We start from the raw sequence: 67,553 nt of genomic DNA, 5'->3' as shown, positions 1-67,553 counted from the left end.
TTTTTGGTCTACCTCGAACTCTTCTAGACCCTTCAATGTGTAACAGATCACTTCTTCTAACTGGCACAGTTGGTGGTCTTTTATGCACATGCCCAAACCATCTTAGTCTACTCTCTCTCATTTTATCACTTATTGGAGATACTCATAGGTTCCTATGGATAACTTCATTCCAAATCCTATCATTTCTAGTTTTTCCACTCATCCATTTTAGCATTCACATTTCTGCCACATTCATTTTCTGGACATGTTTCTTGACTGCCCATCCTGCTCTAAATGAAGAAATTTGGCTTGCTGTTCAAAATCACTAGGAAATTGAAACAAACCCATGTATTGGGTTTTTGCCACAGGAAGGGGGTTAAGTTCGAGTAGGTTCTTCAGAACCTTGAAAAACTAACCTTCCTTCTCCATACAAAGAAAATTGGTGATTAAAAAAAAAAACACCTGCAACAAGTTTCATCCTAAGATGGCTATCCAATTCATATATCTATCAGCACAGGAAACACAAACATCATAACCTATAGATCATCAGGCTATAGAGATGTATTCTAAATGCAGACACATGGAGAGCCAAGAAAGCAAGCTCCACCTGCAAGTTGAGTTAAAAAAAGGTAGGAAAATTTCTTTGATTCACTGTTCTTCCAGTTTCTGAATCAAGCAGAGCCACAAAAGGAAGAGTTCAGTCCCTTGTATTGTAACAGAATGCTCTTCCAAATCATCCAATGCATCCTTCAGTGGATAAATCCATCAAATAGTTGCATTATGTAGTGGGTATGACAAGGAAAACTTTGACTAACATTCAGCAAAATGGTGCAAGAAGCATATAGTTTTAACGTGTAGAATAGAGCAGAAAAAAGCTAAAAAATGTAGGGGAGTTTGTGGGGTTTGTTTTTGTAAGGTTGCTTTCGAGGTGGCTTTTTCTTTCTCCTTTGGTGATTTCTTATCACCTCTGTTTGTATCTTTTCTTTCTTCTAATGAATTTTCTTTTTTAGCTATCTATACCCCAAACTCTGTAGCAGCTCTACATTGTTATCTATACACCAAGGAATACAAAGAAAAAAAACTGCAACAAGACAGAAGTGAACTCTCCAGGCTCCAGCAGAAATGAATGAATAAACACTCCATAAAAGTAAAAAGGGCAACAACACAAACTGATATAAAAAATGTCGCCAGGGCAAGTAAAACAAGGGATGACATAAGAAGAGGCACCAGCTATGTGTTTGTGTATTGAGTAGAAATCATTATTGATGACATCAGAAGAAAAAATAACTTCAGTGTTCAAATTGTATCAACAATAGTGGATAATACCAAGTGACCAGAAATCAAAGCATATACCTGTTTGTGTTGTTGGGGCTTAAACCCCAAGTCTATCACATTAAGACCAAAGATCCAAAACACTCCTCCCCTTGCAGAAGCACCAGCCAAATCATTTTCTGATATTGGGATACATGCAAACAAGCAGTTCATGCTAGAGGTTAATGTCCGTCCTTCTCTTATGTGATTATGCCTAAGAACCAATGAGCCTGATGCTCTAGTGGACAGCCAGTCAATTATAACTTGCAGTCCTCTTTGTCAATTAAATCACTAATCAAGATTCTTTCACCAATTGGATCAGATTAGCTTGTGATAATGGCACCTGATTTGCCCCTAAACACTCCTTCAATACCAGAAGGTCCAACATTACTAATGGAACAGCCATCATTTAATTTTATTCTCCTTATGGCTGGAATCTTCCATGCCCAAAGCAGACATCTTCAATAAGGAATGTAACCAGCCACAACTTACCAGCCTCTAAGGATGGAATCCATTGAGACACCCCAGAATCACTCACTAGTAAAAGACTCAATAAGGCACTCTTACAATCACCAGGTCAATAATTAGGATAGCATCTTGCATTTTGTTTCCAAATATCTTCGCATTTCTTCTATCATACACTCCATAAGACAGTCTCCATAATGCAATCTTTTATTAGTAAAAAAACAACAGCCTCCATTGCCACATCTAATTCTTCCCCCTTCCCCCTTTAAAATTGGAGGAAGCAAATGAAGGTTAAATAGGTTTAAGATATTTGCTTGAGGTGCCACTGCACACAAAATGGGGCAAAGTAGCCAAGTATCTCAAAAAACTATTCTTAAAGATGCAACTGGGCTCCCTTACATTTGAGTAAGATATTATCTCTGTTTTGTCTTCCAAATTCTCTTTTCAATTTTGATATGCTTACAGTAGGATGGGGCAAGATTTCTGTCCCTCCACTCCAAGGTTTCATTTTAATTTAATTGGGTTGTTTGGGGTAGGCCAGTGCTTAGTGTAATCGTAAAATCACAGGCTGCTAATGCAGGTTCAAGTCTGTGAGCAACCACATTAAGCTAAAAAAATGCCAAATGTTAGGTCCATATCCGGTCCACCCCTCGAAAGACTCCAGATAGTTGAAACCACCATTTGGAAACAACCTTTATTTTTTGGGTTGTTTGGTGCCTTAATGTATATATAATGTTAAAGGGAATGATTCAGTTCGCCCCCTTCTCCCTCTTTTTGTGAATTCTTATTTTTGCTACTATTAATAAAATTTTGAAGTTTCCCCACGCCCCCCCTCCTCATCCCTCCACCTCAGTAGCTTTAGAGGTCAAAAAATACTATCTAACTTTTTTTGAAAGGTCAAAAGATACTATATAAAATAAGGTTTATTCCTGATGACCTCTGCATAATTGTAAATTTTTTATATGGATAATTCAAGAAGTTTCCATGTCTGAATGAATGCTTGTTGAGCAACTAGAATCCTGATGAATCTAGGTCTTAAATTTATAAACTGTACAAGTTTGCATTCCATGCAAATCCACCTAGTTTCCGAAGCTTATTTCTTTCTTTCCTTTCCTTTTTTCTTTCTTTTTTTCTTTTTTCTTTTTTTTTTTTGTTGCTGCTAGGTGCCCAGTTTCTGAAACTTGATATCCATCTAATCACCTCAATTTCCTATATAGGCATCTACAATATTCAATCCAAGTATTCAAAGAGTATGAATTGGATAAGCATTCTGCAACAACTGTTTTATGCAGTATATTAATTATTCCTCTTTGTCATGCATATACAGATTCAGTTGAAAATACATCCTGCATTAAGTATCTTTCCCAAGCAAAGTTTCACAATGATCAAAATCATGAGATAAATGTGACAAGAAGGGAAAAATTGGCACTATTTCAGGGGCATCAGAGAAGTGACCATCTGAAGTAACTTGCGGCAATTTGTTGCCATGAGGAGTTATCTCTTCAGAGCAAGACCTCTTCAATGGACTTCAACTTTCTACTTCAATACCCAACTTCAGCTCAAACTTGATGTAACCTTCACTTTATTTAAGGACTAAGGATATTGCAATTCTATTTCTCCCTGTGTCAATGGTTGTCATTCTTAGACATCATTGAGCATTCTAAAGCTCAGAGAATATTTCACTTAGGGACAAATAAATGTCAATGCTTCACCTGTCATAAAAAGCTTTTTCATCAAGGATCTCCCCTAATTGTGCTTCAATCATCCACAAAAAGGAGAGTCATTCTCTTAGAATAAACTCTTCAAAATGATTCTCACCCAAAAATGAGAATCTCCAAGATTTATAGCACATAAAATGACCCATGGTCAGTACTATGTAGAAACTTCTGAGTTTCAATTTAAGACTTTTCTAATAATGCCACTCTGGAACTAAGGAACTGAGAACTTATGATTTTTTTGTAGGCAAAATCACAAGCAGAAGAGGTCATTCGGGTTAAGGATATTGAGGCTTCCGAAGGATTGAAATGGGTGAGGTTCCAAATATTCCAAGGCCATTGAATATAATCCAAGTTAATCGCTGAAGTGAGTGTCCTCATCTGTAGTTCTTTCTTTCTCGCTAAAATCAGGATCCACGCCAATTTCTCCATGCATTGCCAACTCGTCTTCAACCATAAAACTCCCAGATCTTTCCTCAGCATATCCGCTTTTGATTCTTGTCCTTTCATCCTGGTCTCTATCTCTCCTAAGGTTACCCAATTCTCTATCCACATGAGCCTTCCTAGGGCTTAACAAAATCAACTCGGCCAACTTTCTCCTTGCCAAGTACAAGTCATTAGATTCTATCAACTCTCCTTTCCTATAAGCCTCCCTAAGGAAAACAGTGTGAAGCTTCCCATGATTCCCTCTGGTGGAGATATAAAATATCCCCTGATGCTGAAGAAGAAACTCTTTCAACTTCTTAGGCAAGTTCATTGCCAACCGAAAATGCGCAATCCTCTCCAAAGTAATCTTTTTCTCCACCGTCAACGATAACAATTCATGTATTGTTGCAACAGCCCTCTTCTCCATACGCTTCTGCGCCTCAAGCGACCGGAGATCATAACCCGACACGTCTTCATACGGTGACCAGTAAGGAAGCCGTTGCCACTTCCAAACAGCAATCTTATAGTATTTACCAATCTTAAACCCAGGCGGGAAGTTGACGATGAATGAAAACCGACTATTTTCTGCATCAATTCCTTTCTCCCTATACTCCTTCTCCCTCAGCTTCTCAATTGCACAAACAGCCAAACTGGGGTCTCTCTCAACAATCTCAATGTACTTTGAACGCGTGTCTGTGGCATCGAATAGCCGGAAATATTGTGGGTACTTGAGAACTACGGAGAATTCAAAGTCTTCCGGGAGACCAAGGTCGAGGTGGGCAATCCGTATATGTTCGAGGCGGAGGCGACCCGTGTTGGACAACATAAGCAGCTTCCGAAGACGGGTGACTGCATCGGGGATTTGAGCCGCCAGAGCTTGCTTTTCTTGCTCAATTTGGAGGATGGCCTTCCGGGTGAGACGACAATAAAGAATTCGCTGAATTGGGTGCTCGTAGATTTCAAATATGTGGGGGAATTTGAGGACAAAGGCACCGGCTTCGTATTGTTTGAAGCCAAGACGGCGGGAGAGGGTGTCGAGGCGGGCAGTGCAGATGGCCTGGTTTGGTTGAGTGAGGATGAGATCTTGGAATTTTAGGACCTTGAGGATCTTCTTGTGAACTTCCATGTAGTTATCGTAGCCATGGTCACGTACTCTTTGGATCCTTTTAGGGATTGAAGTGGATTGTGACATACTCCTGATGAGAGTGAAGCTGTAGTAGAACACATGTTTGCAGAGAAGACTTGTCGTAGGGAAGACTCTGGCGTTGAGGGGTCTAAGAGATTGCATTCCTTCCAAGCGAATGGCCGTATGAGGGAGAGAGAGAGCAGGGGTTTATTAGGGTTTATGCGGAGGATAGACCACAATAACCATTGCAGAAGGGAAAATGGGAGGATCCCTGCCATTTACGAGCTCAGTTCTACTGCCAACAACACGCGTCCAACATGTTACAACAAGTCACTAAAGCCGCATATCAGGAATATCCCTACATGAATGAATGAAAATAAAGGAGATATTCCCACTTTCCACCGGTACGAATTCAAGGCTGTGTTTGGAATCATGGGAGATTTTTCGATAAACGCCGCTCATGGCGTTTTTTCAATAAACGCCGCTTCATGGCGCCACCTCAGCGTTTGGCGTGATAAACGTTTATTAGAATTTAAATGCATGTTTGGTGCGATCGTTTATCTTAAAAACACTAATAAACCGAAATGGGTCCCCCAATGGCTTCGCATTTCACGAAATGCGCATATGATGTGGCGCTATTGGTGCGATGCAATCGTTTATCGAGAAAACACCAAGGAAATGAATCCCCCAACGGCTTTGCGTTTCACGAAATGCGCATATGATGTAGTGCTAACGTGGATGGTGATGTGACGATTGAGGGAGAGAGATCGGTTGCTTCGTAGATCATTGAAATTCGACAAAAACACCTTGTCCCAAACCCTAACAACTGTGCGAGAGCCGAGAGGGACTTTCGCAAGGATAGCCACAGAGAGGGACTTGCGTAGGGAGATTGCTTCTCACGCTGACTAGAGGGTGAGATGCCGGTAAGTTTGCCGTCGACAGCGTCAAATCCCTCGCCTCGACACCGGTGTTGTCTAGCAGACCTAATCCCTACCCCCCATCCCACAAGGTATTTCATACACCGGGGAATCGATTCCTAATCCGGCAAGGTGGTGTTGTTGCTTACGCCAAGAAGTGCTTCATTACGGTTTATTTTCCGATCCGAACGATATGTCATACCTACCCCTTCGTCTGAAGGTTGATCTTTTGGTCATATTTCTTTGCTGTGTTTCACGATTCCCTCCTGTCGTGGGAGTTTCGACTTTCGGTGTTTCAATTTATTTTTGATAGAGTAGCAGTGTTTCTTTTATTTTGAGAGAAATGTTCTTGATAACTTTGCCGATTATTTTAAGACAGTGGCTAGAAGTTGATATTTTTTAATTCCTTGTTATCATATGATCCATTTTACTTGTAAAGTTGAAGGCTCTAAACATTAGGCTTTTCAGCACTATCAATCTACAAACTCGGAGGCCCTAAAGTCTAAACATTAGTATTTTCAGCACTAATGTATGAAGTTGAAGGCTCTTAACATATACTTAGGAACACAGTAATCAAACTAATGTGCCATTCAGCCATTAATTAATAAGTGGCTCATCTGCAGTAAGTTATTCAGTTCAGCTGCGCCCCTTTAACATACGCAAAGGTGGATGCACCACTCCAGTATCACATAACACTTCCAAATCCCAACCTAGACGTTTCTTTGTTATTTCTTTGGAATCACCATTTTCATATTTGTTACATGTATTGGTTTTTTCTTTCAATCTAATTGTTTTGTATAGCAGTCCGCATCTCACCATATATACTAGTGTTCAGGCTAGGGAAGAGACCTTTTATTTAATTTGCAGCTTTAACACTGCAGCAATTATAATGGTTGGAGGGTGTTTCTAGTGCTACCAACATCCAGACTTTTGTGTGTTCTTTCTACCATGGGTGAATAACCCCAAGTTTGGTCACTTGGTGAAGAACCCCAAGGCTCTTTTATTATAAATTGGACCCCAAGGTCCTCCTGTTAGACAGTCTTGTATGCCCTCAGTTTCAATCGTATTTGCTGTATTTTTGTTATTTAGTGGAAATAAATTAAAGTGCATGTTTGATTCATATTGCTTGGTATAATTCTGTGTAAAACCCTAAAGCTGTATATTTATAGAAACTTGTGTTAACTTTAAATGTTCACAGCCATTGGATAAGTCTGGGGGGATTTATCCTGCCAAGGCTGATACTGATGTGTCACTAAGTATTGGGATGGCTTGTTTCGGCCATCAGGGTAAGACCCAAGGCACATGCAGTATGAGATTGCTTGAACCCTTGAACTAGGTCAGATTTTCAGTATTGTTCTAGACATTGGAGACAGATGGGCAAAACTGGAAAGTTACACCTGACCCCTAGACTCGATTATGACACATCACTAGGTGTCGGATCGGACTGTCTTTGATGTGTCAATCAGTGAGATCCTTAGTGGGAGTAAAAACCTGGACATGTTGGGGCAGTCTGAGAATTCATCTGAGTGAGTGGTCATAGTGACAGGATCAGCCCCTTTATCGGACAATGGTAATGATCGAAAATGCACTCTCTCTGATGGAAACCAAACTGCTGGCAGTTGATTTCAATCGTTGAAATTTTGTTTTGCAATATCTATATATATATGTACGGTTTCAAAAGATTTGTAAAATGTTTTAATTCCCGGGATTCATGTGAGTAGAGAGTGTGGCATTGTTCCTTGCAATCGAGAGAGATGTCTTCTCTTGTCGGGCAGTGCTGGATCATTAAGGGCTGAGATGTTAAGTGTAAGACCATTTAGGATAATACTTGATGGGCTAATCTTGCACATGACCACAGTCCCTGGGTTTTTATAAGATGGCTTGGCCCAGGGACCACTTAATGTAAGTGTTGGGCCCATAGGGTCCATGTGATGGGCTCAAGGGGATCACTGAGTTTTTTAGTGAATTCGGTTGGTTCTAACCCATGTGGCTGGTGTATAGATCAATGCTTGGGTCCCACGTCATACAAAGAAGCCCAATTGGGCAGCAGATTGGAAACTAGTTAAACACTGAACACTTAATGGGCCAAAAGCCCATTTCGAACTGGGCTGATATGATCACCAGTTCATAGGGCGAATCTGAGATTAATGTTAGTAAAAGGATTGGGTCTTTGACCTTATCCACTTCAAAAGACCAAATTCAAATTAGATTTGAATCTGGTAACCTCCTGATAAGATCAGGAGTTAACTAACTTAATCTGCATATAGGATTAAGATTAAGCCCTATCCAAATGCTGATTTGGATTGGGATAACTCCCAAAATATTGGGAGATTTCTTAATCAAGAAGAAAGAGGAGAAAACCCTAGCAGAAATATCAGATTTCGAACTAAGGGGTTTGAGGAAGCAAGAAACACATCCTGCAATCTGAGATTAGATCTCTCACAGACTCCAGAGAGAAGAGACAGTTCTGCCCTCTTCGTCCCTAGACTTCTCCTCCTCCAGCCGCCGCCACTCCTTGTTGGAAGATTGGATCTTTGCAGCAACAGGAATTCAAGAAATCAGTTCTTGACAATAGTCTTGCAAGAAAGACAAAATGGTTCGGTGTTCAAGGTTTCCAGAGGGTTCTTGTGAAGAATCCAGTGTGTAGGACGCACCCTGCTGGTTCCGTTCCATCCACAACTGTGTCATCTTTAGCAGGAGCGGATCTTGGTTACTTCTTTGGGCGTGAACACTAAATTTGGGAGATATTATTTCTCCGGATCAGGTATAATCCTTCCTGTTTCCTTTTGGTTCAGATCTGGTTTGTTTATGGTTCAAGTATGATTCTTGAATAATGTATTCTAAATTTAGGGAATATGATTCCCAGTTAGAAGAAGGTAGGAATTTTTTTTTGAAATTCGCCATTCTTTCCGCACCCTTCTTGGCATCCATTAGATGGATCCTACCATTCTTTCACCTCCTCCCCAGCTGCAGTTCAGACACCCACTGTTTCAAGGCCCTCTTCTCCAACAGCAATTATTGGGCCATCTCAATCGCTTTCTAGGCCCACAGCACCTCATGATGAAGACACCCTGCCTCACAAGGTGTTACCGCTCTCAGATGTTCTCCAACGGGATACCATTGTCTCTTTGGATGCTGATTCACCTCCTTGGCCTGTACCTCGGCACTTGTCGTCATCTTCCTGAAGCTCACCTCTCAGAAGTAGCTCCTATTGAACCCACTTCCTACACGGTTGCCAAGAAATATCCTGAATGGCTATCGGCTATGCAGGTCGAATATGATGCCTTGATGAAAAATGACACTTGATCATTAGTGCCAGCTCCCTCTCATGTGAACATTGTGGATTGTAAATGGATTTTCAAGGTGAAAAAGAACACTGATGGTTCCTTAGCCCGTTACAAAGCCCGCTTGGTAGCCAGAGGCTTCACCCAGCAATATGGGTTTGATTATATTGACACTTTCAGCCCAGTTATCAAGCCTGTGACCATACAGGCTGTTTTGTCCATTGTTGTCTCTCACAATTGGCCCATTCGATAGCTAGATGTTCACAACACCTTCCTTCATGGCGTCTTGACTGAAGACATTTACATGGCCCAACCACCTGCCTTTGTTGACAGCTGCCACCCCAATTATGTTTGTAAATTGTGCAAGGCGCTATATGGGCTCAAACAAACCCCTAGAGCCTGGTTCTTTCGATTGTGCTCTCACCTATTTAAGTTGGGCTTTCAGAGATCTTCTTGTGATCCTTCTCTGTTCTTGTTTCACTCTCATGGACTTACCCTTTATGTCATTGTATATGTCGATGACATCATTGTCACTGGTAATCAGCTCTCGGCAATCCAAAAACTTATTGTTGATCTCTCACATAGCTTTGCCATTAAAGATCTGTGATTTTCATTACTTCTTGGGTATTCAAGTTCAGCGCACCCCTTCCGGCTTATTCCTCTCACAACGGCAATACATCTTGGAGTTCCTTCAGAAGGTGTAACTTACTGAAGCCAAACCCATGTCTACACCTCTGACTCTCAATTGCAAACTTTCTAAGAGTGATGGTGATCCTCTTCCCGATCCATCTACCTACAGGAGCATAGTTGTGCCATCTGAAAGGGACTCTTGACTTTGGTCTATGTTTAAAGCCTTCTCCCTCATCTCATTTGCATGCATATACAGACGCAGATTGGGCTAGGTGCTCGGATGATCACAGGTCAACTAGCGGCTTTGCTTTCTTTCTTGGATCCAATCTAATCTCATGAGTGCCAAGAAGTAACACACTGTTGCTCGCTCTAGCATAGAAGCATAACTTTGTGCTCTTGCCATTGTAGTTACAGAAGTAATTTGGACTCAACATCTCTTGAAAGAGCTCCACATTTCCTTGGGACCCCTCCCCCCCGTTTATCTGGTGTGATAATGTTGGAGCACTTTGCCTTAGTGCTAACCCACTTTTCAAAGCTCGCACCAAACACGTAGAAGTTGACTTCCACTTTGTTCGAGACCTGGTACTCAAGCGAGCACTTTCACCAGAGACCCAAGTTGTTGATATCTTCACCAAGAGCTTACCTCATTCCCGGTTCAACTTGAGGGGGCGTGTAGAAGAGATAATGCTTATCCTCCCACCAACCCAGTATTGTGATAAACTCAACCACTTCACTTGTATTCTAGATCATCTAGAACTCTTGTAGCTTATCAGTAGCTTATCACTTATCCTCTGTAACTCTATAACAAACCTATCTCTTATCTGTATTGTAATCCATATCTTCTAATATCTATAAATACATGACTTGGGTATCACATCGGCTGTGTGATTGTGAACCCTTTCTTTCATATCTTGTGCTATTGTTTCACCATCATCGTCGTGCTTGAGATATCCACTTCTAGAACCATTGGCATTAATAACTTACTGGTGAAAATGATAGTCTCTTGGAGCAAAGAGTTCTGTTCTTAGATATTGTACTCCATTTTCCATCATGATGTAATCACTGCACATCTCATTGGTACTTCATGGTGTTACCAAATATTTTCTCCTTAGTGTGGAAGGAGTAGTTTGTTAAAAGGGGTACTGCATTATATTACATAGTCCCAATTTTTTGTGCTTCTTGACATTCTTCACAAATCACAATTTCAGTTCAGATAATAGACTTAAATCAATGATACAAGCTTTAACTAATTATTTTCTCCCTTTCCCGAATGGTGTTGTTGATATTCTTTCCCCTTATCATACAGTGCCTAATAAACATATTCCTAATAGTTGTCCAACTGATTAGGCCTTTTAGTGTAAGTTGAATGGAGAAGTGTTCGGGTTATGGTTGAGTTGGTTTCAGATGCCACGTGGTCACCCTATTTCCTCAGCCACGTCAGTGTCACATCCTCTCCGCGGCCTTGTTTAACTCTTCGGCCACGTTAGTACCGTATCATCTCCATGGCCCCACTTTATCCTTTCAACCACGTCATAAGGATAAATGCGACCAATACAAAAGAGTGAATGAGGACAACTCCGTTGGGGATTAAGTCTTATCCTGAAGACCTCGGCGGCCTTCCACCTCATCTCCGCCCAATTGGCAAGGATTATCTGACAGCAGCCTCGATTCTTGCACCACCTAGGATCGAACAACATCAAGAATTTTGAGTTTAACTGTACTGTAAATCTGTAATATTCAATGGAGCCATGGAAGAGGGAAGTTTTGTGTAGTAAAAATCAAGTTTCCCAATTGAGGAAGATGATGAGTTACATTGAATTAGGTGTTGTGCATCGTTAAGGTGTTAAGCGGTGATCAAGACGAGTAAAAGAGAAAAGTTTTATGTAGTAAAAGCCATCTTTTCACATTAGTCAAGATGAGGAGCTGCTAACAATGAATTTGGTAGTATGCATCTCTAAGGTGTTAAGAATCGGTCCATATATAGAAGATACTGATTTGACAAAACCTTGCCGTTACCAAAGATCATAAGCGTTGATGCAATCAGCATCACTACAACTAATGAAAAAAAAAAAAAAAAGACAGATAAGATTTTGCCTGAGTTCCATTGCCATGTCAATCTGCTTTTCTCTGGTATCCTATGGTTAACTGTTTTTATGTAGAGATACAGATGAAGACATCTCCATATCTTATGCGAGTCAAATGTACGCCAATATGTGGAAGCTACCCAATTTTGATTTTTAGTCAATCTCTATCCTATTTGGAAGCTTGGTACTTGTTGAATTGATATGCCCTTGAACTTGAGATGTACAAAAGGGTAATTTGGACCATTGGCCCATACAGATCTCTTATACCTGTCATTTTGGCCGTTGGATGTGATTTTCTTCCAAAACCAACCGTTGGTTTCAAAATATGCTAACAAGGGTAGTTTGGACCATTGGATGGATTCAATGACACTCAATTATCAAGGAAATGTGCCACACCGAATCACCATATGGCACTTCTTGAAACGCCCTTCCAAACAGCACAAGATAGGAAACGTTTCACATCGCTGAGTTGGCAAGTGTCTTTAAATGCTATTTTTTGAAACACCCACAAATTAGCCCAACCAAACAGTGAAACTAGAAAACATTTAAAGTGGTATTTATTAGATAAACGTTTATCTTATAAACGCTCCCTAAGAAATTCTAATGGAACCAAACATATACCAAATCTGCCCCCCATAGAATGTGTCCTAAAAACGTCTCAGGACACATCCCAACCATGTATTGGGAACATCTCCCAATGAAAAGTATGAGAGATATTCTCAATGCACGCTGGGATGTTCATGCGTGGCGTTTTTGGGGTGCATTTTGTAGGGGCATATGTGAATTCCACCAGTACATCGCTATGGTGACTAGTTGGAGCAGTGTTTGAGGGTGATCATGGGCTGGTTGGGTCGGGCCCGGGTCAGCCTTTGCACTTATAATAAGGGCTATAGCTTAGGCCCGAGTCCAACCTGGCCCGACCTAGGGTTCCGGGCCTGAAACATAAGCCCTAGCCCAAGTCTATACAGGCTTGGACCGGGTCAGGCCTGATTCAAGGCCAAAGTCACTCATATATAAAACATTATGTATCTATATATTAAATGACATAACATGCATATAAACTTATTTTGAACATTATATAATATAAAGTATTATATATAATATAAATTATACATGTCATGTTGTAATATTTATATATAAAATATATAATATAATGTAAAATAACATGTATACATATGTATACATTATACACAAAATGTGTAAGTTTAAATATATGTGGGTCGGGCCGGGCTCGAGCCAGGCTTGAACTATTAAGCCCAAGCCCGACCCTAAAATTTACGGGCCTGATGCCTAAACACAAAACTCAAGCCCAAGACCAGAATTTCTAAGTCGTACTTGTGCAAGCTGGGCTGAAATGATCATCCCTAGTAGTGTTACGAGTATTTGTTGGTAACAGATCATTGCCCTCGCTACATCCATAAAGACCAGATTTGCTCCTCACACATGACGCCTCACATCAACCTCACAGGCGCATCCCACCATGCATTGGGAACATCTCCTGTACTTATGTGTTATTATTTATGGGAGATGTTCTTAATGCACATGGGATGTGCCTGTGATGTTGTTGTGAGGCACTATTTATGAGTAGCGGATCCCAATTCAAATCCACAACGGCCAACTAATGACTTCAAATTAAACAACATAAAAAAATTGTTTAAAAGGGTAATTTGGGCATTTCAAATAATTGAAAAAGTCACACATGACCATTTTTCCCATTTTACAAGGGCTCCATTTAGGAAGAATACAAATAGAGTGCAAATACAGATATGTAGAGTAAATTTTGGTCCATGTAAATGCAGAGTTAGTTTAGTTTTGCATTGATAAACTTAATTTCTTGTGGAATGATTTTTAGTTGTAATAGGCCTCGTTCATTTACAACTTTGTAACTCACCTGGGTAAATTCACTTACCCATGTTCTTGTGATTCCCAAGATTAAATGACATTTTTATTTATAAAAAAATTAATATTAAAATAGGCAACATTGTCCTGTTATGTTTTATAAAATTTCCTCGTAGGTGAGAAAGTTACTTACCCACCCTAGGAGATCGATAAGTTTTACCCAAGGAAATGGAGTTGATTTTATTGTGGGACCCATTACTTAATGCAAAAAGAGCATTGTAAAATTGGTCAATAAGAAAAAAAAAAAGATACTCATTTACCAACTTTCCTCCTCTTATTTACTGGTAAATGAATGGGGCCTAAATGCAAACATGAATCTTGAGATTAAAAATATACCTTTTTTTAACATTGATCTAACTTTGAGTGCAAAATTTACTTTTTTTTTATGTAAACTTTACTCTCTTTTGAGTGCAAATATGCCTTGAAGGTTCAGCTCGGAAAGAGTACAAATGCAAATATGTACAGCGTAAATACATACAAAATATAAGGTTTTGCACTCTACATATTTGCATTTGTACTCCTTCCAAACTCAGCCAAAATGTGTAAAAACTGTCATTTACATAAATGCATTTTTACCAAACACATCAAAACTTAAATAGTATATATGCACACTAAAATGGCATTTGCACTATCCCCAAACAAAACCTAACGGAAGGTGTGGGTCCTATGTATTTTATGTGGGCTATGGAACCAATGATAACATTTCATGTTAATAATAAAATAATGGGCCCCACTGTGAAAGGTGTGGGTCTAATGTATTTTATTACTGGTATGAAACATTATTATTGGGTTTCATAGCCCACTGAACAATTATTGCGTTTAGCTAATCCTTGATCCATTTGAACCTTCTGTACCTCTTGATGAATCAATTTTTTTGGCCAAGTACCTCGTCATTTGGTCTGCTTCCAAGTGGCTGAAGACTCATAGGCCGAAGTGGAGAACTTTTATTGGATGAGGACCTGGATGCCGAGCTGACCAGACCGAGCTTAGAGTAGATTAGGTGTCGAGCTGGGCAGGTTAGGTGCCGAACTGACTGGGCCGAGCTGAGTAGGTTAGGTGCCGAATTGACTGGGCCGAGCTAGGCAGGTTAGGTGTTGAACTGAACAGAGGGCCGAGTTGAATTGATTGCTGAGCTTCATACTTCTTTAGAGACTTGCAAGGAATCAATGTTAGAGGACCCGGGGTGGCTAACCCGGTGAGGTCGCTCCGATGCTTAAGTAAGTACTCTCATAGTAGACTGCAAGCTAAAAATCACAAAGTATGAGAGGTAGAATATGCTTACTTGCCCCCCTCATGTCATTGGGGTTGGTGCCTTTATATAGGCATTGTTTGGCGTGGGCTTCAGGCACCGCATCCGAGATTTTCGAGAGGTCATCTAAGTGGTCCGAGATTCTCAAAGGCAACCGCCATGCATGTTGACCACCCTCTGGATTGTTCGGTACGTGGGCCAACTTCCAAGGATCGTGGGAGTGTTGGGATATGCATGCCAAATTTGTCGGCGAGCACGTCTTGCAGGCCGCCAGGTCGGCACCTATGCTAGGTTGCCAGCTGGGACACCATCATCTTGGCTAAGGCAAGTTGTTGCCTAAGGGGTTCCAGATGTCACCTACTTGTTCCGAGATGCCATGTGTCACAATGTCATTGGAGGGCCAAATCCACCCTCATCATTTTTCCCCCACTCTCGAGCTGAAAGTAACTTGGCGAAGGGAGTAGATTGCTCCTTTTGGCCTTGAATGACTAATTCGATGAGCTTGTAAGTGTCGATCCAATTTGCTTCTCAGGTCAGAAGAGTCTAAGCGTTTGCAGCCTTGTGTAGAACCTCGCCATCTTTATTTTTGGGGCCCGAGAGCGAATTCATCTCCTCGAGGAGAGGTGGAGCAGGTACCCCGAGGACATCTACCTTATTAGGGATGTGACCATCAAGAGGTTATAAGGTCCGGCTAAGTACCTTAAGAGTGAAGCTCATTATGTCGTCCTTAAGAGGGGGTTTTGTGTGACTACTTTATCAGGTCGCTCCACCTAGGTAGATTTCGACGCAGCATTCTTCGAGCTGGCCCTAGCCATTGAGTTTGATGCGGAGCCTGCAACCGAGGTGGAGATTGACTATGAAGAAATCAAGTTTGCATCCATCATGGTGTTGAGAGCGAACTAGTCTTTCCTTTGTTTTCTCATGTTGAATGCGAACCGGGTCTCACGTGGTGCCGAGGTCTTCTATTAGTTCGACACTTTAGCCTTTAGGCTCTGGGAGTGACTCGTAGTCCACTCTGCTTACCCTTCATTTTGCCCATGCCGAAGAGGCGACTGGGTTTTATGTGGTGCCGAGGTCTTTTATCAGTTCGACACCTTGGAGTTACGGCTGCGTTGCAACAACCTCATTAGTGACGCCGGCCACACACGCCTACAAAAAGCTACTGGGAGCTCGACCTACGGGGCAACACTACTAACTTTAGGTCACCAGCTTGCACGGGAACCCTTGAAGGCTCGACCGACAAGGGCATCCATGCAGTCCGTTGGCTGCCAAATCCTGTGGAAGCCACAAAGAGCTCATCTTGTAGAGGGTACCTTGCGAAGAGGACTTATGAGGCTTTATCCGAGTTGAAATAAAGTCGGCAGAGCTACTTAGTCGGTTGGCCATCAACTTCCTGCTTAGTCTTTAAGTTCATAAAAAATGGAAATTATAAAGTGAGAGCTTTAGTTTATAAAAAGTGGCCATCAACTTCCCACAGATGGCACCAATTGATGAATCAATTTTTTTTTGGCTAAGTACCTTGTCATTCGGTCTGCTTCCAAGTGGTCGACGACTCAAAGGCCGAATTGGTGAACTTTTGTTGGATGAGGACCTGGATGCCGAGCTGACCAGGCCGAGCTGGGGGCAGATTAGGTGTCGAGCTGACTGAGCCAAGCTGGGCAGGTTAGGTGCCGAACTGACTGGGTCGAGATGGGCAGGTTAGGTGCCGAACTGACTGGGCCAATCTGGGCAGGTTAGGTGCCGAACCGATTGGGCCGAGCTGGGCAGGTTAGGTGCCGAACTGACTGGGCTGAGTTGGGTAGGTTAGGTGTCGAACTAACCAGAGGGCCGAACTGGATTGATTGTTGAGCTTCGTAGTTCTTCAGATACTTGTAGGAATCAATGCCAGAGGACCTGGGGTGGCTAACCCAGTGATGTCGCTCCAATGCTTAAGTCAATACTCTCATAGTAGACTGCGAGCAAAAAATCGCAAAGTATGAGAGCTAGAATATGCTTACTTGCCCCCCCCCCCCATGTCATTGGGGTTGGTGCCTTTATACAGGCATTGTTTGGCGTGGGCTTCACGCACCACATCCGAGATTTCCGAGAGGTCGTCTAAGTGGTCCGAGATTCCTGGAGGCAACCGCCATGCACGTTGACCACCCTCCGGATCGTTTGGTATGTGGGCTAACTTCCAAGGATCGTGGGAGTATTGGGATATGCATGCCGATTTTGTCGGCGAGCACATCTCACTGGTCGCCAGTTCGGCGCCTGTGCCAGGTCGCCAGATGGGACACCATCATCTTGGCTAAGGCAAGTTGTTGCCTAAGTGATTCCAGATGTCACCTAATTCTTCCGAGATACCATGTGTCACAATGTCATTGGAGGGCCAAATCCGCCCTCATCACCTCTCGTTAACAAAAACTTTTATTTGGTGAATTGAACTTGCATATCATGTCGGAGTTGGGGGTACAAGTCAAGTCGGATTGAGTTCAATCCTCAACCCAACCCAAAAACTTGGGGTTGGGTTAATCTCGTGTTGGGCAACTTTTCTACTTCCTTTATGTACTTGTTTTTATAGACTCGAAAGGTTCAAACTAATTCAATATTAGTATTATGTCTAAAAGAATATATTTATCTTTTTCTTTTTTTCCCCTTTTTGGTAAATATGAAATCAATGTTTTAAAAATCAACTCGGAATTGAAATTATTTTGGCCATTGTTTTTTGGGTTGATGGTCAATCTTTGATTCGAACGAATGACTCATTTTAACAAAATAATAATAATAAATAATAATTAAAATAAAAAAAGCAAAAATCGTTGAATGGGTTGAACAGGTCAACGGTTTGACCATCTAGATCAATAGATCGTTGACCAATTCAATGGTTTTTTGGCCGAGGATTAAATTTAGGGTAAAACAGAACTAATTGCCTAAATGATTCTTGGCCCAAACGGTCCAAATGTCCAGTCAATAGCAATTCGAAAACATTGCATGAAATTTCATTAACTCAAGAGAAAAGGCTACAACAAAGACACATAAACAGCACAAATATACAAAATAAAACGAAAGAAATAAGAAAAAAAATAAGACTAGAAAAACCAAAGTAATACCTATCTATCAGAAAAACATGAGATATAATCAGATTTCAACACAGAAGAAAGCCCAAAGGGGCTGTCTCGAAACTCTGAAAAGCACCTTTCAAACCAAGGGAAGCTGCACGATGTGCTACTGAATTTGCCCTCCTCGGACACCGGGGGAACTTGAAATTCTTTACTGTGTAGAACACTTTTGGATCTTTACACAAAAAGTAAATGCCTTGATGCCAAACATCTGTGACTTCATTCAAAGCAGAAATTTGCTTTCAAATGGAGGGGTCCACTTAGCAGTTAACTCTGAGGCTCTATTTGGTTGCAGTACAATTTTATTTACACTAGTACAAATGTATAGGAGTGTAAATAAAAAATACAAACTTTTGTTTAATTTTGTTTTAGATTTTACCTTATTCTGCTTTATGCCTTATTTTACTTCATTTGTATTGCAATTAAACAAAATAATATTAAATTTGAAACAAAAATAAATTTATATTTACACCCAAAATATTTGCACTATGCCACTACCATAGTTTTGCATCAATGTAGATAAATTTGCACTACAACCAAACACAGCCAAAGAAAAAATATTGCCTTCAAACTTACAAATTTTGACATTGAATAAGCATGCATAGACATATAAATACATACACGCTTACCATGACAAAATAAATAAATATATACATATACATTTATAGATGCATTATTGCATGTATATACATAGTGAACACACACATATATGATATTTATACGTGCAAATATGAAATAAAGTTGCAACCCGGCCGAAGTTGCAAACTAGTCATAGTAGGATTAAGGTACTGAGCAAAATGATATGTAACTGGGCCTAGCCCCTAGACTGGGTCTCTATTAGATATCGTGGCCAAAGAATCTAGTTTAAAGTTTAAACCATTATTTTCTAGAGTCAATGTCTTAACCTATATAATAACGGGACCCATAATATGATCTAGAGGCCTATGAATTGCCAAGCCTCTTAACATTGGGCCAGTTTCTTTTGATATAAGGCTCATTTGAGAGGGTTGTCGCTTTGGTTGAACTGCTTTTGAGAAGGTACCCATTTGTGAGGGCTTCAATGTTGTTTGAGTTGTGTTGATTGAGCCACTTTGGAGAAGTTAATCTCATCGGAAGTCGATTTTTGCGGCTTCTGTAAGTATAATTCCGGTTTTCTGCATTTTTAACAAATACAACTTCATGTCATTCCGAGATTTTCAGTTCATGGAATGCCAGAAACGGCTGCGTGAAAGCCCTCCCAAACGGGCACTAAGGGTCAGTTTGGGAGGACTGAACTTGTTGAATTGCTTTCAATGAATTGTTTATGAGAAGCCAGTAAAAGAAGCTTCAAACATGGCATATAGGCTGTCTAGGTGGGACCTATCTTGCAATGCTAAAAGTCAATGCGTGAAAGCTCTCCCAAAGGGGCACTAAAAGAATCTTAAATGAGAAGCCTATTTTTTTAATTTTTTGGGTAAATTAAAGTTTATGATCATTGTTGAAACCTCCCTGGAAGTTTGGTAATTGCAATCCCCTCTCCTGAACTTTTTGATACAATCGCAATTAGACCCACTCTATTAGAATTCTCTAACAAGAACCACAAGAATGTCCAAAATACCCATTCAATTAATATTGAGGCTGGATTATATGGAAAAAACAATACAAGCTTTATGAATAACAAAAAAAAAAAAGAGAATTTAAAGTTGCAACTTTACCTTTGAGTGATTGATATGAATGAAAATTTTGAAAAATATATTAATTTAAAAGAAAAAGATTGAAAGGATTTGGGGAAGTGATCCAAAAAAACTGTAAGCCAAAGAGGCACTGAAATGTCTGAGGAGATTGGCTTTGGTCAGGGCAAGCCCATACTCATACCGTCTCAACAGATTTTTACAACCTTGCATCGGGCATATCTCCCCATGAAATAAAGCACATGAATAGAGAGATATTCCTAATGCAAGACCGTAAAGGCTGCTTGGACAGGTGTTGGCCTGACGTAAACCGAACTCGAGTCTGAGATGGTATTCTTCAGTCTGTCACTACATGATTTAACAGTGAGTGTAACTTGGGCGGGCTCAGATTAGGGTGTTGTCAAAATTTGGATGGGCCCTATCTGAAGGCCCGGACCCAAAGCAGTGTAAATTGCTAACTTGAGCCAATCCGAATTAGTTATCACCACGCTTTGCGGCTCTAGAAGACATTAGTCCAATCATTATAAGCCACATCAGCCTGATATGGGTCCCATTTGTATGAGTTCCACCCTTTACTGGTTGTCGCTACACCTTGTGACTCCAGAAGATAGTGGTCCAATCATTATATGCCACATCAGCCTAATAGGTTGGTCCGATGTGGCACATTGCAATTGGTCTAAAATTATGATTAGAAGTTAGGACTATTTGGACTCGAAATACAAAAGGTACGGAGAAAAAACACATAAATTAAAACATAAAGGATTAATATATAGTATAATCCAATGTCTTATTTATCCTCCAAGCTCTGTCCAGGTGTTAATGTTATTCAAAAATCCGATTTTAAATTTAAGATTTGGCATAATCAAACCGAATTCAGATATAATTTGATTCAATTTAATAAATATTCGAATTTGACTGATTATTTAATTCTTATATATAATATATCAAATATTTATGTGTCTTATATAATAATTAAATTATATAAATAATTTATATATTTATATATTCTATATAAATAAAATATTTATTTTATATATTTATTAATTACTTAAAATAATTAATTAGTCAAATTCGAATCGAATCAAATATTCGAATGCTTAATCAGATTTGAATTCGAATATTAATTTTTAATATCTATTAGATATCAAATCAAAATTTCTAATCCAATTGAATTCGGATATTGCTTGATAATTTGATCTATTTACACACCTAACTCTGTCTGACGAACATGTTGAATTGTTGACTGTAAGAATGAACTATGATTAATGTAGATAATGCCCCACGTGATGATTATTGAAAGGTTTAGATTAGGCATAGCTTTCATGATCCACACGATAAAACGAAATAGGGTTGTGAAGAGAGAGAGAGAGAGAGCTTTTCTTCCGGTTAGCCAATTTTTGGCTCATTTTCTCTCTTATGTTTTTTTTTTATCAGTAATCGATATAAATTTTATGTTTGCAAAGGTGTTTTTTGTGTCTCTTCACATAATAATGGGACCCCCCAAGTAAGATTTGGGATTTAAATCCCTAGGGATTTTCAGCATTTTTTAGATTATCTTTTGATGTCAAGTAGGGATATTCTTTGAGAAAAGAAGAGCTGATTTTGCAAAATTTGAGCACTGGCCAGAGGTTTTTGCAAATTTTTTAATAATGTCCTTTATTTTTAGACAAACAGGGATAGTAGTATTTGCAAAAATGAGGCAGTCATAAACAAATTGTAAAATGGGAATTTTTGGGCCATACCTTTTCAATTTGTTACATGTATGCCACAATTGTCTACATTGGCTATATAGAGCCTGGGTCTGCTAGAAATAAGACCACAAATATGGGCCAGTATGAGATAGGTTTAGCATAATGAAATAACTGTTCAGCAGGCTGTTGTATCAATAATAATGTTCCACACAAGTGATAAAATACATGTAACTCACAAACATTCAATCCCTCAATATGTATATATTTAGTATGACTTCAGTTTATTAAATAAGTGTTTGTATTTAATTTGTCTTCAAAATCGAGAAAAGGTGGTTGATAAACATTTTTCTAATATTTATTGACAGTTAAACGCCACTAAGCACTACATAAGTAGAGCAGTAAATAAACACTTTGTATTGAAGGAGAAGTTAAAATAAAACTTCTCTCAACAGTTGGCCTGCATGTAAATCAAGACAAACATTTTGTACAAAATAGCATGATAGGACAAATGTCCAGATGACAATGGCACGATACCATTTAGCAAATTAACAGAAACCATACCAAACACCCTGTATATGCCCCATGTTTTTTTTTTAGATGCATAAGTTGGGATCCAATGCATTAGTGTCGGCATGATTGCACTAGGCCCCATATTTTGTCAATGTCAATAGTGTATAACATTATCATGGGTTCTACCGCCTGCTATACAGCTAATGCGTTCAGCTAATCTGGAGGCGTACACTAAATCAGAAATAAAAAACGTGGAATGCTGATACATCTGGCAACAGCATTGCCAACATTTTCGTTGTACTAACTCATGTTACAAATCTTGTTTCTAGCATACTGAAATTTGTCCCATATCTTATTGCGTCATATTCTTCTCCTGTGATCAAATTTTGTCTTGTAACTTGCCAATTGAAAGAAAGTCAAATAGCCTCAAACTCTTTTTCTTTTTTGTTTTTTAATTCGTCACAGAAAAAACCATCTCAAATAATTTCATTGCTACTCATATGATGATTACGTGATGCAATAATTCCCTCACTGTGTACATGTTACCGGATTATCAAATACAATAGAATTTGAAGTTGGGAATGGAATATTAGAAAATTTAGGGCCTGTTTGGCATGTTTTTTTGGGAGATTTTTTAGTAATTTTGACAGTTAAAAAGATGTATTGAGCTTTTGTATGAAGTTCTGAATAGTCTGAAGCATGTTTGGTAGATGCGTGTCTTTCCGTGCATCTTTTCGCATGAGAATAAAACGCGAAAGACGCGAGAAGCTTCATTTGAAACTTTCCTAAATCAGCCCAAAATGGGTTTTTTCACGTCTTTTTGACGTTTTATCTTTTGACGACTAGATATTCTACACACCAAACGGAAATAGACCAAAAATCAGTCTTCCCAGCTTGTAAACAGCGGAAGAACGTGCCAAACGCAACTATAATCTATTACAAGTTGAAAGGACTAAAAAAACTATAAATACACCCAAAAGAACTCCTTTAAAAATAATAAGAGATGACTTAAACACCTATTACTATGCCCTCTTTGTGCAAAAATTACACGATTGTCAAATACAACAGATTGATCTCGTGAGTCTGGACTTGCAGAGAGATCTCTCTGGACTTGTGAGATCTAATTCTTATCGATTTTGAGGGGTCAACTCGGTTTAAGGTTTTCTTATTATAAATAGCTTTGTAGCTTACAATTAAAGACATCTTATATCTTGGGGACCAAGTAAAGAGGGTAAGAGTGTGTGAGGAATAAGGGAGTCAGAGTGGTGGATGTATAGGGGACTAGTTTTAGATGAGAGGTTAGAAGTTGGAACATTGTAATTGTAAATCTCCATTATTCAATCGTGGGTTTTTTCCCTTCTGATGCCCGTGTACATGTATGCATATGTACATGGAGTATGCATGCAAATATATTGTATATACACATGCATCTATGCATACAAATATATGTTTATATATGCACATATACATGTTGTAATTTGGCTAAGCTTGGGTTGAAATAAGGTCAACTTGGTTTTGGGCTACCTAAGCGCTAGGCCCAAGTCCAACCTAAACTGTTAAAAACTCAAACTTTTGAGTCCAGGCCCATCCCCAATAAACCAAAAAAGCTCAAAGTTTTGACCCCAAACCTAGCCCAAAAATTAAGAAAACTGAACTTCTGGACCCAGGCCCAGCCCAAAGACCAAAAACCAAGTCTATCGAATTGGGTCGGTTTAGGCTTAGGTTGGATCTACCTAAATTGCACCCTTATTTTCTGGTGAAGTTATCTTATTTGTAGAGAGCTGTTCAGTCAAGTCAGCTTGATCAAGGCAGAAACCCTCCCAAATGGACCCTGATTTCTTTTCTTGGGTGGCTTCATGAATCATAACCAGCAAATCTGGGCTTTAGTAGGATTATGGCGTGTGAGCGCATGCATGCGTGTGGCTGTGGTTTTTGTTCGAAATGTAAGATATTGCATGGGACCATTCTATATTTGCCCACCTAACTGAAATAAATACAGAATCAGTAACTTTCATGGATGGGCCCTGTTTGGAGGCTCGGTTTCTCTTTACTCATCGCCTGTAGTTCATCTCTTCTTCCTGTAAAAATTTCAAAGCCCATACCTTGAGAGACAATGCTAGCATTAAAACCCAGAGATGGTCATTGAGATCATTAACCCACAATCACTTTCCTTTCATCCATCCAACACCAAGTACTTCACTTAAAGAAAAACTTTTGTTCTAAAGTTGTTTAAGTGCAATACATATTCAAGCGCCACACGTGTGGCGTGCACTTCGTCTTCAGACTGATATTTGTAGGATAGCTAGTTATCCGTCCCTGTCAATTCTGAAACCCAAATATCTTTATACAACTGTGAGTTGATTTGTCAATGAAAGAATGTGAAAATTGGGGAAAAATCCACCATAAAAGCAAAGATTTATCTGGTTTCGCAATAAAAACCATTACCCAATGTTGGCCTCAGCTATCTGAGGTCTTGAGAGGGGTGGATTGGAGATGGTCTTAATATTTTATCATTATAGAAGTAATGGTTCTTTATTTGGTTTTTAAATACCCCATTTAATTAAGGGGGTGTTTGATAACATGATTGATTTTGTTTTTACTAACAAAAGTCACTTTCAAATTAGAAATGACAATATAATTTTTTCCGATGTGTTAATTGTTTTTCATTTTTTAAAACAAACGAGTTGAATGGAAAAAATTATATTGTCATTTCTAAGCCCAAAGCCTAAGACCATATCCAATTTCTCCTTCCCAAGACAACAAGTATTTCAGTTCAGCCACGTAAGCTGTAATAAAACAGCGCTTAAATCATGTTTTAGAAACACCCAGAATTTTTTAAATCACAATAAAGATGTGTGGCTCTAATTCACAGCGGATAGAGAGTGGGTAGAAGTTTGTAGAAAATTTGGGCTCTTTTAGAAATGGGCAATCTTGATGGCATGGCACTGCAGCTTAAGGTTTACATTCTGTCCACAGTCCATACTTTGTAGCAATGCCCAGGCATCATGATGATTAATTAATATTATTAGCAAGTACAGTACAGCACTACAGCATAATAGGTATATATATAAATGAGAGAGAGGATGGGCTGAATAAGCTTTATTTTGGAATTAATATAAGTCCATGTCTGGTGTGATGTTGCTGTCTCATTCTGTCAATTCTTACTCATTTTGGGCAAGAATAAATCACATGATAGAGTTTTGTTACAAAAATTCTTGCCGTTGGTTTCATTTATTTTAAAATGGAAAATGAATTCATGGCATAAAATTTGAGCAAACTTGCAGCATGAACAATAATGGTGCCTCATATTGCTCATTTTCATTCGTTAAAAATGAGTAATACGAGGAGCCATTTTATGACGTTTTATTATATTTATAGCTATTAATATATTATCTTTATTGAATATATACTATTATCAATTTGGTGAAATTGTTAAATATTTTGTACTTCTTCATGTTACTAATTTTATTTTGAATTTAAAAAAAAAAATTAGATTCCATTTCTATTTTGAAGTTCTAACCTCTTTTCTTCATTTGTGCAACTTCCTATTCAATTCAACAAACTAATTTCTTTTTAATTAATTTTAAATAGGTTCTAATTGTTTCACAAAAAAATGGGTTCAAAATTTATTCTTATTCTTTTCATAAAAAAATGTTCTTTTTTTTTCAAAAAAAAAATGTTTGATTCATTGCAACATTTTCTCATTCTGCACTTTCTTACCCATTTTTGTTTATTTTAGAATTTTATTATTAAAAAAAATGAACAATAATAAGAATTGAATCAAACATGACCTAAATTTCTTCTTTTTAAAAGAAATTTTGGTTGGAGAGGACCAATGGTAGAATGTTAGGTACAACCAGCGTTGATTATCGGGTTTGAACAACCGTATGTACAAAATGACAGTCTTCTTAAAGAAAGAAAGAGACTGAAACAACTATTGTAAGGGTGAAGACAGAGAATTTCATCCAAGACATGGCGCTCCACATAACAGGATTTCTGTAGTCATTCAAAATGCTTCATTCCTTGGGGTAAGGACTAATTTATATTGAGTTGAGTAGAAAGAAAAATAACATACAACCAAACATTGCTGATGGGTGGTGGTGATTATTATTGGGCAATCGATCTAGATGAAGAAACAAGAATAGGGATCATTATTTGATTATTCAGTGGTAAAATCTTGGGCTGAGAAGAATGAGAATGCAGGTTTAAGGCTGAAGGTGGCATTAGTCCACCCCTCCCAATGACCTAGGGCATCTGGCACCAACTCACCAAGATTGGGTGAAGTCCCTCTCAAGATGTAGACCCAAGAATATCAATCAAAGTGACAAGCAATAGTGACTACAGGTAAAACAATAACCCAGTTCTCATCAGTTTCCTTCAGTGCTTTCAAATTTCAAACACTGTTTTTGGTAAGGTTCATGTAAGTTGACACCTGGTTAATATATAATTTAGACCTTAGAGCTTCCCTAAGTCCCAACCATGTGAATATATCAAGATGAAAACTCTGATTTGGGCTTTATCAAGCTGTGTGGTCTCTTCTGCACAACTGGAGCTTCCTCTATCCATTAAAAGACAGTGGCATGTGAAGCCAAGTACTGGAGTTCTCTAGACAGATTAAAAAAAATAAAAAGATGGCAACCCTCAGTTTCTTAAGACCCTATAAGGTTTGACAACTGATGACTTGGACCCCACACACATGGTCTGCCATTGCAACAATTAATTTTTTTTAACTTTTCCAAGAGTGGAAGCCTCCTTTCAGACTTCAAAATTCAAAGCGATGGGATGTTAGATGGAACTATTGAAGCCATCACTATCATGCAGACTAAGACCTTCCATTTCCACCAAATATAAAAAGAGAAAAAAAAAAAAAGTGAAACTAAGACCTTCCAAGGGGGAGGGGGGTTCACACTTCACACTGTATGACTTAAGAATCATAACAGAAGTAAGAGAAAATTAGACAAATACTACTCATATGGGATGGCTTTGGGCCAGGCGTCTGTCACTGGCTTTACACTAAAAGATCCTAAGTATATATATCCATGCAATAGAACAGAGCTCTTGGGTTTTGAATTTGATTTTGTTTCATCAGTTGGAATCGGGCTTATGGGTTTGATTTGATGATCCGGATTGAGTGTTGGAAACGTAGGATGTGTACAATGAAAGGGAGCTCCTTCGATCACTTGCTCAGCCGGTCATAGTTGTGTAACATCAGCAAGCCATGAATACAACTAGGAAGTATCAGGCCAAGGGCTGGTCGCAGCTCATGATCAGCTGTAAAAATGGAAGTTGACATGGATGAGTTCAGAGCTGAAAAAACCCCAGAACGATATCGAAAATAGAGATTAGAGCCTAATTGGCTAACAAAAGTGAGAGAGAGAGAGAGATTCTGATAAAAGGTGTAGATTGATTGATTTTTTTTTCAATCTTAGATTTATTCTTTTTCTCTTTCTTTGTCTAGCTGATTGCAGACTTTCAATTTCTACTACTGGAATTCGGGAGCATGGTTTAATTATTCAAATCAAGGTTTGAAATTTCAAATGGCTGATATGTATCGTATCGGGAGACACTCAATACACCCCTACAGAGGTGTTTCGGGGTTTAATCCGATTCAGGGGTAGAAAAGCCTTAGACTGATTTCTCTGAATCAGATTCATAAAAGAAAAAAAAAGGAATTGCAAGAGCCGATATATTCAATACACCCCTACTGGTATATCGGACTATATCGATATTTTAAACCTTTGATTTATAGGAGAATGATCAATCAGCCCATATCAGAATTTTATAATCCCAAAATACAGGAAGAATGCATTCTGACCATGAATTAATGTCAAATTCACGGAAAAGATGTAGTTTATAAGGGGAGAGGACTAATAGTAGAGGGGTTGGAATTCAAAATTCTGCATCAGGTGTATCTGTACTTCTCTATTGATTCAAACAATGTATTTGGTCTGGAGATGGTGAGATTTCATGATTTTCACCTTTGTATTCAACTTCAAGCAAATTCACTGACATGGGCATCCATATGTTTCCACTTATAATCAGGGTATGTGGATCAACACCATTGTGGCTTTGTATTCATTAAATATAGGTACCATAAAGCTGTTCTATGAAATATAATTTTCATATATTTATCCGCCGCGTAATGACTAACGAGGCAAAATCTATTGTTGCATGAATTGCACTTTGAAAAAAAAAAAAAAGGACCCATGATAAAATGATAGATGACATTTTAAAAATTAATCTTAAATATTAAGTACACATTGTCCAAAACGAACCGATAAAAATTAATTTAGACCATGTGACATTTTAATGTTGTTATTGGTACAAACTTTGGTTTAATGTGTCACAAATAATTATTAATGCACTGTAGTTATTGCTATTGTAAAGAAAATTTCTGTAAAAGAATGAAGTGGATTTTTCTCACTTTTCTCTTTATTTGTGTACTTTATTGCAAAGACATTAAAATACAAAATAAATTATTTTGTTTCTTTCACAGATAATATATTAGAATTTATAATTACAAAGTGATGTTCATGTTAATCTTTGGGATATGTATATATAGAATTCCCTACATAGTCTTTGGGATATATATAGGAAGCTAAAATCATATTTTTAGTCAAATATATTTTTTCAATACTATTTTGTGATAAATTTACAACTCATCATCAAGGTTTTTAAAATTGAATCGGATAATGAACTGGTTAGGGGTCCAGTTCCCATGTCGAATGGTATGACCATTCGAACTGAATGGACGACCCATTTTGACAAAAAAAAATAAGAAATTTAAAAAATTAAAAAAACGGCCAAAACTGTTGGACGGTTCGAACAGTTCTATTGCCTATGTCAGCAGTTTGCTGACCAAAATCTACAGTTTTTTGCGAGATAATGGTTCTAGGGTAACACGGAACTGATCACCTGAGTTGTTCCCAGTTTTTTTGGTCCAACCGTTCGATCTGGTCTGATTTTGAAAACCATGCTCATCACTATAGGATCTGGATGTGTTTAGAGATGAATCTTAGGTTTATCATCATCATCCAAGCTTATCCCAATTATTTGGGGTTGGTTATATGTAGGGGTGCAAATGGATCGGATCATGATCTGATCCGATATCCGATCTTTTTTGGTTGAATTCGGACTACCCTTCTTTGGATTTTTGGATCGGATTTGGATCATCCCTATCCGATCCGAGAAGATTTGATTTGATTTATATATTTATAAATATAAATATATATGTTATTTATTTATTTATAAATTTGTTATATTATTTTATATATAAAAAATGTATATATATGATGAAAATAATTAAAAATTACTTGTATTTTTTCTTCTAGCTTTATATAAATTAGTATATTTTAATTTTCTTTAAATAATTTATTAACTTAAAAAAAAAAAACAAATCGGACTGCATCAAATCCGAAAATTTGACTTATTGATCAGATTCGAATTCAAATCAAGTCATATATGATTCAATCGGATTCGAATATAACTTGATTCAAATTTGATTTGATCCATTTGCATCTGTAGTCATATGAACCCTATTTCACCATTTAAGTCACCCTTCTAGCCCTTCAACTAGGGGTGAGCATTTGGTTTATTCAGTTAAAAACTGAATCGAATAAACCAAAACTTTTAAAACCGAAATAAAAAAATAAAAAACGAACTGAAACTGAATTACAATAAAACTGAAATAACCAAACCGATTTTTTTTATTCGATTTTTGGTTATTTCGGTTAAAAATCAAATTTAATTAATATATATGTAATATCATATATTATAACCTTTAATATATATATATGCATATTATAATATATATTATGAAATTTAATTTCATTATAGTACATTATATATAATATATTAACATATAAACATATAGCATATTATATATTTATATTATATAATGAATTTTAGTTAATTCGGTTTTAATCGAATAATACTCACCGCTACCTTCAACAAATCATTTCTTCTTACGAATAGCGAACAAACAAACAAACCATTGTAGTCTTCTTCTATGGTCCTTTAGGCCATATTTGGTTTGAAGGAAAAAGTAGGAAAAGATAAAAAAAAACCTTTACAATTCTTGTATAGGTTTTCTTACCTTTCCCTATATTTTCCTTCAAATCAAGCATAGCCTTAAATGAGATCCCATATATATTTCTAATTTTTCCACTCATCCATTTCACCATAAATATTTATACCACACTGGTTTTCCACTCTATATCTGTGTTTGTTTGCAGTGTAAATTTCATCAATGTAAAACTCCATCGATAGAGTATTACAATTCACACCGAACCATTTAAAATTTTCTGAACCATTGAAAAATGTGAGCATAAAAAGCTTCATCTTCATCCATGGAGTGTTCTATAAGTGGCATTTCGTTATTTACATCGATTTACGATATAAACCTTATTTCCATCCAAACTTGGACAAAACCGAACCGGCAATGGCGTTTTACGCAGCAAACAAACATGTACAGCCTTAACTTTCATCAATTTAGAATAACAAGAGATATAATAACATTGCATGTCACGAATCATCAACGTGACCTTCTTTTCTCTAGAGACAAATTCCAACTTTCTTACATTCCCGAATGTGATTTATTTGCTTTTGTCTCATTATAACCCAGCACCGATCAGATCAGATGAGCCAAGCCACGCCATATAATCAAATTGTTACACGATATAAAATCAATCAAATCTATCGGTTTTCCACCCAGATTTGATATTTGGCTTATCTGAATCCAACTCTGTCCCGTTAAAGTACCTCTATCACGTGTGTTCATCCTGTGGGTCGCTCGTCAATCCAATGCAATCGACAAGTTGGAGATAGAGAGTTAGAGAGAAATCTTACTTAAAGGATAAGAAGAGGAAAAAAATGTTTCTTAAAATTAGAATTGTAATTCTATTGCCTAAATGGTCAGTCCTGAGTCCTGAATCCCCGACTCCTGGCACTTAAAAAATGAGAGGTGGCAAGCTATAACAAGTTGATCAAGATGCGCCACGTCAACCCCACAAGTGTGGGACCTATTGTGGAGATGATGTGGCGTGCTGTGATTGGCCGACTTGTATGAGTAGAGCTGTAGGGGTACCCAAATTCTCCAATCTCCACACTTTATTTTTTTTTTTTTCTTGTTTTTATATATAGGACTTTCCCCCCTCTAGACCCAAGAAAGCAGAAGAATTGACAATGGAGTCTGGTCATTAATTACAATGAATTTTCAGAAAGTTTTGGACCACCTATACCTGTGTATTGTTGAAATCTTAATGGCCTCCCACCCACCATACTCTTTTCTGAGTTTCTCCCCTTACAAAAGCAGAAAAGTTATGACATTTCCTCCCCAGCTACTTCATTAAATGCTTCATGATTTCCACTAATGTTCTTTTCTTGCATCTTTCCCATCTGTCTTTTCCTTGTATTAAGTAATAACACAACTCTTTCTATTTGTCTGCTCTACAAATTAAAGTTCATTTAGAAGCAAAACAAAGGCCGAATATGACTTTGATCTGAACCTAAGACTCCTATAAAAAAACAGTGTACGTTCAAAGAAGGGAATGCGAATATTGTCACACCTGTGGCTCTAAGCTCGATTTATTAACTTTTTTTATTTATTAAACAAAGGGAAGTTGAGATGGAACCACATCCATATGTATGTGAAAGTATTTGCCCAAGATAGAAGCCTATGGAGTGAAGAATCACATAATTAGTTACTTTGAGTCTTTGACATTGTGGACATTAATTGGACCTATTCAAATTCCAAAAATATCCCCGAAGGACCAATGCCTTCCCATTTTCTCAAGACGCTTACTTCTCCTTGACTTCTATTGCCCTGTTGTCCCTTGCTTGCATCAACCAACAAGAGATTTTTGAAAGATGAAACTATTGAAACCCATTTTGTTCAGAGGGGTGCTTTAGGGGTCCCTATTCAATAAGGGCCCCATACACAAGGAGGGGTGCCCTTAAAAGTCAGGTGGGTGTTAAATGAGTTCTAATCTCAACCAACAATAACAACAATTAATAATGTATCGACCAAGTGTGAGCTTGAAGTTTCTCCCTAATTAATTGTATGAAACTCTAAGAAATAACATAAATCATATCAAGGAATATAAACTCATAATGACTAAGAGGCTTTTTGAATTTTGATAAAAATCGAAGTTGTTGAATTGAATTCCATATATAAATTTTTTTCACTAAGCGATAAGGCAATTAATTTTTCAGCTCCCAACTGGTTAAACCATCAAGGAGTTCACAGCCTACTAGAATAACTTTGAAAATGACATAGAAATAAATCATTTAATGTCAAAGTACTAATAACTTATTGTTATTGTAGAACCCGGAAACACATTCAAACTTAAGGCACAAATGAAATAGAGTTTAGATAAAAAGAAGCAAAAGAATAAATCATACAAATTTACATGGTTCCATAAGCCTATTATAAGCGAAAGAGGAGCATAAATCCACTATAGAAAACAACACTTAACATCATAGAGTTGTGTACAGCCTCTCTCCTAGAAACTCTTTCGCTCAACTTCTCTATAGAACCAAAAGGTACATTAAAAAGAAAAAAATATATATAAAAATACAAGATTTTTCATTATATTCCTTCTAAACTGAATCAAAGGTCATATTTGCTTTTCGGTAAGTTATTTATCTGTGTAAATGCAATTATTTGGGTAAGTTTTTCCTAAGAAACACTTATCCGGGTAAGTGCATTTATACATGTTCTTTTATTTCTCAAGTAAATAAGATAATGACCATTTTAGTCATAAAAATTTATTATTAAAAGGGGCATTTTTTATTGCATTCAAGTGTTAACAACATTAATCTGAAAAATGAACATGGGATTCTTAGTCAATGGGAACCAAAATCCTATTGTCTCCCCTCTCGAAATCCAAAAAAGAACGTCCCCTAAAAGTCTATTAGCTTTAGAATGGTAGAGATCTGTCTCTTGGTGCAATGGGAAAATAGATCCGAAGTCGATAAATAGAAAGATACGGATTTAAGTCTGAGATCAGCCACTTTGTGAAATAGAGGCACCATGCCGACATGTTTGCAATTATCACAAACTATACTATAACAGCTACTGTTATAACTGTTATAAATTTAAAGAGTCTGACTTAAAACATAATAGTGCCAAACACACTCCAAACTAATTATTAATGGCTTATAAGGAAATTGAGGACCCACCTTAGAATATTAAGAATACAAATATCCAAGAAGAGTGATCTATTGTTTCTCACGACTCTTTTTTTTTTTTCTTTCTTTTTTTTTTTTTGAATAATTAATCAAGACTCCTTTTCAATTGTAACTTACGTGCATGCGTAAAGAGAACCCAATTACTGTTACTGATTGGTTGGCAAATCAGGGCCATACTATGGATGTTGCATCTTCAGTCCTTCTAGACTAGCATCTTCAATTATTTGTGTTTTATGATGCTTGAGAAAGGGCTACCCCGTGTGGAGAATGCTGGGCTCCCCTCCGAGCACGCCCATGGTTCAATTCGAGTTCACATCTGCACCCCATGAAGGGGTGCCCCACAGCACATATCTATAATTTATTGGGAACACAGACTGGAGATGTACCCAATAAATGGCGGGGATGTGCTGTGAGACATTGTGAGGCGCCCCACAATGGGGTGTAGATCTGAACTCGTTCAATTCACCTGTGTATTAGGAACATCTCCCATGACCTAATGGATGTGTGGATTGGGCTGTTAGGGATGCTGTCTGTGAGAAATGAATCTAAACTCCATTACCTAGACTGTATTTGGCTTGACAGAAAGTATGGAAAGGAAGCGAAATGTAGGAAAACCAATTCAAGGTTTGTAAAGGTTTTCCTACATTTCCCTTCATTTTCCTACTATTTCCTTCAAATCAAACATAGCCTATATATAACTTTAATTTCATCGTGTCAAAATAAGTAGCTGGAGTAAAATTTTGAGTTAAATAAAGAAGTAATTAGCTATATCATAAAATTTTAATCAACATATTTTCTTATTTCAAGCACATCACTCAACTAGTTACCATATAAAGGTAACACTTGCCCTTTTCTCACTCCAGAGAGCTACATAATAGGGGTAGTTAGTCCCCCAAACTCTAGACATGTAGGAATGGTAACAGGGCGGGTTTGGGGCAGGAATTATATTCCCCGTCTCCAACCTTAATTCTGAAAGGAATCTCCGTTCCTATCCTTTATCCCTACCAAGGATAAAAATTGTCTTCCATTCCCAATCTCTGATGGGGATGGGTTCCATGTGAGGACCCGAATGTTCAAATTTTTTTAGATAACAGTATTTTTTAAAAAATAAATTTATTTAAAATAAATAAACGTTTATAATATATATTTTAATATCTATTTAATATATACAATCGGGATCAAGGCAGGGTGGAGAATTCAATCCCCATCCCCCACCCGATGGGGTATAGGGAAATTGGGTCCCGTCAGGAATGGAGAAAATTGCCATTCAGCCTTGCCTTCATAAAAACAAGAATTAAATACAAATAAAATAAATCAAATGAATGCAATAAAAGCTTATCCAGTTGAAGAATCTATTTGCTGTCGTTGATGATTCCATTGGATTATTGTTATCTATTGTTTACCAAACTAGAGAGTAGAGACCTCGATTGTCTTGGATGGTCATTCTTATCATGAGGCTTGGCTATTCATACAAGAGATGACAGGGCTTACTCAAACTCAAACTATTGAGTGTTATTGCTCATCTACTATATCTCATTACAAACCTTCATAGTTATTATCCTTTCCACATTAAACTCTATTGTTTTAGGGGAAAATCTATGATGTAGAAAAGACATGATATGGAAAGAGCTTTGACCAATCAAAATTCACCCATAAATTTTGATAAATAACACCCTAACCTATATAATTTTGGTGAAAAAATTACAAGTACTAACATATAATGAAGCTTTGATCTTTTGGTTAAAATAGAACAAATCCACCAATGCACCGTGTTCCAACAATAAATGTAAAAATTGATTTTTATAAATTATAGATTTATAAATATTAATATAAATTACATTGATTTCCTAAGAATTAAGATACGCAAATAATGCAAGTTCCCTAACATTTCGTATGGCAAGTAAGATAATATAACAAACCCTATATACACAAAGCTTAGGGGCTATTTGTAGTTGAATTTGATGAACACTGAATAACTTGTTTTTTTTTTTTCGCCTTTGGTGGATAAAATAATTAATCAATAAAGTATTTAAGGGTATAATATAGTCTTCTCAACCTCAACTTCACCCATTAAAGGGCTCATAACCTCTTAAAAACTTATTAGGCAAAACAATAAACTTTTAATTCAGTCATTTATCAAACAACTCCTTAGATGATGATGATTCACTCATTTTCATATTTCAAACATTCTCATCTCATGTCTTTCTTTGATTAAAATCAAGTCTTGTCCTTGAAACAATCATATCTTAAAATTGTCTTTCATACTCTGTGATGCTGTTCAATCCGAGGTGGAACACAATTTGAGGAGAACAATTAGATAGTCCTACCCAACAGGGCGGTGCTGAGCTACAAGGACGAGGTCGCGCTTCAAGACCTGTGATCAAAAAAGAAAAAGTCAAAGGCCCGAGGAATTATCCCCAAATATACACTCCAACGCTCAAGTCAGTAGGAGGTGATGGATGGTCGAGCCGAGATATAGGGATGTTGGTCCAAGTAGAATAACAACACGGGAGTCAGAATTTGGGATCCTAGTCGGATTGGGCTTCCGGGGTTGTTGGGATAAGAATCGCCGCCGAAGTATTCGAGATAGAATCTCATTCCCCAGCTTAGTCATCTTTCTTACTCCTATTTATCCATAGTTGTGCTCATCCGTGTGACGTGTTGCTGATGTGGTTGAAATGATAAGATAGGGGGGCACATTAATAGCGTAGCACAGCCAAGCTATGCTAATGTGGCCGAGTGATGGCTAGGCGGCCACGTGTCTCTCAGGATCAGCTCAACCATAACCCGAACACTCTGTATTTCACATACTTAAAATTTTGATTATAATCCCAAATAATAATCGAGCTTGACCCAACATCGATCAAACATTTACTTGAACCCAACCGTACAATAATATTCTCATCTCAAACAATAAAAAATAATAACTTCCATTCCTTAACAACCCGTGAATTAAATAAAAAACCTCAATTTTTTATTTTGTGATAAATAATTTATAACAAAATAAGGAATTAAATAATGTAAAAATTTTAAAAAGAAAAATCTATGATTTGGGGCATGCTCGCTTTCTAGTAAATTGGGGAAGTGGCGGATCTATGTAGAAGTCAGTGTGGGCAATTGCTCCCATTGATATTTGAAAAGTGTTTTTATAAAACTATGAAAATAATGAAGAAACTTAAATACTTTTGCAATTGAGAAATAAAATAGTAGGGGGTCAAATAAAATTTGGCTTCTTAAAAGAATCACTTTTTTAGAGGTGAATAGGTAGGAAATAAAGAAAAAATATACAAGAATGGCACATGTCTATATTCCATAAAATTTGGGATTTATGGTTTTAACTTTTATTTTTTTCTGTCCTTTTGTTTTTTTTTTCCCATTTTGCATCCCTCAACAACTCAATCCCATCTCTCTATTTCGTCTCCTCAAACCTTAAAATGACAATTTTCCTCGTCTCCAATGGACATCCTTCCACAAACCTAAAGGTCTTTGATCTGCCACTTTATATGGGAAAGTAAGTTTGTGGGTCTCACAAAAAGGAAAGTAACTTGCATTTGTGTTTTGGTATTATCGAATCCCTATTAAAAATAACATTTCTCGAGCAACTCATTTACCTGGGTAAATAATACCTTCTTGAGACTTGGGTAAATCACTTTCACATCTGTATGAAAAATTGCTAATACTTGGTGGAACAATCATTGTCCCTTCAATACATGGCTTTCAAACCATCTTTGATCCAGATGGTTGAACCATTCAGCCCAAAAACCATACAGCAATTGACTAGAGCGATTGAACCGTCGACCTGAACAACAAGTCATTTGTTTTAATTATTTTTTATTTTTTAAAATTACAATGGAATGTCTATTTGGATCAGATCGTCAAACCACAAACCCAGAAATCAGTGGTCAAAGCAGTTTCAGTTCCAGGTCGATTTTTTAAAATATTACTTCAATTAATTATGACACTTTTATAAAAAATGATTATTGTATAACTTTACATGAAAAACAGAAAAGCAACAACAACTGTATTTATAAGAACAAAGTGTTTCCTAAAAAACATTTACTTGAATAAACACATCTACCCAAATAAATGACTTGGGAAGAGTACAAATACAAATGTGTATAGTACAATTACATACAAAATGCAATGTTTTGCACTCTACATATTTGAATATGTACTTTTAGGCTCAGTTCCGAAGGAGCACAAATACAAATATGCACAGTATAAATATATACAAATAATACAAAAAACAACAATTTGTACTTTACATATTTGTATTTGTACGACTTCTAAACTAATATAAGTGAATTATTAAAGCACGAAATGGATGAATTGTAAGTAGGGGCGGCAATTTCTCACCTAACCCACTCAACCCACCCAATCCGCCCATTAATTTCACAGGTTGGAAATGAGTTGATCATCCATTTGGTTACTTTAAATGGGATGGGTCGGGTTGAGTTGTGGATAATCATTGGGTTAACCATTAAAGATACAAGTATTAATTTCACAACCATTTTATTTTAATTTTCTTCATTTGAGTGAAATATTTATAATTATTGCATTAAATTTCTATTAATTATTTACTAAAATTAGTTTTACCTTGATTCAACACACTTCACCCAAATCGACATAAACCCAATCAACTCGACTCAGTTCGTTTGGGTTTGGCCAGTCCAATTTGAACCCAACCCAATCCAGATCATGCCAATTTGCGTCGACCCAATTCCGAAATGGTCCCAGACATACTAGTTTGGCACCGACCTAGCACGATCTAACCCGAATTTTGGTCACTTGCGTGAATTCTATTCAGATCACACAACTCGACCCAAATTTGAATCGGACCAATTTGCGTCCCTTGACCCGCTTTGGGCCTGTTGGTTTGGTTCCAGACCTGTAAACAACCTGATATAAGTCGGTCCAAGTCAATTCGTCATTGACTGAACCAACCTTATCTGGTCCAACCAAATTGATCCAAATTCCAAACGGTTCAATCACTCTTTATGTGGTTAACTCAAAGACAATCCAATTAGATTATTTAAGTTGGTATGACTGATTTGAACCTAAATGATCCGATCAAACCCGAACAATCAAATGGCTTCTCCACTTATGTAAAAATAAGATGCATGTAATATAATTTGAACCTTATAAATATAAGATTAATAAGTTTGAGCAGATTAAATTGAATTAAGACGAATTTAGATTGAACCCAACCCTGAATCATTAATTGAATTAAATTAGATTGAAACTTAACACAAAACAAACCCAACCCAACCCAACCCACCCAATTGCCACCGCTAATTGTAAAAAATGAAAAATCTACGTCCATATGCCCTAAATGCACATTAGCACATCTCAACATGCATTGATAACACGAAATGTTCCTAATGCGCTATTGAGGAGTTTGAAAAGTAATATATGACAAGTATGATCTCCCACTTAATCGTACCTTAGAAACCTCTCAAGTATGAGGGTGTCCATTGAAGAGCAGCATGTACGACACGTGTAAGAAATAAAAATAAAAAGGAGCAAACGCCTGACAAATAAAGGAATTGCACCTGAAAGAAAGCAAACTCCGATAGTCGGATCCGCACCATTTTCCATATCTCCCTTTTTTTTTTCTCTCGATGCATGGCTTGGCGGCAAGCCGGATCAATTTCAATGGAAATGACTTCGCCTTTGGACCATTAGCTGCTGTACGCTCACATATCGCCAACCACAATTTAACGACACACATTACTCCACGGGCGCAACCGACGACGATCTCATTTATTGCACATTAGCCCCAACTCCGTCGCCCAGCGGCGCGCTTTCAGCATTATTCATCCCGTCCCCAGCTGCAAGCTAAATTGGCCTTTCCCCCAATTCCCCAGTTCCCCCCTCATACCGTACGGCCTCTTACATCGCCCAAATTACTTTGGAAAGAAACCAGTTATACCCAGCTAACAGCTGGGTCTATCTATGAATACAGACGACGAAAGTCGAAAATTGAACGAAAAGCAACAGAAACAAGAAAAATTAAATAAATAAAATGGAATAAAACAACTACTACTACTAACAAGAGGTCCCCTGTTTCTTCATTTCCTTTTGTTCTGTTCTTTGTTTTGACTATTTTTCATTCAAGTTGAGACACCTCCTCGCGGGTCGACGAGTCAATACCCGAACCACCACCCTTGCGTTGTGTTAAGAACACGGTGAAAATCCCTGCTTCACAGAAACCTGGGATTGCTTCTGTCCTCACCACCCTGCAAGGATTCTCGACGCGCGGTTCGTTCTTGACTCGACCCCCCCTTGCGAGCATTGTCCCAAACACCAAACCCTTTCTCTCTCTTTAATCTTTTGACCCTTCACTGATTTTCCTCTCTCTCTCTCCCTATAATAATAACTACTACTCTACATACAAGGATAATAGCTATTTACGTAAAATCCTTTATTAGCACCCGCACCCTTCACTCTCCTCACTGTCTCTCAGTTTTCGCAGTGAAGGGCGGCCTTGATCTTCTGCACCGTGCAAGATATGAGGTTGTTGACGGTCTCAACCGACTCCACGGTGAGCTTAGCCGTCGGCAGATTATTGACTAGTATCTGAAACGCCACCGTCAGTAGCGACCCACCCACCCTCTGGGAGCCTCCGTTGCCATTAGTGTGGTGATGGTTGCTATTGATGGGACCACGTGATCCGGGACCATCTGGTACAATAGCAAATCCCGAGGGCAGCAGTGCCACGTACGCCGAATCACCTCCGTTCATCACTACATGCATGGCTGGAATGTCAACTGGAGCGTACACCACCAGGGACCCAGCAGCGTCGATGCAGGTCTCCTGCAGTATCAACATGCTGCTCTGATTCGCGTTCATAGCCTGCATCGCCAATGAAAGTAGTTAAAATTTTTGCGAAAAAGAAGGAAAAAGTTGTAAAGATTGCAGGTGAGAAACTTTTCAGGGGAACCATCTATACGGAGAAATCGGAGAAATCAGTTGGTTTGTTACAGTGAAGAAAAACAAAGTCAAAACCCAGCAGATAAGTGAGGACGAGAAAGATAGGGGCAGCTTTCATCCAATTGACGTCAGAAATGAATCAGAAAGGTGACAGGCGACCCCTTTATTTTTGATTTTTTCATTCAGAAGATGGCAAAATCAAACCGGGTCCATCGCACTGTGTTCTGAGAGATAAATCCCGCATCCCAACCTTCTTGAAATTCACACAACCATCCAAAACAAGACAAAAGAACTACGGTACGGGACGTAGGGACTAGGGAAACACAACGCGATACGATCAAATTTACAAGTTGAAAGTTGGAACAAGAGGGATGGATGGACTCACGCTAGCACGAAGAAGGGAGACGCAGTTGCCATGATCCTGGCCTTTGGCAATGTGGGCCATCTCCTGCATGGGGCCTCCATTCGATAGTATGTCCCATTCACTCCTCAGCCTCTCGTCCCTCAAGAAATCGAAGAGTCGCTGAGGCGATACCGGCAGCCAAACCGACGTCGCAGCACTCAACACCACACCAGGAGGCTCCCCTGGATCGTCCACGCTCTTCCTGGTCATCACCCTCACGTCCTCATCCACGTTCCCCGCACACAGCTTGTTCCACTTGTGAACCGCAGACGCACATACCCCAGCACAGAAGTTATCAGTCATTCGTTGTGCCAACTTCAACATGCTTCTCCGACCGCTTGGGGTTATCGCTGTAGGGTTGTTATCTAATACAATCAGCTCGGATTTAAAGCAGCAGGAGGCAGGCCGGTAGATATTCGATGAAATTACAATTAGGTAGAGAAAAACAACATACCAGTGTGATCTCTTGCCGGGAGAGTAGACGACATGAGGATGGCTAAGCATTCGCACTGTCGCTGTAGGGTGGCTACCCACCTCTGAGCGCCAAAGCCCATACCAGCTTTCAGCAAGGGGCGGTAAAGCTGATGAATAGAACTCTCGTCGTACTCACCATGTTCCACCCAAGTCACCTGTGTTTTTACCCCTTCCAAGTTAATCATCAACACGCTACAATAAAACCAAATGCGTACACTAAATAGAACTTTCATGAATTGTTTAAAAAATTTCTATCGTTTTTACCACACGTCTCAGTGAACAAATCAAATTCCAGATCAAGAAAGATAGCGAGAGTTTACCTTTTTATTCATGTAGATAGGCTAGAGGTAGAGAAAAAAGAGTCATCAATTGTTGAACATCATTAAACAAATTATCAAAAATTCAATTGGGTTTGCTAAGACATTGGCCATAAGCGCGACAGAAATAAAATAATATTCCCAAAATAGAGCTTCCGTTGGGAAAGGCGTCAGATGATGTAGATAGTTCAAGGCACGATGTATCGAGATTTGAACAGTATATTATGATAAATAAATAAAAAATAATAAAGAAGAAATTTGCACGATGGCCAGGGTCTATAAGCTTGACCAGAAGGTCTTCACGGAGTGACAAAACAATTACGAGATATATGAGCTCGAAGCTGGAACCAGGTAATGCTCAGTTTCATTATCCATGGTCTCATCTCTTGGCTTGGTTTTGACAACGTTTTATTTTAAACAATAAAAAAAATACAATGAGAATAGGATAGGATAGGAAGAGAGAGAGAGAGAGAGAGAGAGAGAGAGAGAGAGAGAGAGAGAGAACCAAAGATGGGAATAGAAACATCAAAAACATATTAAATTTGACAAGTTGAAGACTACAAGGTTTTACCCAGAGATAAAGGCTACGAAATTAATGTGTTCGAGGTGCAGAAACAAATAGTAATAGAGGCTTCGATTAATATAAAAATGTGGGTAACCTCGATTTTGGTCATGTACAATGCAAGTAACAAAATTAATTTGGGAGAAAAGACACTGTTGCACTATGGAACCTTGGTGTTGAAGTTTGGAAAACTTTCTTTTTTGTAAAGTTCACTGGTGCAGCATCTTAGGGCGTTAAAAAATTTCTGAGTAAACAGGTCCAGATTCTTCGGAAAATAATAAAATTTCTGAACGCCAGAGAGAAAGCAGTGAAGTGGGCAAATCACCAGACCCAACCAAATTATTTGAAGCGGGGGGAGCTTAATGAAATGAGCTGGGGAGTTCCAAGGGCTCAAGATTTTTAGACCAGATCCAGATGCACTTCACTTGAAAACAGCTTATCTGACTGAACTGTATTACTTATTGCCTTGTCCTTTCAGTGAACAAGTGAATCAGATTGTAGACAGTAAGTCGTTCAGTTCAGCCACTTGAGCATTTATCAAACGGCCTCAAAACCCAGAATGGCAGTTAGATAGAGGAATTCATTGTAGGCAAAAATCAAGGAGGCATACCCAGTTGGAGAGGAGAGGCGAATAAATTAAAGCCGGAGCGAAATCAAAATATGGTGGGGGGACCAAGAGTTGTTCAGTTTAGGGCTTATCACCTTGGAGTAACCATTGGGCATATCCTGCACAACACAGCCGGATGGAAGCCTCCTGCAGCTCACAAAAACGGGTTCATTTGAGGTTTCTCGGAGGATGTGGTCGATTGACACATCCACTACAGCCCACACCCCTTCTGCATGCTGCTTGCAGAACCTTAGGAATTTGACCTCCCGGATTGGAACAAGCGGAGATAGAACTTGGAGCTCCGCATGCATCTGCAAAGCAAGAAGTGATTTACTCCAAACAGCCCTTAAAAGATGTTAGATTGTGAACTGAAACAAAGTTTTCATTTTTCCATTCCTGCCTCCTACATTACTTACCAGCTGAAGTGCACAGTTTCTGGTTCCGCCCATCCCGCTTGATATAACTTCGGTGGTGGAGGTTCTCGCAATCATGCATGGAAACATTTCTGCCCATCGGCTCTGTAAATGGAAACAAACAAACAGTCCACAAGAAAATTTCAGCACCAGCCTACCCATTAAACCAACTACCAAGAAAAATTATGGCATAGAAACCTTAGAAAAAAATAGGTGGCAACCGAAAATAACAAGAGAAGATCAAGGTGATCCTTGTAAATTATGCTCGAAAAGGCAAAACTCTCGATCATCTTTCTCATCGGAAGTAATCTCCCAGATATGATGAATGATGAATTTCAGCAAAAATATCGGAAATACTCGAGGAAAAGCTTGGACGGTTACCGCATCCATTAGCGTCTCAACAAGAGCCAAGCTGTTGATGATAACCATACCAGTCTCCCGTGTGGCTTCGGTGACAAACCCAGAAGGTTTCAGTCCAATACATGGAGGAAAGGTCTGCATGTACTCCTCGTGGTTGAGTGTTTCTTTCCCTCCGTCAAGACCAGGGAGCCAAAGGGGCTTGTCGGTCTGAGCCATCTTAACCAGCTCATCCATGGCAGCCAATGCAAGGTCCAAAAACATTGATCTCTCTAGTGATCTCTCGAGACCCGTCACACCAGCAGCTGCCCTGGCCGGCGGCACAACCGACAACGCACTGGAAACACCCCCACCAAAATCACTCACAAGAGGCAATGTCGCGGCTACAGTGTTCAGGCCACCAAAGCCGTTGCTACCGACGGCAAGCTCCAAACTAGAACTGGGCATAGGTGGAGGGATAGAAGTAGCCAAGGACGACACTGGCCTGCCCAAGAACTTTCCTGCAAGCGCGCAGACCCTGTCAAGCTCATCCTTCAAACGGGCATTCTCAATCCTAAGGTGCTGCTCTTCTAAAGATATGTCGCCAAGCATTGCCGGGCCCCCACAGTTGCTGCAGATCGGGTTCCTCATCGCATCCCTAATCGACATGTTCTCGGCTCGCAGCTTATCGTTCTCTTGTCTAAGTATTGAGTTTTCATGGCGCTCGAGTTGGGTCTGGTTTAAGATAAACAGATAGGGGTTAAAACTTAAAAGTTAACACTACTTGAAGAAGAAGAAGAAGGAGAGAGAGATGCCTTCATCTGGGTCCGTCTGTTCTGAAACCAGAACTTGACCTGCCTGCTCTCCAAGCAAAGTCTCTTGCTGAGTTCATTCCGTTGTTTCTCATCTGGATGAGGGCATTCCTTGAAAAGACTGAAGGAACAAATATCACAGAAAAAGACTAAAAAATCCAGTTTGGTAAAACGCAAGCAGACATGGAAATTGCAAAGAAAAAGGAATATCATACGCCTCGAGCTCTTGGATTTGCTGTGGGGTGTGCCGATGGTATCTCTTCTTCCTTGGCGGATTATTATCCCCGTCCTGATCATCGCCGGATGCGCCTTCCATGTTATCGCTTCCAGATCTGCTCTCATATCCATCTTCCTTGTTCCTCCACACTGCACCAGTATCCAAATTCTCCCCAATTCGACCCACCTCGCCTTGTCCCTCCATTCCAGTTTTCTGCTCGAAAATTCATCAATGGAGAAGGAGATTATTAGTACAATTGAAAACTACAATGAACGATAGATGCAAAATTGAAGCAGAACCCAAAACAAAAATAGAGGTTAAAAATTACTTTAAAATATATAATGCAAGAAAAAAAAAGTATCATACAAGAGCGAGAGAGAGGCCTGGGGAATTGAACATAGACTTGGCCAGAGAAGGAGAGAGTAGGCGTGGCTGACCGATCGCACCAGCAGGCATATTGCTGTAAGGAATATCGGCCACGACTCTTGCACCACCACCAGAACCACTATCAAGAAAACCCCCAAAACTCATAAAAAATAACCCCTTTTTTGCTGTCTTATTGTGTTTTCCTTTTCCCTTTCAAACTCTACTCTTATCAGTTGTTTGGGTCTACTTGGAATTTCTTCCTCCTCTCTTTTCCAACCTTTCAAGCACTAGTCTATGCAGAAACGGCAACCACATTCGCCGATTTACCTCCGTGACTGAAACCCGACTTATCCCGCCTAGAAAGCTTACTTTTTCAACTAACCAACCGAGAAAGCCAAGCCCGAGTAAAAGGAGAAAAAGCAAGAAGTGAAAATTAATGAAGCGGGTAGCTCAGGAAAACACCCCAGAAAACAGGTCGACGGCGACGGCGACGACAAAGACGAAGAAGAAAGGAACAGAAAATTAAAAAAAAAAAAATAGAGAGGAAAGGGAGACAGAAGGTTAAACCAAATGTCTCCAACTCCCTCTCTAGAAAGGTTGCTCAAGAGAGAAAGAAAGAGAAAGAAGGCAAGCAAATGAAAACCTTATTGCTGCTTAGCACTTCGTTCTCTCCCCGTCTCCCACACTCCCCCTTTACCCTATCGGACTGTAGAGCGAACCAAAAAATAAGGGAACCATTAAACTTAAAGGTCGAGCGAACAAGAAAAAACCCTACTTTGCTCTCTCATATTTCCTCTTCTGCATGCTTGACCACCTAAGCTTCCATGACTGACAACTAGAAAAAAGAGTGAGTCAGAGAGATAGAAAGAGAAAATGAAAGCCCTAAAAGGGTGACACAGAAAAACAATACAAAGGTGAAGATAAACGCTTATGTGGACTCTTCGAAGCCTTACAAATACATAAACCAAGGCGAAGAAAAGGGCCGGTTGACTCTCTCTCTCTCTCTGTCCAGCAATGGTGAAAAAGGTACCTTTTACAACTCTTATTTTATTCACTGCAAAGTAAGAAACCCTTTTATTTTATTATTTTTATTATTCACTCCCCGTAGCCGTAAGAAAACAGTGGGATAGAGAGACAGAGAGAGATGATTTCAGATCCGTGGATCTTTCTCCGTTGTTTTCTTTCGTTTTATCTCTCCTCTCTCCTTGACAGACGTAGGGATCTGTACTCAAATCAGAACTATAAAAACATCACTAAATAAAAATAAATTAATACTAAATGGTAAAAAATGGGTCTGCAGCTGACCTATAACACTGTGCAGAAACGATCGTTACGTTAATGGCCGTTTTCTTCTTCAAACTTCAAAGTTCAAAAACCTCCGGTATCTATCTCTCTCTCCCTCTCTCTCTCTCGTTCTTTTACGCAGACAAACTCAGTAACTGATTCAGCCCTCCCTTCGCCGGAAAAGTCACGGGGTCCCGGCATTTACGCCGTCCTTTTACACTCTTCCGCTCTCTCTTGCCAACCTACTCTAGTGGCGCCCGTACTGTTTTGCAATTTATTTGTAGCAACCGGAGGGAGAGAGAGAGAGAGAGGATTTTTTCTATTCCGTTCTCGAGGAGTTGGACTATTTATTATTTATTTAAGCTGAATCACGTACTGCATTACTCACTCTACGTGATTGTGAACTCGACAAGAATGCCGTCGGATTGTAATCAATTTCATTCTAAACATGGCGATATCTGGATCATGCCCACATCTCTTTCATCCCAGTTCAGCATTCCCAACAGTTTCCCTGTACGAACCCACTCCTCAGTGAAACCAAGCGTCTCCTACACGTCAGATTCCTGTATTTTCTTCTCTGTTAATAGCTTCAATTAAAAAATTAATAAATAAAAACTTCATTTACGGCGTCGAGAATGCAAACGAGATTTCTAATCCAGCCGGCGCTAGAGTAATAAAATTACCATTTTGACACTCACGTCCTAACGTAATTACTTGGCTGAGCGACCTACCACTCTCTCACCCTTAGATGGGCGTTTTCGTCTTTTTATATATTTTTATTCTATTTTTAAATAAATTTCCATTCCAGATGAAAAATGAAAAGAATAAAAAATGAGATCTAGAAAGACCCAACCGAAATATAATAAAGTTGCCTGAACGAGAGCACCCTGGGCTGGGCCAGTGGGCCTGAAGCCTGTAGCTGTCCTTCCAAAATACAGATCGTGAAGAAGAAACGGAGAGCATTTAATGCAGGGTCACGAGTATATCAGGTATCGAATCGCCGGAGCCATGCCATCTCACCCATCAACCATCATGGAATTTTGTGTTCAAAATCCGGCTTCTTCACCTCATTCCGTGTTTTCTCTTGCCTCCTGGGGAGTTTTCAGCTATTAATGTCGCTGTTTCCATATAAGCTAAGCTGATACCTTTCATTACTTAGTCCCAAAATTGAAAATGCAGCAGCCCTCAATATCTGGTAGGGTTCGATTGTGTTAGATTCATTCTTGATTAAACCAGTGGGCCACATCCTCCATGGACTCTGCAACTGCAACTCGGCAATGGAGTATGGACCCATCATAATGCTTAGGGGGTGTTCGTGAAAGACCTAAAAATAGGCCGATATCAAAAAATTAAACCAAAAAATCGATTAATCGAACTGGTTAATTTAAAAAAAAATCGATTTTTGATTCGGTTTAGGTTTATTTAAAAAAAGAAAATCAACGATTAATCAAACCAATTAAAAAATCGGTTTTTATGAACCGTGAGCACCCCTGAATCCTGATACTGTTGAACCCATTTCAATATCAATACCGTTTTTTATTCTAATTGTTGATCAAATTAAAAGCAAGGATTAATTGTTGAGATTTATTGCATATATAATTGATATTGATGCCAATTGAGGAAATTCATGCATCCTTCTTTGAAGGCCAAAAAGGACGAGGTTCATAAAGCCCCACATTGTATGATTGTGACTGTCACAGCTTGGATGGTTCATTGAATGTCCAATATTTTAGGTCTAGGGTTAAAAGGCAGCACTATACAATGGTCTGGACTCTGGAGCCCTCATGACATGTTAGATGACTCAACGATTGGGTGAAAAAAAAAGGAAAATTTTGGAATTAGGGTTTTCATTTCAAATTGAGGGAGCTGAGAGATTATTCAACTATTCTTTATTTTTTCTTTTTAAGTGAAATAAACAAGCTTTCAAGCACTAAGAAACAAGTTAACAACTCAGTGTGGCCTAATTCTGTCAAATTTACATATCTTTTGTTCATCTAATATGCAAATATGTAGAACAATTTACTTCTAAATATGAACACAAATGACAAAGAAAAACATTTTTTACTGATACTAATATGTGAATAAATCGTTTTAGGGATATCACAATACTTATGTGGGCTTGTTTCCTTGAGAAAACCACCCCAATATAAGAAAATGGCCATGTTGGCAAATACCACCTATCTGTGTTTGTTTGTAATGCGTATTTGTATTGATGCGAATGCATATTTGCTCAATGAATATGGGTGCAAACTCGTTTGGTTTTGCACCAATAAATTTAAATGTTATGTTTGGTTGTGACAAGTGCAAACACAAATCTCAAGGTTGGAACGCAATTATTTTACAATGACCAATTTTGAAAGCAAAATTTTTTGTTTTTTTTCATTTTGAATGCAAATTTGGTGAAAAAAAAAACAAATAAACTTTCATTTTCAGTGTAAAAATATATTATTATCAAGTACCCACAAAACTGATTCATATTGTAAATTTGCTTCAGTTCCACATTTACTCTCTCACCAAACACAGCCTAAGAGATTGCACTGGGCTGCCCTATTTCCTTTCTTTTGCAGTAAAAAAAATACTATAAAGTATAATATTCATTTAATCAGAGTTTTCCAGATAAAAGCTTTTCCTAAAAAGCCCCTTAATTATTCTTTTATATGGTAGTTTTTATTAAAAAGTTCAACCATAATTAAAACATTATAAGTTCACGATACCTTTCCAAGTGTTGAGTAATCAAAAGCAATTCATATACATTTCAGGGTATGTTTGGTTGGTAGGAATATGACCCTAGAATGAGAATTGAAATGGGATTCCTATTCCATTCCTGGCATAATAACAAGTCTTCCTCCATCCAACACTGGTCACTGCTGACCACCATTTTCAATAAGGTAAGAATGGTTGTCAGCCAGCCTTCATCCGACATTAGGATTGGAATCCAATCCTAATTTTCAACTGAACCAAATAGGTATCAAGAATAAGGTGATTCTGATTCCAGTCCTAGATACAAAACAAATAGACCCTTAATTCCTGTTGGGGACCAAGAGTCTCCTCTCACTAGTCCCATGTAAATAATAGAAAATTGGTTAAGGATAGTTGTAACTCCAAACATCTTTAGCTGCATTATATCAACATATTTTTTCGAAAGACAATGACACATAAACTCCTTGTACCCTCGCCCCTCCCCTAACACATAAGCACAAAATTCTAGCAATAACTCAAATGCTGCTATTGTTTGTAAAAGTTGTTTTATCTAAATATATGAAGCCCATTAGGCCCCTATGTCCGCTATGTATTATAAATTGCTTATAAGATTGTTGCCTATTTCTTTTAATGAAGCCCAGTTCCATGTGTTCCACTATGTTCACTAGTCTTAATCATTGGCTTTATCATTTATGAAATTTGCTTTAAATTGTTCTCTATTAAGCTCTTCGTTATATAACTAAGATGGCCTATTCAATGTTTTTTTTTTTTCAAAATCTTTTGATGAGTTATGACCGGCCATTTCTGGGGTGTTTTGTACCATGGTGATAATAAGAAGTGTTTTAAGCAATGTTTTAAAAACTGACCCAGAAACGGAATTGTTTTGGCACTGTTTTTTGAGTTGATGATTCGATCGTCCAGTTCAAACGGACAGTCTGTTCTAATCAATAAATTAAAAATAATAATAATTAAAAATAAAAAATGGTCAAAATTGTTGAACAGGTCAATAAGTCGACGGTTCGACCGCACAGGTCAATAGGTTGTTGACTTTTTTAGTGATTTTTGGCCCAAAATCGGGTTTGGAATAAAACGGAATCACTTGCCTAAACGATTCCCTGGCTGTAACGGTGATGTGTTTTAATAGGACAGGCTTTAGAGCTTATTAGAGTTTTGGTAATGTTCTATACTGTGGTGGTGTATTGTGTTTCAAAGCATAAAGGTTTGAAATATAAACTTTTTTTTTGTCAAAATATACTAAGGGTATTTTTGGTTCCTAGGAATAAGGGTTTGGAATCAGAAGGAAAATGGCCCAAGCTGTTTGGTTAGGTGGAATATCACTCTGCCATTCGAGGGAATGGTCATTTCGGCCCTCCCAACATATGTGAATGACAATCCTACTCCAACAATCCAAAAACAAAAACAGGACAAGTCACTCCCCCAAGCCCTATTTCTCTTTAACCCAATGCCAAGCCTCCCTGCCTCCATCTCTTGGAAGGGAACAGGTTATTCCAATTCTCATTCTGACCATGAAGTGGACGGGCCCTAAGTCAATATTTATTAAGAGTTTGTTTGATTTACAATTAGAATTTGAATTAGAATAGAAATCTTTTAGAATGGGAATCAGAATGGCATATTCCTATAGTTTGGTTCAGACGGGAATGGAAATATGAATTAGAATCAGAAAGAATGAGAATTTTATTCTCAAAAGAAGAGCAGAAAATGACCATTCCCTTAAATGGGGGATTTTGCCAACCAAATAATTTGAATCAGAATAATCCATTCGGATTCCGATTCCAAACCCCTATTCCCGCAAACCAAATGGGGCGTAAGTGTCTCAAGGTGGGATGTATTCTAAAACATGAAATTTATATGAGTTCCAAAATCCTCGATATTTAGTATTTCATAATTAGATGGCCCATAGCAAACAATATATTCTTCTTGGAAGTTGGAACATCATATGATCTTGCATATCAATCTATAAACATCTACATATCTACATACGTACATGTTGGTTGCAAAAGATCATTCATACTTTTTTCTGTGAGATTGGATTGGGGAGGGAATGGAGAGTGATGGAGCGCGATCCGGCCGGTCTTAGCTGTCCGCTGCCTTGCTTCCGAACGGGGTAGCAGGGAACCTGAAACGGAGGAGATGGAGAAGCTCCGAGGGGAACCCGGTGTAGAGGCTCCGAAGCTCAAGTTAGAATCCTTCAAAAGCAAGGTAATACCAGATAGCGCAAAGTTTGCATACCTCCGTTGTCGGGGGGCAGGGGGCTCTTATAGTCACCTCGTGCACTCGTCCCGGGGTCTTTGTCAGGTCAAGCATGATTACCCTTGTGCTTGTCAATTTGGCCGTCGTCCTTTCTACTGAGACAGAACCGTCACTGCCTAACCGTCATCTAACTGGAGATGGCGGTGTTAGTGGCGGTGGTAGGTGTCGTTTAGGATGCTACCGCCAAACGTCATATCCCAAGTCAGTCAGGCACGGCGCCCTTAGGCACGAACTTCCTTAGTGTCAGGCGTGGTACGAGTTGTTTGGTTTTGGTGCCAAGTGATAAGAAGTGTTGAGCGAGGCAGCCTTGAGCTCGGAAGTTCGGCGAAGTGTATCCCGAGCTGTTACAAGGTGGGTCAGTTCGGCGAAGTGTATCCCGAGCTGTTACAAGGTGGGTCAGTTCGGCGAAGTGTGTCCCAAGCTGTTACAAGGTGGGTCAGTTCAGCGAAGTGTATCCCGAGCTGTTACAAGGTTTGGCAAGTATAACCCGAGCTGTTACAAGGTTTGGCAAGTATAACCCGAGCTGTTACAAGGTGGGTCAGTTCGGCGGAGTGTATCCCGAGCTGTTACAAGGTTAATTTGGCAAGTATAACCCGAGCTGTTACAACTTGGGCCAGTTCGGCGGAGTGTATCCCGAGCTGTTACAAAGTCAGTTCGGCGAAATGTATCCCGAGCCGTTACAAGGTGGGTCAGTTCGGGCCCCCGGTAGGGAGTTCAGTCCGCTCGTGTCCCCTTGTTCCCGCCTAGGCTTGGCCCCTTTTGCCGAGCTGTTGTTTTTGCCACGTGTCACGTAATAGAGAGGTTGGGCCAAATCTTCCTTCATCAATTGCCCCCCACTCCTTGCGCCGGGGGTCTTGCCATGGTGCGGGGAGTTTTCGCAAGGTAGCAGGTGGATTTGTCCCATCCTTCGAACCTTCACTGCACGAGATGCTTTTGCTAGGGTTCTTTCGGTTTCCAAGAAGGCTGGAAACGTGCTTACTCAAGAACGCTAGTGGTTGTGACCGCGCGTTTTAAATTTCAAACAAATTCACGCCGCTGGGACGTGACAGCGGGTCATTTCAAAAGCGCGCCACTGCTGTACGTGCGCGGGCGACTATCAGGGAGACGTGTGGCGCATCAGTTTCGGAAAAGACGCGTGTCGAAGCGACGTCGGTTTCAAAAAGACGTGCGCTGACGTTTCGCTTTTTTCGGAAAGACGTGCACCAATCACGTCTCGACCTTAATGGTTGTGCGGTTGGTAAGAACGTGGGCCGTCGGATTGTCTTCGGTCTGCACGGTCGATTCTTGGTTACTGTAACTATAAATAGTGGGGGACCCCGGTTGGTTTGTCACTTCAGCGGTTTGTCTACTGAGTTCGCGTCCAACCTTTCAACTCGCGTCCAAGTCTTTTCCAGCTCGCGTCAAGGCTGGTTATACAGTCTTCACGGTTCTTTGGCTTGTTCTTCAAACTTTCCGGTGAGTACTTTCTTGAATCTATCTTTTCCCCAATGTCTAGCTTTGATAGCTCAGACGATTCTTCGAGTAGGGCCGACGTAGGTTCCACCAACCGAGCCGTGTCCCCAGACTGCCTCAGTGATTCTGAGGTGGAGCTTGAGGACTATGAACCAGTGGGCCGAGTTGCTTCGGGCAGTTTGGCGTCTACCTCCCGCCGAGGTCGGATGCTAGACAGGTTTGGTCATTCAACCATGACGCCTGAGGGGCTTCAATCCATACTTCTGTCTTACAATCTTCCTAGGGGGTACACATATTTTATTCCTTCAGGTAGCTTTCCTTGGGAACATGGTCCAGACGAGATCGTGATTTTTCGAGAGCAGTTTGCTGCAGGGTTGCGACTTCCTTTCCATCCCCTTCTTGTCGAAGTCATAAACCACTTCGGTGTCACCATTGGCCAGCTTCATCCGAACTCTATTCGGAACCTGGTGGGGACAGTTTCCCTTTTTTTGCGAGCATAACTTCCCCTTAGACTTAGAGAGATTCTCCTCTATCTTGATGCTCAAGAGACAGGCGGGTTCTCTTCCTGGGGGGAGACGAGCGTATTACCTTTCTCCTCGCCAGGGTTTTAAGCTTCTGCACGATCTTCCTAATAAGGTCCCGACTTGGAAGCGGGACTACTTCGGCGTGCGAAGTGCACAAGGATGGCCCTTTCAGACCCGGTGGGGTGAGGCCGCTCCTGACTTGGGTGTAACTCTCGATAAAGAGACAGTTAAGGGTTTTCGGCAATGGGCACGACAAGGCTTAAAGTGCCACCACTACTTAACGGAGGCCAAGCTTATTGCAGCCGGCCTGAGTTCGGGTAGGTTTCTAGCTGTGCGGTTTCTTGCTTGCTTTGTTATTTCATTTTTTTTCTGATGAACTCGTTTCTACAGGTGTGATGGATGCGGGGAGAACTCGTGGGGGGCGTTTGTTTCAAGGTATAAAGAGGACGAAGCGGGTCGCCAAGCGAACTCGTACCGAGCTGCCCCTGGATGAGGAGCCCCAAGCCCCAGACCATACGCCAGAGGATCTGCCCAGGGATCCCGAAGTGACTCCACCAGTGCACGAAACTACCGGGGCGCCTTACGCTGAGACCACTCATACGGGCGCTCCTGCGTATTCAAGTGCTCCTGCTCACTCTGGGTCTGCTCATATGCGGGTTGGGCCCTCAAGCTTGGGAGCTCAAGGGGAGTTTAGGAGCGTGTTGTCGCCGAACTACACTCTTCAAAAGAGTAGGGACGCTACTTTCCCTGAGGAGGTCACGGCGTGGATCGATCTTCCCTTGAATCAGGTCGCTTGCCGCGCCGTAACACATGCCATGTTAGTAAGTTAGATTTTGTCTTCATTTTTTATTCTGTTGCTTCAGCTGTCATTTGCTCACTTGTTTCTTTTGGTAGGTGAATTCTTCAATTCATGCCTTGGCGGCCCAAGTGGAGAGGAGCTCGCGACAGGCGCGAGCTGCTGAGGCTGTCGCTCATGCTGCTGAAGAAGCTTTTCGTGCAGCAGAGGCAAATACCCAGGCTGCTGAGGCGGCTGCTTATGTTGCTGAAGAGGCTGCTCGCGTCGCGATGGCCAGGCAGGCGAGGTCTCAGCGTGACGCCGAGGCCATGGGGGTAGTTGTCAAGCATATGGTAGACTTGAAGTTGGATTTGCAGCATCAAGTCGAATATCTTCAGGAGGACATCAGGGAGAGAACACAGATTTTTTCCCAAGGCATTGAAGATGCCAAGAAGAAGGTAGTTGAAGACTACATTGCCTCTCCGCGTTTTGACGATCTGATGGTGGACTCTTACAGGAGGGAGTTCAAGTTGAGCCGGTGGATGATCCGGAATACGTACCCCGACCTCGATGTAACTGCCTTAACCACTTCGCGTATAACTCAGGAGATGGCCAATGTTGCCGATGGCGAGTCCGACTTTGAAGGAGAGGCAGGGCCTTCGGGTGTTGTTGAAGTGCCTTCCGATGAAGAAGTGGCTCCGGGCATGTAAATTTTTTTTTTTTGCCAATGTACTGTTTCTTGCAATGGAGTGTCTTTTTCCCTTTGCTCATCTTCCCTGAGTTGTTTCTTTGCCGGGTTATTAAATTTCCACGATCTTTTATGCCGCGAACTGATTTTTTGCCGAGCTGATAATGCGTTCTTCTTTGTTTGTCTACGCCGAAGTCCACTTCGCTTGGTGGTTTATAGGTAGTATCGCCTTAAGTTCACGATGTTCCACGTTTGAGGTACTCGTTTGCCTTCCAAAGTTTCGAGTTCGTATGTGCCCCCGAGTGCTCTTTTTACTTTATAGGGCCCTTCCCAATTAGGTCCAAACTTTCCCATGCCGGGTTCGGGCACCATAACCTTATGAAAGACCAGGTCGCCGACTCGGAAGATTCGTTGCTTAACTTTGCTATTGTAGTAGCGAGCTACCTGCTGCTGGTATGCCGCTGTTCGGATGTGCGCGATGTCCCTTATCTCGTCCAGTAGGTCGAGGTTGGTACGTAGCTCGTCTCCGTTCGTCCGATCGTCGTATGTTTCAAATCGCAACGTTGGTATTTCGATTTCGGTCGGGATCACTGCTTCAGTGCCGTAGGTGAGGTTGAAGGGGGTTCCTCCCGTGACTGCTTTTTCGGTACTTCGGTGAGCCCATAAGACACTTGGTAGCTCTTCGGCCCACAATCCCTTAGCTCGATCCAGACGTGCTTTCAGTCCGCGCAAGATGGCTCTGTTCATTACTTATGTCTGACCGTTTGCCTACGGGTGCACGACTGACGTGAAATTTTGCCGAATCCCCATGTTCTGGCACCACTCTTGGAACTTGATATCCTCAAACTGTTTGCCATTGTCGGAGACTAGTACCCGATGTAACCCGAACCGACATACTATGTTCTTCCAAAAGAAGTTCTGTATGTTTCGGGCCGTAACAGTTGCCAGAGGTTCGGCTTCTATCCACTTCATAAAGTAATCTACTGCAACAACTAAGAATTTTCTTCCGCCTGTTGCTGGTGGGAATGGCCCTAGGAGATCGATGCCCCATTGTGCAAAGGGCAACGGGCTGGCGAGGTATTTGAGGTCGGAGGCAGGTTGATGGTGGATGTTAGCGTGCTTTTGACACTTGTCGCATTTTCTGACGAGCTCGATAGCTTCTGCCTTCATCGTTGGCCAGTAGTATCCTTGTCGAAGTGCCTTTTGGGCGAGTGCTCTGCCCCCCAAGTGTATGCCGCACAGGCCTTCATGAGTGTCGCGGAGTACGAACTCGGCTTCGGTAGGTCGCAGGCAACGCAAATAGGGGAGCATGTACGACCGTCGGTATAACCGTTCGTCTATTATGACGTATTTGGTCGCCTGGCGCTGCACCCTCTTGGCTGCATTGCGTTCTGCAGGGAGGGTTCCGTCTATCAAGAAGCTCGCGAGTGGATCGATCCAGCTTGGCTCTGCTTCTAAGACGGAAGCGACCTCCTCTGTCCCCCCGAGAATACTAGGCCGAGGTAAGTCCTCTATGTACACAGTTCTCATGTTGTTGTGACTCGTACTGGCTAATCGGGACAGGGCGTCGGCCTCAGTGTTTTCTGACCTCAGGATTTTCCTGATGATGTGTGACCGGAAGTTGAGCAGGGCTTCTTTTACTTTGGCCAAATATGCGATCATGGAGAGATCGCGTGCTTCGTACTCGCTGGTAAATTGGTTCACCACGAGCTGAGAATCGCTACAGATGACCAAGTGTTTTGCCTTTACCTTTCGCGCTAGGTCTAGTCCGGCTATCACTGCTTCGTACTCTGCCTCGTTGCTGGATGCCATGAATTCAAAGCGTAGTGCGTATTCTAATTTTGTGCCGCCCGGGCCACACAAGACTATTTCAGCTCCGCTGCCTTGCCAGTTCGAGGAACCATCCACGTGAAAGATTCAGGGCTCCTCATCCTAGTTCGCGCTTCGCCTGACCAGGAGAGATGCCACACTAGCTGCTACTTCATGGGGTTTGGACTCTATGGTCTCGGGAGCTCCGGGTTCACCCGAAATGGGGACCTCGAGCTCGACCTATGGGGCTTCGTGGCTGAAAGTGCACTCGGCGAAAAAATCTGCCAAAGCTTGGGCCTTAATAGCGGTTCTTGGTTTGTACTAGAGGTCGTACTCGCTGAGTTCGATGGCCCATTTCGTCAGTCGACCGGAAACCTCAGGTTTGAGTAAAACTTGTCTCAGAGGTTTGTCAGTCAGGACGATGACGATGTGAGCCTAGAAGTATGGGCGGAGTTTCCGAGCTGCTGTCACTAGGGTGTATGCTAGTTTTTCTATCTGTGGGTACCTTGCCTTTTCTCCCTACAAAATTTTACTAACATAATAGATGGGTCGCTGGACCCGTCTGTTTCTTTTATTAGTACCGAACTGACCACCTCGTCGCTTGCCGAGAGGTACAGTTCTAAGACCTCGCCCACCTCGGGCCGGGCTAAGGTCGGCACACTAGCGAGGTAACCTTTTAGCTCGTCAAACGTGAGTTGGCAGTCTTGGGTCCACTCGAACCCTTTGCCTTTTATTGCCTTGAAGAAGGGTAGGAAGCGGTCTGCCGATTTGGACATGAAGCGGCTTAGAGCAGCTATGCGGCCGTTTAGCCTCTGAACCTCTTTTACTTTCCGAGGTGGTCTCATATCTAGAATGGATTTTATTTTGTCCGGGTTGGCCTCAATACTGCGCCGATTGACAATGTACCCTAGGAACTTGCCCAAGGTGACGCCGAAGACACATTTGTTGGGGTTCAATTTCATGCTAAACTGACGCAGGATTTAGAAGACAGAATCTAAGTCTTGTATTAATTCTTGTGAAAACTGAGTCTTGACGACCATGTCGTCTACATAGCACTCTATCTTCGTACCAATCAGGGACCGATTTGAAGAGGATGTCCGCTGAGCTACCCGAATCTACGAGTACGCGCCTGACCTCGAAGTCGCTGATCCTTAGTTTAATGACAAGCGCGTCATCATGGGGGTAGTGGACTCCTCGCGCGTCGTCCTCCGTGAAAAAGATTGGTTCTTCGGTCTTTGATCTCTTTGGGGGGTTCCGTTCTTCAAGGGGCGCTTCGTGAACTAAAGTCCGGGCTGCTGCCGAGGTACACCCCACTACCACCGAACCTCCCACTATTACATGGATGGTTCCCCGAACTGGCCTCTCTTCCGGAGGCTGCTTCTGCAACGGTTCGGCAGGTCTGCTGCAAGACTCGGGGGCATCCTTTTCGTGCTCCCCTTGCTGACCTATTTTATTGTTATTGTTGTGTTGTACAAAGTTTCTCAAATATCCGCGACGGATGAGCCCCTCTATCTCGTCCCGGAGGTTATTACACTGTTCGGTGCTATGACCATGGTCTCTATGTAAACTACAATACAAATTCTTATTTCTCTCGTTCGGATTTCCCTTTAGGCGAGGTGGCCACTTAACGTACGGGGCATCTTTGATCGTCTTTAAGATCTCCGTCCACCTCGTGTTTAACGGCGTGTAATCCGTCCGAACTGCTAGGGGGCCCGGAATGACTGGTTTGGCTTCGGCTCCCGGGTCAGGTTTTTTCTATTCACCGGGTTGGAGAGCTTGCCTTCTCTCTTTCTTTTATCATTCCCGCCTTCGGTTCATTGGTTGATTTCTTCCTCTGTCCTCATGAACTTATACGCGAGTTTGAGGAATTCGGCCACGGTTGCGGGCTGGTTGGCCACCATGTGCCATTTGAATTCTTTGTGCTTCACCCCTCTTTTGGCCGCTGCGAGCTGCACTGCGGGATCCAACCGCGGTATCTATAGGCATGCTTCGTTGAATCGCTTGATGTAGCCCCGAATGGATTCTCCTTCTCTTTGGACTACTCCGAAGATGCTTTCCTCTGTTTTGGGGCACCGTTGGCTGGTGACGAAGTGTGCGGTGAAGACCTGCACGAATTGGGCCCAACACTTTATCGACCCGGGGGCCAGGTTCCTGTACCAAGTGCGGGCTACCCCCCTGAGGGTGGTGGTAAAGGCCACGCACATGCACGATTCGCTAGCCCTGGCGAGGTGCATTTGGGACTAAAAGGCGTCAACGTGGTCGTTGGGGTTGAAGGACCCGTCGTACTTGTCCAGAGGTGGGAGCTTGAAGTCTCTGGGTAAGGGGACCGCTAGGAGTTCCGATGCGAGGGGGGAAGGAACGGAGAGAGCCGGGGCAGCCCCTACCTCGTCCGAGCTCGTGTCTTTGCCTCTGAATTCTGACAAGGCGCGGGTGGCGGTTCGATGACTTCGCCGGCGCATTTACTGTTGAGCGGGCCTTGTGCTGGCGCTGCTGGCCTCCGTGTTACCGAGCTCGATGGGCCCGAAATGCTGGTAGTCTACCGCCAGCGGTGCAAATTGGTTTTCGGTGAGCGGGAGCTCGGGCTTGGAGCGGCGGGGTGCCGACCTCGTGGGCGAGGTTCCCGACCCGCCTGCGAGTTGCGAGGCGGGGATGACATTTTTCTCTCTTCGGCCTGGGGACGAGGCCTGGCTGTTGGGGTGGTTCTGGGGCCGGGAGGCCTTCACCTGGTGGGGGCACCCATCCTGCGGGGAGGCCTTGACCAGCCTCGGAGCGGGGTGGCGAGGCGGAAGTAGTGGTTGGTTCAGTGGCAGATGGGGGAACTACTATTGATAGTGATACTGGGAGATGTTGTGCAATACTTGGTGCTGGTGAAGCTGGTGCTGCTGGAACTGTTGCATTTGGGCTTGCATTGCCCGCATGCACTGCATCAGGTCCTCCAACCGGTTTTGGCTAAATGCCAGGGGGACGACAACCGGTTCAGTGAAGGTTGTCTCAATGGGGAGAGGAAAGGGGATGCTTGTGGTAGGAGGGTTTACGGGTGCCACTGCTTGTGGTGCGTTCAAGCTGGGGATCCCATCCGCCGAAAGGGGGATGGTGAACTATCCAACACACACCACGGGGACTTGAAGTTGTTCCCCGGTGGCGTTTGTCTCCGTGCCACGTCCGGTGTTGCTGGAGGAGGCCATGAGTGTTGGGTTTTTTTTTGGAGAAAAGGGTTATCGAAGTTTGGAGGGAGGCTTTTTGAAGCGTGTTCCCACAGACGGCGCCAATTGATGGAGCGCAATCCGACCGGTCTTAGCTGTCCGCTGCCTTGCTTCCGAACGGGGTAGCAGGGAACCTGAAATGGAGGAGATAGAGAAGCTCCGGGGGGAACCCGGTGTAGTGGCACCGAAGCTCAAGTTAGAATCCTTCAAAAGCAAGGTAATACCAGATAGCGCAAAGTTTGCATACCTCCGTTGTCGGGGGGCAGGGGCTCTTATAGTCATCTCGTGCACTCGTCCCGGGGCCCTTGTCAGGTCACGTATGATTACCCTTGTGCTTGTCAATTTGGCCGTCGTCCTTTCTGTTGAGACAGAACCGTCACTGCCTAACCGTTATCTAACTGGAGATGGCGGGGTCAGTGGCGGTGGCAGGTGCCGTTTAGGATGCTACCGCCAAACGTCAGATCCCAAGTCAGTCAGGCGCGGCGCCCTTGGGCACGAACTTCCTTAGTGTCAGGCGTGGTACGAGTTGTTTGGTTTTGGTGCCAAGTGATGCGAAGTGCTGAGCGAGGCGGTTTTGAGCTCGGAGGTATCTATAGGGCAGGTCAGTTCGGCGAAGTGTATCCCGAGCTGTTACAAGGTGGGTCAGTTCGGCAAAGTGTATCCCGAGCTGTTACAAGGTGGGTCAGTTCGGTGAAGTGTATCCCGAGCTGTTACAAGGTGGGTCAGTTCGGCGAAGTGTATCCTGAGCTGTTACAAGGTGGGTCAGTTCGGCGAAGTGTGTCCCGAGCTGTTACAAGGTGGGTCAGTTCGACGAAGTGTATCCCGAGCTGTTACAAGGTTTGGCAAGTATAACCCGAGCTGTTACAAGGTGGGTCAGTTCGGCGGAGTGTATCCCGAGCTGTTACAAGGTTAGTTTGGCAAGTATAACCCGAGCTTTTACAAGGTGGGTCTGTTTGGCGGAGTGTATCCCGAGCTGTTACAAGGTCAGTTCAGTGAAGTGTATCCCGAGCCGTTACAAGGTGGATCAGTTCGGGCCCCCGGTAGGGAGTTCAGTCCGCTCGTGTCCCCTTGTTCCCACGTAGGCTTGGCCCCTTTTGCCGAGCTGTTGTTTCTGCCACGTGTCACGTAATAGAGAGGTCGGGCCAAATCTTCCTTTATCAGAGTGTATTAATGAACGGTGTGGAATGGGATGGCAGGCGGTGAACTTCATTAATAATGGTTGATGATAATAGGTGAGGACCATGGAGTCAAAAGTTCAAAACCCATCTCTCTCTCTCTCCTTAAAGTTCCAACCCACTTCAATGGGACCACCTTATTCAACCATGATGGGAAATGTATGTGAGGCCATTTGATGAAACATGTTACATGTCTCGCCCCGTGAACCCTACCATGTTTTTCTCTCTCTCTCTCTCTTCCTCACTCTCTCCCCTTTTTCTTAAGATTTTGTTTGGTTTGTAGGAAGATTTAGGTGGGATAGGAAAAAATGGGAATGGGATGGAAGGGAATGGGATAGTGTAAAAATTGATCTTTCAATTGTTTGGTTTATATGTGAAAATAGAAGGAAAAATACCGAGAAAGAGGGGAGTGTTGAGAAGGCAAAGCGCCACTACCGAGAGTTGCAGCGGTGACCAGAGAAAGAGGGAAATGCAAAGGGGCGAAGAAAATAGCGATTAGAGAATGAAACATATTTGGTTTGTTGCCGCCACACAGTAAAGAAAGAGGTGAAGGGCTGTGCCACCACTGCCTCCTTTGTTCGAATAGGGAAGGCAATGAACAGTATCTGTTTTGTTGCCGCTGTCAAAAGGAATGGGGACTGGTCATCGTCGTTGCCGTCACCGTTGGTCAATGGTAAGGAGACTGCTCATCGCTGGTTCGCCACCGCTGTCGAAAAGAAGGGGACTGTTTGCCATTGCCGCTGGTCTGTGGTAAGGAGGTCCGTCGCCTTACTCTAGTTGTAGAAGTAGAAGGCACATCCCTTCAAATGATTTTCTCGAGTTTTCCCACTGGGGTCACATTGTTTTGGTGCAACTCCAAATCCACGATTTTGTGATCTCGCATCCCACCTTTTTCTCATTCCATCCCCCTCTTTCCCCCAAAACAAATGAGAAAAGGGAATATTTTTGGAATATTCCCTTTTTCTCATCCCCATCCCACAAACCAAACGGAGCCTAAGGTAAATGAGAGTGGGTCAAGTCGTGTTAGGGTTGACAACTGTTCACTTCAAAAATTAGAAAAAAAAAAGGGTAATAAAAAGCATTGAATTTCATCACATTGAAAATGAATCCAGAAAAACGAAACATCATTTCTAATCCTTTCGTACTTTCTACTCTTAAAAAACATCATTATTATCTCCATTTTTCTATCATCGTTTTATTGTTATATTTTTAATTGCAAATATAAATAAATGACATTTTACTACATCATCAAATTTTTAGAAGAAATATTGCATCATATTTAAGCTTGGGAAAACAACCACATTATATATATATATATATATATATATATATTTGGAATTGGGATCTGCTCTTGATTGATCAAGTGTACCTCACACCAACCTCACAGGCACATCTGAAGTCTCCAACTCATTTTTTTGGTAGTCCATCCCCTAAACACCCTACTAACTAAGGCATCATAGTTGATATATTATCTCTTCATCAACATTTTTTTGTTCTATAGCCCATAATGTGTTGAATAATAATTTAACCTCAAAAGGGGTTTTTATAGTTCAGTCCACCCCTAGGTGGTGCTAGAATTTCTAAGGATGAACTGAATCCTGTCTGTGGATTGATGCCGCAGGATGCAGTTTATAGTGGGGGCTACTAATAGATTAGAAGGGGGCTGCAATTCAGATTTCTGAGGTGGACTTATCCAGTCCACTTATCCCAAATAAATATGGGTGCCTTTTAATTTTCAAGGTATTAATATAAAGAAGAAAAAAGCAAAAAGAGTAAGATATAAATGCAACATATTGAGGCTTTTTTTTCAATTTTTTTTTTATATGCTTGATGTTTTTATTGTCTTGTTGCACCAATTTACTGTAAAAACTTATATAAATGAAAACTTACAGCATTTTAATAGCTTTTATTGATATACCATATACTAATGCAGGTGGTATATGTTAATGGAAATATAATAAATATGCTACAATAAAGATCAAACATTAATAAATTGTAACTAATGAGTCAATATTGAATGCTTTCAATGTATGATGATGCTAATGATAAACAACAACAATGATGATGATGATACATAAATTGTATACACATATATAATAATTAAAAAAAAAGAAACTTGTTTAGAATGTAATGTTTTTATGGTTTTGTTGTTGGTAAGTAGGGGTGTCAATGATGGTTTTGGGTAGGGCCCTGGTAAAATCAAAATCAATTTGGATGGATTAGATGGACCAATAAGACATATTGAATTGGTGGCCCAGTCCAAACTTGCTGGTTCAAAATATTTACTGGATTTTATTATACCTAATCCATCTGTAATGAATTTATATTAGATTGGGTCAGATTAAACCAATATCTGATCTATTGATATAAGATAAGAATACAGGTATTAATAGACCAGATTTTGGGTTGGAACTAATATAAATTAAAACCAATTTGAACAGATTGGGTGATGCAAATATTGAATTGGACTTGTCCAAAATAGTCCAAAATATTCAACAAATTAGATTGAACCTGGCCCATCTGTGATGGACTCATACTGGTCGGGTTTAGATCGGACCAATAGACACCCCTATTGGTAAGGAAGACATAAACAGCAATGTAATTGTGATGGACTCAATTGATAAAGTCTCTTGACTGATTCTAGCAGAGACTTATAATTCACTTAATTATAAGCTAGTAAATTCACAATATTAACTCAAATTAGTTAATCATGGCTGGTTCCAAATATAACAATTTGTTCATCGTTTCATTTGTTTACAATGCTAGTTATTTTATGAAGTGATAAGAAAGTAAAAAGTTACTCAGGTTAATATGACTATCAGAAACCATGCATCCTGGTGCTAAGAATTTAATAATCATGTAAGTGCAGTCATTTTCATGCCATTTTTAGGCTTTACGATAATTCCTCAAGTTATTAACCTCTTTTTAACCTTGTATGTACTTAGAAATTGGGATTCATTCTATTTGAGTACAAAAGCATTTTGTGAACGATTGGATTAAATCACTTGTAGAAAAAGTAAATAACTTGATTAATTAGCTTTAAACAAGTAATGAACTTGGTAAAATAATTTAGCAAATAGACTAAAATTTACCTTCCTGTTTGAAAAATCATTTAAAGTATCCTTAAGTTTTATGACAATTGACAATCATCATCATATCATCCATTAAACGGATAGATGGAAAATATTATTTTATCCTTCATTCTTCTTAAGATATTCAAAATGGTAACGTAACATTTGAATATTTTTATTCAAATTTTCAAATATAAATAGCAGCCACCAATCGCAATAGTAACCCCTATTGATCATGAAGAACAATGAAGAGCAAAATTAATTGCAAAATAGCAGTTTTGGAATTAAGAAAAATTATCCAAGTCGTGTGACATTACATGCAAACGGATTGTAATAGTGCACTAACAGTAGGGGAGGATTTTTGTCATTTGTCAAAAATCTTAAGGTACTTTATGTGATTTTTCAAGCAGCCATTTGCTAAAACATAGGAGTAATTTAAGGATTTTACCCTTTAATATACTAGTTGCACCCTATCATTCTCAGTTCTATAATTTTTATGTAAACAATTATTGTTTCTTTAGGCTGCGTTTGGAAACGATGCAAATGGAGTGTAAATCCTGTTTCATGGTAAATTTGCACTCTGGTTCAGTTTTGATTGTGTTTGGCAACAATGCATTTATGTTTTTCAATGCATATTTACATCGACAATGAGATGTAAAAGTACATCAATAAAAAAAGAGGTAAATTTGCATTCAATGGGCTTTTAATAAAAAAAAAAAGGCATATATTTTATTAGAATTAGTGTTTGCATGCATTACAGCTAAAAGTTTGTTTGGTAAGAAGGTAAATTTATTAGTGCAAAACTAACCTAACTTTGCAATTTATATGAACCGTTTTACACTCTACATATTTACATTCACACTTATTTGCATCGTTTCCAAACATAGCTTTAATTTTGGAATTTACTACTACGTGATCAAATAAACAATATCCCAAGAATTTTCATAAAATTACTTGTTAGTAATGAATTTCATCAAATTTTGGGATTTTTTTACAAGTGTTTTTTCATTAACTTTGCATTGTTGAAATTCAATTACTCTAAACTAATATATTGAAACATTAATGTAGTTGACCAAGGTATAAGGAGATTTGCATCACAAACTTCTAGCCTGGGCAAGCTACTAGTAAATTAACCTAGGGAGAAGAGAAATTTACATCACAAAAAAATAGTTTAAAAAATAAGCTTTCTGAAAAAATTATATAAAAAACCCCATTTAAGTTTTTACATTTGTAGTAACCTAATTTGGCCGATGCAGTTCAAAAAACTCAAAAGGTGTCGTTTCATAAGCCCATTTAGGTGCGAAAACACTTCCAAACGCGGCCTGTGAAGGATTGTTGTTCGTGAAAAAGCTTGTTGCATGCCAAATTATTGCGGAGGAAGATGCTTTTAATGCGTGGTACCTGTTGGAGTCTTCTTTGTACTTATGGTTGGTTAATTCACTTTACTATCACCAGTTCACCACTAACAAGGCTGCGAGGATTCGTGCCATATACGGAATTTATTGAGAAAAAAGTGAAACGAATAATTTAGATTAATTATATTAATAATTATTAAAATACTATAATTATTAATATTGTTTTTAATAAATATTATATTTATTAAAATACTATTATTTATTAAGTAAAATTCTATAATTATTAAAAATATTGTTAAATCATGCTGGCCTAGCCTAAGACTTGGCCCGCGAATCAGCCTGGCCCGTGGCACAGCATGGGCTTATGCAAATTTGGGCTAAAATAAAATTTAAATATCTTCTTTAAATTTGTCCATTTTATTAATTTATGTTATTTTTTATTATTTTTTCAACATTATTAAAAAACACGACTTAGCCTATTCATGGCCCCGCCTAGCCTAAGACTTGGCCCGTGGATTAGCTCGGCCTATGGCACAACACAGGCCCGCAAGGGTTCGGGCCGTATATTATATACAATAATTATATAATATATTAATATATAATTCTATTTTCAAATTTATTATATTATTTCATTTTATTAATGCATATATAAACAATTGTACACATCAAAATTCATATAAAATAAAATGTTAAGATCTTATTTAATTTTTATTTTTTTAGTTTATAAAAACATGGCTTAGTCCGATTCATGGCCCGATAATAATTAAATAATATATAATTTTATTTTCAATTGTATACATCAAAATTCATATAAAATAAAATTTTGAGAAACTGGGGTAGGGCAAAATCGAACGCAATTCTCAGTCTCAGAATCACAAGAATCACTAGAAACGATTTTGAGAAGTGATAAAACCTTATATTTTAATTTGAATAATGGATTATGATTATATTTAGATTTAATCCAATTCTGCTTTAATTTTTTAAAATACAAATATTAAAAATTTTATTATTTTTCAACTTTTATATATAGTAAATTAATAGTATTTATAATATAATCGGATTAAACCTAAACAAACCCAAATCTGATCCAATTATTAATAGGGTGTAGATTGTAAAATCCAAATCCAATATGATTACATGAACACATCACCTGAATGAGAGATAACCAAAATGGATATTAGATCACGGGATTAGGGTATAAATTTTTGGACATCATTGATAAGCCTAATGGGTTGTACTCTTTTTAGAGCTTTAATGCTAGTTGGGCTAGAAACAAAACTGTGTAAACCGGCTAGATAAGCTTGTCAATGGGCTCCATCTGCACAAAACACTAGGGTGCTTATAAAAAACTAAAAGAGCAAACTGAACTGAAAAATATGGTTAACCGGACCGATTGATATATGTATTTATGTGTGTGTATATATATATTTTACATATTATCTATATTATATATATACATATATTATATGTCATTTATTATTTATAATATCATATTCTATATATTTATTTATAATATATGTTATATCAAAAACCAAAAAACCTAAGAACCAAGCTCGTTAAAAACCAAAACCGATCAACCAATTAACTAGTGGTATCGGTTTAGGAATATAGAAAAACCGATAGGACTGCTTTGATTTCAAAAAAAAACAAAAAAAAACTATGGTACAGTTAATTGAACCGCAAGCACCCTTACAAAACACCTATGTGTTCACTCTTGCTAACCCGGTGTGCATAGCTTTGTAGTTCTAAATTTGATATATTGGCTTTCTAAAGAAAGAAGGGAAACAATCAACATTACATTCCTCCTTAATAGCCTTTTTTTATGATAATAAGCTATATTTTCTTGTCCCAACAATGTGAAATTCAGAGATCAATCATAAGATTGGATCAAATGTACCAAACTGGGATGAATCCATATTCACTCCACTTACAAATAAATTTTGGATTGGTTTAGTTAGGCTTGAGTTGAATTCAAAGTTTAGCAAATGCACATTTGTTTGAAAATATTAATGTGTTACCAGGTTTTTAATGTTCCCCATGAACCTAGGACTCCATTTAGATTTCATTTATTGAATGACATACAAGGAAAAACTACCTTTTGTCCATCTATATCTAGATTAGGATAATTAGAAGAAATATGGAGGGCAAGAGTCCCGACACCTAAATGCTCACATAGATTTCTTTCTTCTCTCATTTCTCACACATATGGTTATTTAGTTTTTAAATTAAATTATTAAATATATAAAGATCACAATAAAAACCATCTTAGTTTTTAATTTTCTATAATAAAATTCATCATTATTTTTTTTCTAATGACAAGATATTTTCTAGAACCTTATTTCTTTCAATCTCCATCTCTCTTCCTCCATCCCACCCTAAAGTGAATGCTTGTAATATCTTTCCTCCCCCGTTAAATCCCTCCTTTCCTCTTAAATATCTCTTAAACCATTTGACTTTCTCTAATAAAGTAGGAATTGAATAGGTTGGGTTGAGTTGGGTTAAGAGCCAAACCAAGACCAAGCTAAAATTATGAACCCTTGATTGGACCCAAATTGATATCAA

General features: G+C 39.8%; 2 protein-coding genes across 3 annotated transcripts; both read right to left on the bottom strand.

Annotated features, from left to right (window-relative positions):
* Window positions 1–3,015: 3,015 nt before the first annotated feature.
* On the bottom strand, window positions 3,016–5,268 carry RPD1 (Ubiquitin carboxyl-terminal hydrolase family protein). Its single transcript, XM_088952313.1, has one exon. The coding sequence runs from the start codon at window positions 5,182–5,184 to the stop codon at window positions 3,826–3,828; it is 1,359 nt and encodes a 452-aa protein (XP_088808439.1). The 5' UTR covers window positions 5,185–5,268; the 3' UTR covers window positions 3,016–3,825.
* Window positions 5,269–39,226: 33,958 nt separating this feature from the next.
* On the bottom strand, window positions 39,227–46,291 carry LOC148848006 (homeobox-leucine zipper protein ANTHOCYANINLESS 2-like). 2 transcript variants are annotated; one of them, XM_088950426.1, is made up of 9 exons: window positions 45,990–46,291; window positions 44,317–44,531; window positions 44,105–44,222; window positions 43,335–44,024; window positions 42,957–43,058; window positions 42,636–42,851; window positions 41,035–41,209; window positions 40,563–40,930; window positions 39,227–40,099 (listed from the first exon to the last, which is right to left on the bottom strand). In XM_088950426.1, exons 2-9 carry the CDS (start codon window positions 44,520–44,522, stop codon window positions 39,707–39,709), a joined length of 2,268 nt encoding a protein of 755 aa, XP_088806552.1. In that variant the 5' UTR covers window positions 44,523–44,531; window positions 45,990–46,291; the 3' UTR covers window positions 39,227–39,706. The 2 variants fall into 2 exon arrangements, with proteins under 2 accessions (XP_088806552.1, XP_088806551.1); XM_088950425.1 differs by lacking the exon at window positions 45,990–46,291 and adding an exon at window positions 44,685–45,700.
* Between the last annotated feature and the right edge of the window lie 21,262 nt (window positions 46,292–67,553).

The sequence above is a fragment of the Nelumbo lutea genome, chromosome 6 (genome assembly GCF_056320005.1).
Source record: "Nelumbo lutea isolate HS-2025 chromosome 6, American lotus-T2T, whole genome shotgun sequence".
NCBI classification, from domain to species: Eukaryota; Viridiplantae; Streptophyta; class Magnoliopsida; order Proteales; family Nelumbonaceae; genus Nelumbo; species Nelumbo lutea.
This window is presented reverse-complemented; position numbering and strand designations above follow the sequence as displayed.

Coding starts and splice junctions, on each gene's coding strand:
- RPD1 (XM_088952313.1), bottom strand. CDS start 5,184: ATGCAATCTCTTAGACCCCTCAACGCCAGAGTCTTCCCTACGACAAGT.
- LOC148848006 (XM_088950425.1), bottom strand. CDS start 44,849: ATGAGTTTTGGGGGTTTTCTTGATAGTGGTTCTGGTGGTGGTGCAAGA. Junction 40,931..41,034: donor CCCGGCAAGAGATCACACTG/GTATGTTGTTTT, acceptor ACAACCCTACAG/CGATAACCCCAAGCGGTCGG. Junction 40,100..40,562: donor TCTCCCTTCTTCGTGCTAGC/GTGAGTCCATCC, acceptor TTGGCGATGCAG/GCTATGAACGCGAATCAGAG.